General features: G+C 42.0%; 1 protein-coding gene and 1 pseudogene across 2 annotated transcripts; one reads left to right on the top strand and one right to left on the bottom strand.

The window, feature by feature from the left end:
• Positions 1 to 4,470: 4,470 nt before the first annotated feature.
• Positions 4,471 to 7,987, bottom strand: LOC308276085 (sushi domain-containing protein 1-like; annotated as a pseudogene). Its single transcript has 3 exons — positions 7,947 to 7,987; positions 7,219 to 7,332; positions 4,471 to 5,568 (listed from the first exon to the last, which is right to left on the bottom strand). The product of its transcript is annotated as a sushi domain-containing protein 1-like (transcript).
• Positions 7,988 to 13,913: 5,926 nt separating this feature from the next.
• SKA1 (spindle and kinetochore associated complex subunit 1) lies at positions 13,914 to 25,798 on the top strand (the record flags this gene model as incomplete). Its single annotated transcript, XM_080714405.1, has 6 exons — positions 13,914 to 14,001; positions 17,577 to 17,701; positions 20,069 to 20,166; positions 22,871 to 23,008; positions 24,818 to 24,987; positions 25,650 to 25,798. The coding sequence occupies 6 exons, from the start codon at positions 13,914 to 13,916 to the stop codon at positions 25,796 to 25,798; spliced, it is 768 nt and encodes a 255-aa protein (XP_080570531.1).
• Between the last annotated feature and the right edge of the window lie 38,389 nt (positions 25,799 to 64,187).

The raw sequence follows: 64,187 nt of genomic DNA, 5'->3' as shown, positions 1-64,187 counted from the left end.
ACTTAATGAGACCCTGTTTCCAAATAAAGTATAAAATAGATGTGGGAATATATCCAGGAGGTAGAAAAGCCCCTGGGTTCTACCGCCAGTACCACACACACACAGACTAAAAAATAAGTCTGGGGGTGTAGGTTGGAGGTAAAATGCCCCTGGGCTCCATCCCCGGTACCACACAAAAAAGTAATAAGTAAATAAAAAATGTTTAAATTAAAAACCCATTTATTTTCTCTTAGGACTTTCTTTTTGGCTCTAGTGTTTTTATAATCTGAGTTCTAGTTTTATTGTATTGTGGTTTGATATCATATGTTGTATAATTCCCATTTTATTATATTTGCGAGATGTGCTCAATGGCAGAATGTATTGTTGGTGAATGTTCAGCTTGTGCAGGAGGTATGTCATCCAGGCAGTAAAAGAGGAGAGGATCCTTCACAGGCGGTATTTGTTATGTTGGAGCAGAAACGTTGCCCAGCCCCTCCACCCCTTGAAAGTTCCAGTCGGCTGATGCATATAATCTCAGACGCAGGCGTCACTGCCAGTTCCAGTAGGCCAATGCATACAACAGCAAACACACATGTCACCCAGTTCCCAGAACTTTGATATGGATCACTGCTTAAGAAATAACAATCTAACAGCCCAGAAAGCCCCAAATCCCTGTTCTTCCCCACCAAAAAAAAAAAAAAAAAACAGTCCCATAAAAAGTTTCAACCAAGCTGGGCATGGTGGTGCACACTTGTTATCCCAGCATTCCGAAGGCTGAGACAGGAGGATTGCAGGTTCACGGCCAGCCTCAGCTACTTACTGAGGCCCTTTGTAACTCAGTGAGACCTGTTTTAAAATGAAGAATATAAAATAGGGCTGGGGTGTATCTTGGAGGTAGAATGCCCCTGGGTTCCATCCCTAGTACTGCAAAAAAAAAAAAAAAAAAAAAAAAGTTTCAACCTGTCGACCCTGGATGCACGTTTCACTGGCATTCACCTTTGGACCAGTGAACCTTGCCTGGGAGTGCAGAATAAAGTGCCTCTTGTTTTTACTTGGCCTGCTTGCCTCATTCCCTGTGTTGCAATTCTACAATTGGTATGAAACCCATGAGGTGTGAGGTGTGAGTGTCCCATCTTGCCATCCAGGACACCATCTGGGGTGTCCTCCTCTCCCTCCTTGCGACCCAGGACCCTCAGACCTCTTCTTTCTCTGACTCTGCAACAGCAGCAGCAAGTCCCTACTTTTGTTGATCCTCAGCGGTCATTTCTCAGTCTCTCTGTTCACAAACCAGGGCCGTGTCAATGATGGTCTTTACCGCAAGGCTCCAGACTGAAGCTGGTTGGGGAGATGTCCCCTCCACCCTCAGGTTCTCCATCCATAGGACCATCCAAAAGACTAGGACACTGATCCTTTGCTCTTGCCTACTGGCCCCGAGGATTAGACATGGGAAGTCTAAATTCTAAGTCAGATCTACAATCCCCCTTGGGATACCTTCTTTCAATTGGACAATGGGTCATGGTGGCCAAAAATGAGACTTTCGATTTTGATGTACTCACTGACTTCAGTAATTTTTGTAAGCAAGCCAACAAATGGTCTGAGGTCCCCAATGTCCAGGCCTTTTACCTTCTGCAGTCCCATCCCTCTCTCTTCCTCCTGTTCTACCATCCACCCTCTTTATTCATCTCTCAATGACTTGTCTCCGATGCCACCACCCTCTGTTCCTTTGCCTGTTGCTGCAGATCCTCCAACGCCCTCTCTGGTCAGCAAACACACCCGCTGCCAGGACTCATCCCTTCTCTGCTCCTTCTCAAGGTCACTGGTGCCGAAGGTCCAGGTTCATGTTCCTCTTTCTTAGCTAGACCTCTCTCAGATCAAAAAACAACTTGGTTCTTTCTCCTCTAACCCCAGCCATTTTATTAAGGAATTCCACTAACTTTCTTAGGCATGCAGACAGTCTTTCACAAAGCTGTTAACTTTGACAAATGGAGGGAAATCCCCCAGGGCCCAGACAAAGATCCTGTGGTCTTCCTTAATCATCTGACTGAGGCCTTCACTCTATATAGTCCTATGGACCCTGGGTCCCTGACTGGGGCCGCTGTCCTGGCCACCCACTTCCTAATGCAGTCAGCCGCAGACATCTATAAAAAACTCAAAAAGGCTGAGGATGCCCCTCAGATTCCAATCTGAGACCTAGTGAATATGACACTTAAGGTCTTTAAAGCCTGAGAGGAGCAGGCAGAATTTGAATGAGAGGCCTGTAAATCTGCAAACTCAAGCCTTGGTTGCAGCCCTGTGGCCAGCGATAGCCAAACACTCCAGGAAGCCTGAGAGTAGTGGGGTCACAATGACCAGACAAACGCGCCATCTGGAAGCTGCTTCAAGTGTGGTGAGGAAGACCCTTGGGCAAAACAGTGCCTTTGCCCCCAAGCCCCTTGTGCCTTGCCCAGCGTGCAGCCAGAGTGGTCACTTGGAGGAGTGACTGCTTCTGGAAACACAGTGAGCCTCCTGTGTCTCAACGTGAGTGGACCACCCTTCCAGATCAGGCCCCACCATTGGCTATGTTGGGGTTGGCTGAAGATGGATGGAAACCAGACTCAAGAATCCCTATCACTCTTGCTGAGCCCAGGGTAAAGCTCAAGGTAGCTGGTAAGCCAATTTCCTTCTTGGTTGACACGGAAGCTACCTACTCTATTCTGGTCTCCTTTTCAGGGCTTATTTTTCCCTTCATAGTCTTGGTTATGGGTATTGATGGCAAACCCATCTAACTACTGGGCCACCCTCCTTCTACCTATATAATAGCCCTCTCACCTACTCCTCCCTGGTTATGCCCTCCTGCCCTGTCCCCTTGCTAGGAAGGGATTTTCTCTCCAAACATGGGGCTGTTCTACAGCTTTCCTAAGGTCCCTCAGCCTCTCTACTGCTACCACTACTCTCTTCCTCCCAACCTGATCCATAACCCCTACTCCCAGCATCCCTTGTAAACCCATAGGTCTGGTATACCTCAACACTGGTGGTGGCTAGACATCAAGCCCCCTTTAAATTATTATTATTATTAATTATTATCATTATTATTATTATTATTATTATTATTATTATTTACAAAGAATAAAAAGGTTTATTTTGGCTCATGGTTCTGAAAACTGGGAAGCCCAAAGACCATGGCGTTGGCAATAGCTTGGCTTCTGATGAAGACCTTATGCTACTTCAACACACTGTAGGATGTGGAAGGACAAGTAAGCATATGTGAAAGAGAGAAAGCATGAGGGGCAGGCTCACTGTCTAACAACTCTATGACTAGTCCAATCCCACGAGAAAATCCAGTCCCACAAGAAAGGCATTAACCCTCTGAATGACCTAAGCAGCTCCTAAAGGCCCCACCCCCATCACCACCACAAACGGCAATCAAATTTCAACATGGATTTTGGTAGGGACAAACTACATCCAGACCACAGCACCAGGCCACACAGTTTCACCCTCTAACACCCAGAAAGCCTGTGCAGAACACAGAGCTCCACCACACTGGAAAGACAGCCTCTTTTCCCCAGGAGCCAAATGGTGCTACATTTCTATATGCTCTACCCTGAGATAGTGTGATGCAACTGCCTACACACACACACACACACACACACACACACACACACACACACTTCTAATTCTCTAGGCCTGGCAAGGCAGGGAGAGGGAGGAAGCCACAGGCCTCCTTTCTCCATTCATTTCTTGTAGTTCTGATAATATTGGTTCAGCCGGTTCTTATGACAGTTCCACTAAATACGAATGTTAAAGGGAGGTGCAGAACACTTTCAGGACATGTTCAGTAATGAGACATTAACTGAGGGAAAAACAATCTAAGTTACAGAATGTTTTAACTGGAATGAAGACATTACATTTGAACACACACAGGACCACTAGAATCATATCAAAGCAACACTACCTGCCAGACGTTGCAGGAGTGGCCAGGCGACTAGGTTTCCTAGTTAGTTTATCAGTGGACTGCAGGAAGAGGGCTGCTCTGAAGTGCTTGAAACATATCAGCATTTTCTATCCTTTTCAATGACCTCTTTCATAACATGAAAATTGTGGCCCAAACTGAGGCCAAGCTTGTAACATCTTATACAAGAATGGGTCCTGAATTAACAGAAATGCTATAAAGAAGAAAGCACACACTCTTGAATCAAATGTCTAATGAAGCTGACTCTTGGGCATCACCCAGACCAGACTCTCATGACCTGTGATCAGGATGATACATCAGGGGTCTCAAGTTCATAGACACAGAACTGGTCCTGATGCGGAAAAGATGCTGGCAGTTCTTTTCTCCTTTGCGGGGATTCCACAGAGATAGCCACCATGTTGACTGCAGGAATGAGGCCAAGTTGGGAATGGAGAAGTCGCAGACCACACACCACTCTGGATGGAAGCTACTCAGGGCCTCTGTGCAGACACCTGCAAAGCCATCAGCACATAGCACCAGCAGCATACACAGCCCTTCAGTAATCACACAGCTGAGAAGGAGAGGAACGCAAGGAGGATCACACAAGCTACCTAGCCCAGTCCAACGCCTGACATCTGCTGTGCAGTGAGTGATGAATCTTTCACCTGAGCCCACACTGCACAGGAGTATCTCCTCACCTTATTCCATTCACTTGTGATTTGTACTATAATGCAGTAATCATTCCCTATTTTCAAGGGTGTATTATAGTATTGCCCATAGTATAGCCTATCTCCAATGGTGATATCCATGGTCTCAGCTGCAACATCTTTGGCCAGTAGTTCTGCAGCCACATACCCATCAGCATCAGAGGTGTTATCAAAGAATGGGGCAGCCCCTTCAGCATCACAGGAAAATGTGCTTTGAAGGGCCAGGGGAGCATCAGCACTTGATATGAGCTGATAGGTCCATCTTCATTCTTGGCTCTCCTCAGTTTGAGGCGTGGGACAGGCCTTCCATGCACTGTAAAAAATTCTACTTCTGGAGGGGGAGGCTCTGTTATCTGGGTTGTCAGGGAGATGACCACAGGAAGTTCTGAAGACAAAGCCCAGAGGCTGACATTGTAGCTGGTACCTGGACGCAGGTCCAAGCACACCTCCGGAGCTTGGCTTCTGGTAGTGGTATTAAAGATCATTTCCTGAGCAAATTCCTTCTGATACCATCTCTGGCCCCAAATGTGAATTAAATACATCTCTTCTATTTTGGCCGTCTTCACACTCTTCCATCTCAAGCAGGTTTCCTTAAATACTGAAATGTTACTGATGATCTGTTTTACTGTTGGTGCAGTTATTATCATTATTTGCACTGAGTGCTGCTCAGGAGCCCCCAGAAGGCTGATATTCACTATATAATTGGTTGCTGGGTACAGATCCAAACACACTTCCAGAGCTCATTCCCTCGTTGTGAAGTTAAGTGATGTTGCATGATAAAAGTTATCCAGGTACCATCTTTGACCCAGAACTTTAAATTGGTATGTTCTTTCTGAACCTCCTTTCCTAGCATCTCTGTTCAATTTCAAACACGTTTCATTAAATATTGAAATATTGAAGATTCCATCATCTTCTGAAAGATCATCACATACACCATCTTGGAGTTGATTCTTCCTGAGTTTTTTTTGCCATCTCACACAGGTGTTATTAAACACGGACACATCTTTAATTTCTGTTATTATTTCATTTGTTAGTTATTGAATGACCCTGTGAAAATTGCTCAACCTTAATGAGTCTCAGATTACTCATCTATGAAATGAAGCTAATACTTCACAAGGCTTGTCTGAGGATGAAATAAAATCAAGTTCTAAGGCCCCTAGGAGAGCCCTGGGCGTGTCAGCTGGTGCTCAGTCAGCAAGAGCAATAACTTAGCTGGATCCCCCTTTAAATTAGACTAAAGGATCCTACCTCATTTCTTGGCCCTAGGACTTCTAGGAAGTTCCACACAGCTCCGGGACTCTGGGACCCCAGCCAGAGCAAAAGTCTGGGGACACTTAGCTCTCTGTTCCTGGCCCCACCTATCCACTAAGTGGCTTTTGGACTGTGCCTTTCAGGTCTCTGGGACTTTCAGGAAGTCTCACATCTCCTTATGACCCTGGGAACCCAGAAAAAGGTCATACTTGTCTCTATGGCACCTTGCTTACCAATATGGGTTCCAAAACCTCAAAGATATCCCGAGTTCCCATAGGCATGCCTCTTAAAACACCATCCTCCTCCTTAATGGTAGGCTCAATGAAAATCCTCTTCAGATTCCCATTCTGATTCCTGCGACCCCAAGGATGAACCCCTACCCTACCTCACTGCTCCTTGCATTTCCATGCTAGCCCACAGCACCCACAGTAGTGGCTTCACCTCCTATCCATATCTGCCTGGCCCGGGGTCCAGGCTTTGAGCCTGCCTGTTTTCCTGCCCTCACCTGGTGCTGAGCCTCAGCCTTGACCCTGTACTGCCCTCTCCTAAAGGGGCAGCAAAATGTCCTGGTGGCTGAAGCTCTGTATTCAGTCTGGCAGCCTGGGTTCTGTTTCCAGTTAGAGACTCAACACACCTAAAAGAGTCCCTGCTTTTTAGTCACTGTGGTTCCTTGGCTAACCCTATACGGAAAGGCAAAGGCTGCCTAGTTCCTCCCCTCTTCCCAACCCCGGGCTCAATGAGCTGCTTTTCTGCCCATCCTGTTAGGGATAAATGTCGCCACCTTGATTGGCTCAGCTCAGGACTTTAAGGAGAAGCTCCAGCTTGCCCTAGAGTTCGCAGCCGCATCTCTCACCTCCCTACAGCAGCAGGTGACCTCAGTGGCCCAGGTCACCTGACAAAAGAGGTGAGCTCTGAACCTCCTAACAGCAGAAAAAGGGGAAACCTGTCTGTTTTTAAAGGAAGAATGTTGCTACTACATCAATGAATCTGGTCTAGTGGGACAAAATGTACACACCCTAGCCAAGCTTGGTAAAGAGCTGAGAACAAGACACTCGTGGACTGACTCTTTCCTCAGCTGGTTTCAAAACTCCGTGGACACTTGGATCCTACCTACCATAGTGCCAGTGATCTTAATCTGTCTCTTTTTTCTTTTAGCCCCTTGCCTCTTAAGATTCATCCACTTCCACATTGTGGAGATATCTCGGGTGACTGTTCACCAACTCATACTACAGCCATACACCTGCTTGCCCATAAGCCACTGACTGCCTAGTCCCGGCCCATATCCCCCTACTATGATGTCCCCCACCCCCAGCCAGCAGGAAGTAGTTTGTGAGATTTCAGCACCCCTATCACCCAAAAGCAAGGATGTTAGGTTCTGAGGAAGGATGTTGGCATCCCTCCACATCTGAAAGTTCCAGTTGGCTGATGCATATAATAGCAGGCACAGGTGTTGCCGTCTGGTTCCAGCTGGTCAATGCATACAACAGCAAACACAGGTGTCACCCACTTCCCAGAACTTTGATATGGACCACGGCTTAAGAAACAATAACCTAACTGCCTGGAAAGCCCCCAACTCCTAGCTCTCTTCGATCCTCAAAAAACAGCCCCATAAAATATTTCATTCAACCTGCAGACCCTGGGTGCTCACTTCACCGGCCCCACCTTTGGACCAGTGAACCTCAACCAGGAGTGCGAATAAAGCACCTCTTGCTTTTACTTGGCCTGCTTGCCTCATTCTCTGCATCACAACTTTACAGTATCGACAGAGAATGCTGGGATCCCTTGTGAGTACATTTCCATTTTATCTGAAGAAGCAGGGCAGGACCTAGCGTGTGTTTCTTACAGGCAGAATAATGAGTTTTGCTTGTATTCTTTATAATTTCCTGTGTTGTTAAACTTCTCAAGTAAAAACATCTGAAACTTTCAAATTGAAAAAGAAGAGGATGAAGTTTAGATTCCTAACTTTTAGAGCACGTAGCCAGGTTTCTGTCTGCCTTTTGTAACTGGTGCTCTGGAGAAGAATAGTACTGCCCTGACACCTTGTGGCCGTGTGGCAAATGAGCCCTCCAAGCCTGCCTTACAGCACAAGAGTCTGCTGTATCAAACTGGAATAATAGACCATGTTTTAGGTAGACTTTGCTTTGGTTGAAGCCTTATTGTTACCAAATAGATAAGATGTCCCATTATCTAAAGATAAGGAACATAGCTTTTCCCCTCAATGCATAACTCTTAAGGTTTTACATAGATGACCCTCTAAAAAGAGATTCTATTTCATCTTATCTTGTGAAGATGCTTCTATCTCCAAGCCAGGAAGAAAGCTCTCACCAGGAACCAAATTGCCTGGTATCTTGATTTTGGACTTTGTAGCCTCCAGAAGTATTTTGGTGTATCCTGAACTAAGACAGAGTGTGTTTAATTTATGTACCATCGTTACTAATTATGCAGAGGGCAATGGTCCTCCAGCACCTTCTGGGTGCTGATGTTGCTGGAGACTGGACATTTTGGCCCAGAAACATTAGAAATGAGACCAAGCCAAGTATTATCAACAAACCTAGGCAAGGATTTAATTGGGGTCTCAGCTGAAGGGAGACAGCATTGATCAAGGGACCAGGCTGCACCTCAAACCACAGAGATGTAAACTGTGTGTGTGTGTGTGTGTGTGTGTGTGTGTGTGTGTGTGTGTGTTACTGAGGATGGAATCCAGGGCCATTCTACTTCTGAGATACATTCCTAGCCCCACTTTATTCTGTGTGTGTGTGTGTGTGTGTGTGTGTGTGTGTGTGTGTGTGTGGTACTGGGGATGGAACCCAGAGACATTCTACCTCCTAGCTACATCCCCAGCCCTATTTTCATTATTTTTTTTGAAACAGGGTCTCACTGAGGTGCAAAGGGCCTCACTAAGTACTTGAGCTGGCCGTGAACCTGCGATTCTCCTGTCTCAGCCTTCCGAATGCTGGGATTACAAGGGTGTGCCACCATGCCTGGCTTCATTTTATTCTTCTATTGCAGGATCTTACTAATTTGGGGAGGGCCCAAGTTCCCGAGGCTGACTGCGGAACTGTGGTCTTCCTGCCAGTTTTCCAAGTACTGGGATTATATGTGTGTACCACCGTACCTGGTTGTGATATAAACTTTTTATTGATTGCTGAAATGGGCAAAATCCAATAATTTTCCACTAGCCACTTGCATGATTCTTAAATGATGTTTACTCTTGCATGCGATTTAGACTACAGTGGCTTGTGGCTCAATCTGGGCATGCTGATAGTGCTGGAGACTTTGGGTACTTTAGCTGCTATAGCTGCTGAGAGAGTGAAAGGGTAGAGTAGAAGAAAACACCAGCTCCGATGGGCAACTGTCATGTCTACATGAAGAGCTGAGTAGGGTCTGATCCAAAGGCAGCAAAGGAGACGGGCCTAATATGCAAACAGAGATTCCAACCCTTTTCATCCTATTTTAGTCAAAGTTAAAAGTCTGTGTGGCCTTCAAGTCCCTGGGAAGTAACCATTTTCATCATAGTTCACATGTTTTACAGCAAAGCTAGTGGGAAACTAATAATGTATTTTCTAGCTATGTGACTTCCAAAATTAGTGATTCTTAAGATGACAAAGAACAGTGAAGATTTCTGTCTTGGGTGACACTTTCACTGCTGTAATTAAAAACAAGTGGCCACACAAAGGAAGAAAGGAATAAAAATTTATTTGTTCAGTGTTTGGAAATTTAGATGTTCAATCTACATCAAGCCGGGTCTGCAGAGCTCAGGGTATGACACACGGAAGCAGAAAGGGAGAGAGAAAGGGCCCTGTTCTCACATCACAGAAGCTAAAAGCAGAGAGCCAGCAAGAGGAAGAGAAAAAGTATCTAATCCTCAAGGCCACACCCCCAGGGAAGCCTCCTTAGCCATCAAGCCTCACTTCTAACATCCTTGTTGCTTCCTGGAGGGTTAGAGGGACATTCGAATTCCAAACCATTAGTTTGTTTAGGTGGTTTTTTTCTGATAATAACTTCATCTTGTACAAGCATTTTGCTTTGGTGCTTTTATCAGGGTCTCGGGAGAGGTCTGTGGAAAAGAGCAAAGAGGTGGAGAAGCAACATGTCATGTCACAAAGAGGAACGGTTTGCTGTGCCCAGGGGTTTATGTCACTCTCTCAGCCTTTTGTCTTTCCATAGTCCCTGACTGTCTCACTGGCCTGGATTAGAGTAAACCCCAGTAAATGTTAGCTAATGTTATTGTTGATTCTTTTACCTTAAGACTAATTTTCTCCTTACTTTTACTCTTGTTCTTATTTCTGCAAGGAACAGTTCAACAGTTTCTTACCATCTTGCTTTCATGGTTTACTTCTGTATATATATGGATGTGACCAAGAAGTACACGGGTTTTGGTCTTTGTTTTGTTTTTACCTGCCTCCAATACATCCCCATTCCACCCTGTCCTTTGTACCCAAGGTCTCAGACAAACACTTGGATTTATGTTTGCAAAACTGCTCTAATCCTATGTTTTGGGTATGGCTGGCTTGGACCTCAGCTCCAGATTATCTGCTCATCAGACCATTCCAACTTTCTAAATAAACTGATTGGCTCAAGGACCCAGGTTGGGCAAATGAAATGCAATCCTGGGGCTTTTGCTGGATCTTTTAGGAAAACGAGAAGAGTTAACCCATAAGAATGTAAGTTGGGGGGGGGCAGAAGTCACCATGGGAGAAAGGAATTTCCGCTATTGGAGACAATACAGAGAAATGCAGAACCGAGAGGTGGAGAGGGTGTCCTAATACTACGTTTGAGTACCTGAGGCCAGTTTTAACTGAATACATACACCACAGTTTGATGAGCCAATAAAGTAATTTTGTCTTGCTTGTGTCAATTTGGATTAAGTTTCTGTCTTTGTAATTGAAGGAGTTCTGACAGCCTAGTCCAAAGAAGAAACATGACACAGGCAGTGAGATCCCATTGCTCGTTTCTGTCTCTCTCCCGTATTTCTCTCCCTTTTGTATTTAATGCCTTTCTGTGCCCCCCTCCTCCTCCTCTTCCTCCTCCTCCTTCTTTTCCTTCTCCTCTTCTTCCTCCTCTTCCTCCTCCTTCTTCTCCTTCTCTGCCTCCTCCTCCTCCTCCTCCTCCTCCTCCTCCTTCTCCTCCTCCTCCTCCTCTAATTTATCCTGGAAAATAATCTGATAATGTCTGTCCTTGAGTTTGCAGGTAAATTTCTCTGACTGTGTTAATTTTCTTATAATGTTGCCACCCCCGTTTTTGTGGGTCTGGAGATGGAACCCAGGGGCATTCAACCTCCGAGCTACATCCCCTGCCCTGTTTTTTATTCTTTATTTTGAAACAAGGTCTCACTAAGTAGCTGAGGCCAGTCTCAGCCTTCCCAAATGCTGGGATTACAAGTGTGGGCCACCATGCCCGGCTATAATGTTGCCCTTTTAAGCCTCACATTTAGCTCTACTGTGAAAGATTTCATCCTGCTAAAGAAATTTAGTTCAAAACAAAGGAACAGATGTATATGGAGTTAAAGAGACTTTAAAAATGTATCAACCAAATACAATGTGTAAACATTTTTATTTTAATACAAACTAACCTTTTAAAAAGAAATACTGTATGATACAGGAGAAGAAAACTGAACATGGACTGGTTATTTTTCATTAAGAAATAATTTAAAATATGTTTATGTGATAATACTAACAGTAATTTTTCTTTTTTCAGTTTCCCAGACACTAGTAACCAGTGAAAAGCAGACAGAAGTCACTGGGTGCAACGTTCCTGTTTCAGTCAGCATCCTCATTACTGTGATCCAAACATCTGATGCAGACAAAACTTAGGGGAAGAAGTTTACTTGCTTATGGGTCAGGCGATTTTAGTCCTTATATATAGTTCACTTAGGCCAGCTGCCAAGCAGGACCCTGAGCTATCAGTCCTCAGGCATCATGGTGGAAAACAGAGAGGGCCAGAGGAGGGATGGAAAGATGTATATAGTTTCCCAGGTCATGCTCCTAGGGACCCACCTCCAGCTATGCCCTGCCTACAGAAGCCACATCTGCAGGGATCCACCTTCCAGTATGGCTGTCTTCAGAAAAAAAATGTAAAGGGGAACTTATACTTTCAAACCATAATATTCCAGAAAAAATTCTTTAAAGGTGCTGGCTCTGCTGGTAGATTGAACCTATCACCCTTTCTTCTTCCTCCTTCTGCTGCCTCTGACATAAAGTAGATGAGAGGGACCAGAAGGGGCCTCTTGCACAGTGGGAACTGAAGGCCAAAATGCACAGCCAACAGATGGAAGGAACCTGGGAATTTAATAACTGTGGAGCTACGACTTCAGCCTGAGGCTGCTTCGCCCCACCCCCTTTTTTGGTATAGTGGATTGAATCCAGGGATTTCTACCTTCAAGCCATACCCCAATTCTATTTTTATTTATTTAAACCAGGATCTCACTAAGTTGCTGAGTGTCTGGTAAGTTCCTGAGGCTTGCCTTGAACTTGTGATCTTTCTGTCTTAGCCTCCCAAGCACTGGGTTTACAGGTGTTCACCGCCATGCCTGCCCCTCTTTCTTTCAGTAGGAAAAATTACACATTTGTTTTCTTAATTTGTATTTTCTCCTCCAGAAACAATGATCTCCTCAAAGACAGAATTTGTCTTTTTTTTTTTTTTCGGTACTGTGGATGGAACCCAGGGTAGTCTACCTCCAAGCTACACCCCAGCCCTATCTTTTATTCTTTATTTTGAAACAGTGTCTCACTGAATTGCAAAGGGACTCACTAAGTGGTCGAGGCTATCCTCGAACCAAGATCCTCCTGTCTCAGTCTCCCAAAAGCTGGGATTATAAGCGTGCGCCACCACGCCCGGCTAGAATATCTGTCTTTTAGCTCACAATCCTGGCTGCTTTAAGAATAACTTGGGGTATGACCTAGGCAAGGTGGCGTATAATCCCAGTCCTTGTTGCAAGGAGATAGCTGAAGGTAGACTACCCCTAGATTCAGTCTCCAGTACCTAAAATCATCGTCATCATCATCTGGGGCATTTTTTAAACATACTAAGTCCTGGCCCTCATCTCCCGAGTGTCTTATTTTACTAATTCGTGGCTAAGTCTTGGGATCTGTAAACATTACCCTGGTTCCTCTCTCTTTTTGAGGCTTGGTCCCTGGCAGGGCGGTGTGCAGGTCTGGGAGACTGACTGAGATCTCGCGCGATCTTCCGTGAGCCTAAACCGACCTGGCCCCGCCCCCTGCCCCGCCCCGCCGCGGCCCGAGCAATCGGAACGCGCGCAGGCCCCGCGCCTGCGCTCTGAGAACGCGCTTGTGCGCCTGCGCGGCGCTGGGCCCGGCGGGTAGTTTGAATTTCACTGCGGAATAGTTTCCCGCGATCCTGGCTAGGCTGGAGAGTCGGCGCTCATTTCCCGGCGGCCAGTGGGCCCTTTGCTCCCGGGCGCGCTCCACCCTGGACTCCTGTATTGGGGTCCCTGGCCTCAGAAGCCGCCAGGGGCATCGCTGGGAAGTTGAGGTGCGGGGCCGGGCGGAGGACCGGGTTTGACTGTCTTGCTTAGCTGCAGTGGATGCTTTGGGAAGGCCCTTTCCCTCCCTCCAAATGAGTGGGAACTGAGCCCTGGCCTCTCTCTCCGTGCTGTGACCATCTCCAAACTCTGAAGCCCCTCCCCCAGCTCCCCTTACGGGAAGGATGCGTCCCTGAGTCTCTTGAAATTGCAGTGTAAATGCATGTATATTTTGCCTTTCTAAAGGAAGCGCCAATGTTGCCTTATATATAAATAACGCCTTTGTCCTCTTGAGCCCCTGAAGAGATGACCCAGAGTTATCTCCTGTACCCGGGCTTGGAATCTACTGACTGCAGAAGGATGGCGCTAAGATATGTCAGTACTATGCTTTGATTAGAAACTGAAATTTTTTTTAGAATAGGAAGAAATTGCTCTTAAGGTTTGAACTTTCAAGGAGATGTGATTTACTCGCTGTTTACTATTCTGGATTTTGAAAGTCAGCCAGAAAGTTGTCTGAGTTTTCTTTTTTAACAAATGTGTTTATATTTTTTACTTAGAGGCTTAAAGGATGTCCTCCTCAGATTTGGAACAGTTGTGCGCTCATGTTAATGAAAAGATTGGCAATATTAAAAAAATTCTGTCATTAAGAAACCTTGGTAAGTAACAGATTCACTGAGTATGTATATACAAAATGTATTTTGATTTTTATTGTTCCACTGTGAATGATACCTTATGCCTGGTTAAATAAATGTATCTTAGATAATTTGAGATTTGAAGAGTGTTTTTTTTCAAACCCTGTAACATCAGTCTTTTGATATAGCAGAGGATACAATGAACAATAAGCTCAGTAGTCATTAAATTTATTCACTTATGTTTTTCTGAGATATATAGACTAATAGTAAGATTTGAAGGGTATGTGACATTGATGGCCCTACAGCTAAAAGGATATACTAAGAGGCAAGGAGGAAAATAAAAAGACTGAAGATTCACAGAGGTGAAAGTAGTCCGTATCTCATCTTGCATCCTACTTTGGAGGAAGCTTATCCCTGTATATCATAGTAACAGTAAATTGAAAATAAAATTAACCTTTCTTAATATCTACAAATTGGATGTCATAGCCATCTTTGAAAATATTTTGACATGTTGAGAAGGGATGATGCAATAAAAGTTCAAAGAAACAGAGAATCCTTACCAAGTTGAAAATGTTTAAAACAGAGAGGAGGATCACAGGTTCTAGGTCAACCTTGGCAACTTAATGAGGCTTTCCACAACTTAGTGAGACCCATTCCAAATAAAATTAAAAAAAAAATAGGGCTGGGGTGTAGCTCAGGGACAGAACACCCTTGGGTTCAATCCCCAGTACCATAAAGAATAAGTGAATAAATAAACAAACAAATGAATGATGTGCTCCCTAGCCTTGTGTAGGAGAGTTAAAGATTTATTAATAGCCGGGCATGGTGGCAGATCTTGTAATCCCAGCATTTGGGAGGCTGAGACCGGAGGATCATGGTTCGGAGACAGCCTCAGCTACTTAGTGAGGCCCTTTGCAACTCAGACCCTGTTTCAAAATAAAGAATAAAAAATAGGTCTGGGGCTGGACATAGTGGCCACACTTGTAATCCCAGTACTTGGGAGGCTGAGACAGGAGGATCTGAGTTTGCAGCCAGCCTCAGCTACTTAGGCCCTGAATAGTTTAGAGAGATCCTGTTTCAAAATAAAGAATAAAATTGGACTGGGAATGTAGCTCAGAGGTAATATGCCCCTGGGTTCAATCTTTAGTACTGTTAAAAAAAAAAAAAAAAGGGCTGGGGGTGTCACTCGGAGGTAGAATGCTCCTGGGTTCAATTCCTAGTACTGCAAAACAAACAAAAAAATTAATAGATCTGCTGTGAAGACTATTGAACTATGACTCTTGAATTAAGAATTGATAGTTTAAAAGCTTTTTTCAAACACGATTTCATATTGAAAATCTTGTATGATATGCAGTTTTTATTTACACTTGCCCTCCTAAGGATTTGATATTCTCAGTCATTATTGAGAAGTTCTAATAAAGGATCCTCCTTCGTTTTACAGCTTATGGTTCACATACTCTGTAGAAAGTTCAGGCCCTGTGGGCTCAGCATAGCAAATCCCCTCACCTCATATGTGAGATGCTCAGAAGTCAGGTGACCACCCTGGTCCCAAGCTCCTGAGTAACCAGGTGGGATGAGTTTCTGGGTCTTGATTTCCAGCAGAGTTCTCTTTGTATTTCTTTTATTGGAAAAAAAAAAAAGGACATGATTGCTGTTGGATAAACATATAATTTGGATAGATTCAGATGATCCTTCCAAAGCAATAGCCTAGCTGAAGCAGCCAGACTTACTATATTACTGCACACTAAAAAATTGTCTCTTTGCGAATGGAAAGAGTAATTTGACTGCTTGTTTTCATAGCCTATTTGAGAAAGCCTAGTCGTTTGTCTTTCTCTTTGGCTGCTATAACTTACTAGATAACTTACTAGATAACTACTCTCAAAAGGAGTACATTTGATCGATTGGTCATATTGATACAAATCAGTAAAGAAGGCCCTAACATTTAGATGCCTAAAGTTATTTGAGGTCTCAGTGTACAGGAAAGAGATACTGTCCAACTAAGTGTTTATTCCGAGATTATTTACAGAGACATCAGACATCCTATTAATTTGTTGTTATAAGCTTAATGTCCAAGGCAATTAGAATTGCTCAATTGGATAGAATAATACACTGCTTCTCATTATAATGATAAATAGTGGTGTTTAGTGAGTCCTTCAACATTCCAGACAGTGCTAAATCTGTCTTATATGTACTTTCATGTATCATTCCGGTAACTTTAGGAAGTAGGTAGTGGTGTTTCTGACTTTCACCATACTGGCATCCATAATTTACAGATATGGCCAAAGTGTGCTTTTATTTATATGTATCTCATTGTTTGGTTACTGGGAACACAGATGGGGAAAGATTTAATAGTAAGGGTAGAAATCTTTGGGGTTTTGTTCTGTCCTTTTTTTTTTTTTAATTACTTTTGTTTCTAGGGAAGAAGGGACTCTGGTTTTCCTATCCTCAAATTTATAAAGCTAGAGAGAGAGAGGTGTTACAGGGTAGGACTGGGAGTATGAAAATATGCTGCTTAATATGTGGCTTGTGTTTGTTTCCTCCAGGCACCCTGGAGTTATCAGTGGCCCTTGACTTTTTATATTACTATCTATGGTTAGAAGTTTTGAGTAGAATAGATAGTATGAATATGAATCTCAAACCTATTTTACACATTTTCAAAGAGCACTCCTGTTAACCTCACTGCCACCCCCTCCACACAGACCAGAAGGCCAATTTAAAACATAAACTTAAGCTGGGTGTGGTGGTGCACGCCTGTAGTCCCAGTTCTTGGGAGACTGAGATAGGAAGATCGTAGGTTCAAGAACAGCCTCAGCAACTTAGTAAGACTCTCAGAAGCCTAGTGAGACCCTGTTTAAAAACAAAAAATAAAAAGGGCTGGGGTGTTGCTTGGAGTTAGAAAACCTCTGGGTTCAATCCCCAGTACCACACAAAAATAAATAAATTATAAACTTATCTCTAGCTAGTGATTAGAATTTTTCAGGTTGTACTTTCACTGAAGATACATCTTCTGAAAAGAGATACTGGCCTCATTTGTGACACTCATTCCAGTACCCTGTGTTTTGAGGCCATTACGCCTTGGATCTTATCCCCCATGAAGTGAAACATATCTAGTTGCTGATACTGACAGCCTCTTCTTCAGCATCCTTCCAGACTCCCTAGGTCAGAGCTGCTACTCATCAACTCACACATGCTACCTGCTCTGTGGGTTTCTCTTCATATCAGAACCCATGGTGATTTACCTTATTCTCATGAATGCTCAGACGTGTAAAAGGGCATGTATTTTATCTAGTATCTCTAGGTGTTTTATTGTAGCGGAGGAATTTGCCAGAGACAAAAACCTGAGGGGACACATCACATGCTTCTTTCTACCTTCTCTCCATGTTATTTAGAAATGAAGTCTTTGGATTATGCTGGAGACAGGCTCTAGGGCTGAAGCAGCAGCACTTTCTCACCCCAGGGTCTGAGGCATAGCTATCTGCTCTGGGAGTTTGCATGGGTACCTGTATGCTGTTGTTTTTATGTATAACATAAAATAATAACACAGTTATAAAAATTATAAAAGTATAATGTATTCTCTATTTTATCTTTGTTTCTAATAGGCCAGGAACCTACTCTGAAGACTCTATTAAATAAAATTGGAGATGAAATCATTGTAGTAAATGAGCTTCTAAATAAATTTGAATTGGAAATTCAGTATCAAGAACAAACCAACATTTCACTCAAGGTAATTTTTTTTTTTTTTTTTTTTGGTGGTACTGGGGGTGGAACCCAGGGGGCTTTCTACCTCTGGGCTATACTCCCAGACCTATTTTATATTTATTTGGAAACAGGGTCTCACTAAGTTGCTGAGAGCCTCACTAAGTAGCTGAGGCTGGCTTCGAACCTGTGCGATCCTCCTGTCTCAGCCTCCCAAGCACTGGGATTCAAGTGTGCGCCACCACGCCCGGCTTGTAATATTTTTTCTAATGAAGACACAAAGTAAAAAAGCAATAAATGCAAACTCCCCGATCACCAGGTAGTCTGGAAACATTCCTTTACATTTCTGTTGTTCTTAGCTTTGTAAATTGTTCAGGGTATGAAATGCCACTTGTGCTTTATGTTCCCAGAGTAAAGGAGTCTGGAGCTTCACAGCTGTTTTCTTTCTTCTGCTAATAGCCAGTGGAATTGAACTTTACTGAAAAGGAGGAATCATTCTTGGCAGGTTTCATGTAAACACGTGATTCCCTGGGATACTGGTGTGTAAAGAACATCTACCTTGTAAGAGGAAATGTGGATTCTCACTGAGGCTGCCTTTAGTACCCTCTGCCACACTGAGAAAGTCATTTGACCTCTTGGGGTGTTAGAGTCCTTATTTGAAAATAATACTGGGAGCTGGGTGTGGTGTTGCACACTTGTAACCCCAGTACTTGAGAGGCTGAGCAGGAGGATTGCAGGTTCACAACCAACCTCAGTAACATAAGCCCTCCCCAACTTAGTGAGACCCTGTTTCAAAACAAAATATAGGCCTGGGAGTGTAGCTTAGAGGTAAAATACCCCTGGGTTTAATCCCCAGTACCTGCCATCAAAAAAAAAAAAAAAAAAAAAAAAAAAAAAAACAGGAAAAAAAGAAAAAGAATACTGGTCTCTTTCTTAGTTCTTTTCTATGTCTGCATTTTTTATTTATTTATTTATTTTTTTTTTTTGCGGGTTTGGGGATGAAACCCAAGGGTATTTGACCTCCAAGCTACACCCCCTGTCCTATTTTTTTATTCTTTATTTTTGAAACGGTTTCACTGAGTTGTGGAGGGCCTCACTAAGTAGCTGAGGCTATCCATGAACCGTGATCCTCCGGTCTCAGTCTCCCAAATGCTGGGATTACAAGCATGCACCACCACACCTGGCTTGCATTTTTAAATTTTTACAAAATGTAATATAAGGAATCTTCAGTAAAGAAAAACTTAATCCTCGCTTACATACTTATTTATTCAAATAAGCCCTCTTGATTTCAGCTAATAAAGTGCTGTGTACATGCTAATGGGAAAATACTCAGCTGTACGGTAATGACCTCATAATTACTTTATGCTGTAACGAATTAGAGCCACTGAACTGCTCAATGGCATTGAACAATATGCTGGTCCCATGCAACCTTGTAATACTTAAGTCTATAAAGATCCTTCATTTATAGGAATGGGCATTGTTATACCTATCTTACTATTAGTCCAAATGAAATCAGTGTCTGTGAACATTTAGTTCTTCAAAAGAAAGGTGTCATAAACTCAAAATGGAAAGCAACATTGGTATTTCAATTCTAATCTGTCCAAGAATACCCAGTGTTAGGTGTGGGCCTAGAGAATGTTCAGCTGCAAATGGAAGGCCATTTGGAGTTTCTGTTTACATTCTTACTGGGAGCCAGATGACAGGAATCCAAAGGTGCAAAATATTTTTTTATTCACGTTTTCATAATATCATTGCCTCAAGTTCTAGTGGAGGTTAAATAACGATTTTTAAAAACCCAGTTATGATCAGGTGGAAATTTTGATTAAGCTGGAATGTGTTAATGTCCATGCAGAGATCATTCCAAGTGGCATCTGTGCTTCTGAGCTGTGTGGGCATGGGCACTCTAGTGCCGTCAGACAGGTAACCCTGGGGAATGCATGCCAGTCAACAAAAGCGATTTACCAGAATGAAAAACATCAGTCTTTTGTCTATTTCTTAGTTGCCTCCCAAGGTTAAAGAATTTGGAAAAGACTTCAATTTCAGCCTTCCCTACTAGTTGTAATGTGATTGTTCTCTGAAAAAATCCAATAGAGAAAAATATATCACCATCCTAAAACAATTCTAGAAGCAAAAGCTTTTTTTTTTTTTCCCTTTTGGCAGTGCTGGGAATCCAACCTAGGACCTCAACCATACGAGGCAAGGGCTGTACCACTGAGCTATACTGTCTGCGCCAAAGCTCTTTTATTTTTTTTAATGCTGTGCATTCAGTACTTTTCATTCTGCATTCTCAACCTTCACAATCGCTGTAATTAGGGTTCGTCTCTTTTCCTGTCTTAATAATGTCTTACACACAGGGAAGAAAGACGCTTATTCATGAGCATCTTTAAACTTTTAGGAACTCTGTGACTCTCTTGAAGAAGATTTTAAAGATGTGCAACATCTCAAGGAAAACATTCCTTCCCATTTGCCTCAAGTAACAGTAACCCAGAGCTTGTAAGTATATTTATAATTATTCTTGCTATGTGGATTTATTAATCCATGAAAACAAATGCCTCAAAGCTATTTCTCTATGATGTATTTGCAACTTTGTTGGTCATTATCCAGTTTTTTGTTGTGTATTAGAAACAATCTGTAACCCTTTCTTCACCAGTTTTCTTATCCTGTATCTCTGAGGGCAACATCTGCCTTTCCTGAGGACGAGCATCTCTGGGTTCTCTTTCCCTTCATTCTTTCTCTTAGAGCGGTTTTTTCACCTCTGCCCCATCTGCCACTTCATGCTGCTTTGCTGTGAGAATGGGGACTTTAGTACCTTCCCTGGTCTCTCTCCACCAGACCCTGGTTGCATCCCTTTCCCCCACACAGTTGTGACCATGGAGAAAGTTACCAGGCATCACCAGATGTGCTCTGCAGGCAAGACCTTCCAACTCCGAACCACCGCCTTAGTGTTAGAATAAGCTCAGTGAGTTTCTCTTCTGAAAAACACCAAAGGAGCGATCCACTTAGCTCTCCCTGCTCTGGCTTCCGTGCTGTTCTGTCTGTCCTTTCTCCCAGAGGCCTCAGCCCTGGCTCTGGGCTGCTGGCCCAGTTGAGGAACTGACTGCTTGCAGATCACGGAGCACCTCACGCTCCCTCTTTAGCCCAATTCTATTCTCCAGGCCTAGCTTTGTTTACCCCTGGCTGTTTCTGCACTGCTGTGGGCTTTCATAGTGGTCATTTCCGAGCTCTAATGTGGCTGCCTCTTTCCCCTCTGTCCTCCCTTAACTTCCAGGTGTCTCCTGAAGCTGTTCTACTCCTGCTTACCAAACCCCACTCTTAATGTTCTCAAATGTCCAGTCCAGCCCTGACATGGCACCTAGTTCTGGTGATTTTGTGGCCTGCTGGTGATGCGAGAGTTGTTTTCTCTTTAACCTTTGCACGTCTAGGTCTGAGCTCACTGGCTCTCTTGTTACCCATCCATCCAACCTGCATCCATTCAACCTGCCGTCCTGTCTTCATGTCAGCTAGGCAGGGATGTGGCTCCTCATCCTATTATACTCTGTCTCAGCCATCACCTGTCTCTGCCTCCTTGGGGTTTTGCCTCTCAGTTCTCTCCCTTGTTCTGATTGCCCAGCTCTGAGGGGAATCTCTGTCATCTTTTGTGTTCATGATTTGGGAGATTCTATGTTCTGTCTTTTTACTGTTTCCCTACTGCCATCTCTCCAGTCCTCTGCCACCAAAATATTATTTCTAAAAGGTACTTTGAGTAGGTAAAATTTCCATAACTAACTTAACTTTTAAAAAACTTATAATGCTTCGTATACAGAAAATCAATTAAAGTATTTTTTGTATAAAACAAGAATAATAAAACAAACATCCACTAGTCAGATTAAGAAATAGGACAATATCAGTCCCTTAAAACATCTTCTGATGCAGACCCTCCCTCCTCTAGAGGTAATCACTATCCTGGCTTTTATAATCTTGTCTTTGCCTGTGTGTTCCTGTAAACAATATATTATTTAATCTTGAAAAGCTAAAAAGCAAACATGAACCTTATAACGAAGGAAAGGAGTCCTATTACTACTGATTGTTGAAGGTCTTCAGGAACAAAGTTCAATAGTGTTCTTAGGCATGATCAGAGGATGCCTTGGGATTTCCCTACAAGTCAGTGAGTAAGGTCATCATAGGTTAGTTGTCAGGGTTGTAGTGTGGACCAGGCATTGGACATCCAGCAGGAATATGGCCTGGGAAACAAGAGCTCACTCTGGCCTGGTTTCAGCTGTCAGCACTAGGTCAAAGCAGAACTTTCCGTAGGCTGAATGGTTGCTTTCAGCGAATACACAAAGCAGGACATGCAGGAGCATCCGGACACTCTTTTTAACACATGGTCAAGACAAGCAAATACACAAAAGAATCAGCCAGTTTCTCAGTGGAGTCTCACTTTTAACATTGATGTTAGCATGATGGCGCCTTCACATTGGACATCTTTGTCTTCACCGCCCATAGCAAACATTCATATCTGGTTGCTCTCTGGTGCTCAGCTGTTGTCTTGGGGATTCCCTGTGCATGCTACTGTGTTGGATGCACTGTTTCCTGCATCTGGTGTCTATCTTGGAGTGGTCAAGCCTCTATAGCAACCTTCCCTGGCAGTTAACCTAGAAGCGCCAGCCTGTTTCTAGACTGTTTCTCATGGGGCAGCAGTTATATTAGAATGCTTGCTGAGTAAATTGGGCAGACCAAATCAAAGGGTGACCCATGCTTACTGCTGGTAATGAAACCAAGTTGGTAATAGGCAGCGACTAACCTGAGCACCCAGCAGGATAAATTAGAATAAGTCAATGTCTAAGGTGACTGGTGTTTGCAGGTTCAGAACTTAGGAAGTCCGATTGAGGGTTAAGATAGCTCAACCTTCCACATGTTGACTTTGAGCAGCCAGTAGAACAGCTAACGAGGATGTCTAGCATATATCCTATATGCGCTGTGTTTTTGCTATGTAAATAAATTCAGCTGTATTATTGACAATTCAGGGACTTAATTTTCAACATCTCTTTACTACTTAAATCTTCACAGTGAAGGGCTAGAGCTAGAAAAAATGTTGGCTATGAAATTACAACAGAATGAGTCATGCATTTAATATTGATTATTTTTAGTTGGGAAAATTTCCTAGTATGCTGCTTAATTCTGACAATTATGTGCATATATGTACTTCTCTACTCTGTAGGGTAAATGGGCCAGATCTTGACACTGAAGAACCAGTCAAAGTTGAGGAACCTGCACCCACAAAGAAGCCGCCAAAAGAACAAAGAATTATTAAAGAAATGCCGTTTATAACTACCGATGAGTTTAATGGTGTTCCTGCGTAAGTATTTAAGATAAAAAAAGTTAATGTTTAGCTCTTTAATAATCAACACGCATGATTGTTTAAATTGTAAAGCTTGATTATATTAAATATAACTAACACACTATATTCAAACAGTGATCTTAGCTCAAATAGTTTTACATTGTATTGTGAAAGGTCAGGAACTTTTTTTGTGGGAAATGCTCAAACTCATGTTTTTTGCTTCATTCTAAAACCATTTAATAGAAATCTGGAGGTGGCCCTGTCTATTGCTTTATATTCCCTCCAGGGCCATTCTGTGATTCACATTTACCCTGGCACATATTAGAAGTAGCCTTGGTTTTGTTATAATTCTAAAGGGAATTGAGTGTGTTGTGTAGATTTGAGAATTAGAACGAAGAGTGTGTGTGTGTTTGGTTCCATTTATCTCTTGGACCACACATGTGTTTGGTCTGTGCTATCTTCTAAGCTCCGTGTCATCGAGGAGGATAAAGGATTGAATATAGGACAAGACGCCTCCCTCAGAGGGAGGTTTCTTTTGCCTTTTAAGGATTACAACAAAGGGGAAACAATTATGGAAATCTGTTTTCTTAAACTCTCATAGGTCCAGGACTTTTTTTTTAACTTCTAAGTTTTATGTTACAGTTCTTATTTATTTTATTACAAATAGTAATAAATAGTGTGTATTGTTAGACAGTACTGTATAATGTTAAAAGTACTTATTGTACTTTATGTATATTGTTAGAAAGTACTCATTCTCAGAAAATAAAACTCACTTTTAGTGTATATTGTTAGAAAGTAGAATCTCAGATGGCGTTCATCATAAGAACCCACAATTTGTTGAGAGGAAAATTGAAGCAGGTGACTGAGTTTGGGTTTTGGGGGGTCCAGCCCCCTGGAAATTGAGCTTTCTATTTTTTACATTCTAAGGCTGGATTCCTGATGGCAGTGAGGACAAAAAAGAATGAGTTCTAGGTTGAGTCCCGGTTGCTGAGTGGGATTTAGAGTGGGAGAGACAGTATTTTGGAGGAATTTTGGGTCGCCGTTGCGAAGAGCATGCTATAGACTGGGTCTCTTCTAGCCTCCGCTGAAGTCCAGAGCCTTTCATCTCTGCATCTCTGGCCCCATCAGTTCTTTGTCTTAATCCTCACTACATCTTTGTTGTACGCTTTGTTTTCAACCGTCACCTTCCCTTTCTTCTTTTCTTCCTTTCTTCCCCCTCAGAATATGTAATTTTTTTTTTTTTTCAGAAAAGGGTGCTTTGAGTTGTATTTTTTCTCAACATTTAAACTCCCCCCCCCCCCCCCAGTACTGAGGATGAACCCAGGGGCATTCTACCTCTGAGCTACACCCCTGGCCCTATTTCCTATTCTTTATTTTGAAACGGTCTCACTGAGTTGCAAAGGGCCTCACTGAGTAGCTGAGGCTGTTCTCAAACCTAGATCCTCCTGTGTCAGCCTCCTGAATGCTGGGATTACAAGCATGAGCCACCCTGCCCAGCTTGCACACATTTTTAAATGTTTAAATAAACATACCTTACAGATAATCAGTTGACTTGGATTAGAATTTGAGAGCTTAGATTATTAATTCTGTGTGGATGGAGACTAGAGATTCATGTGTCGAGATAAAATGAGGAAAGCTAAGCACTGATACGTTGCTCTCTGTTTTTCAGCTGTTGAGCTGTGTCTGGGCTATTTAGAAATTAACCTAAAATTGTTTTTATAAAGGGTACTTCGCTACTGTACAAAGTCATCATACTTATGTTTTTCAAAGAAAGTAATTTGGGGGATGATTCTAAAATATATATATATATATATAATTTTTTTACAGGTACATGAAATCCCGCTTAACCTATTGTCAAATTAATGATGTCATTAAAGAAATTAATAAGGCTGTCATTAGTAAATATAAGATTTTACGTCAACCAAAGGCTTCTATGAATTCTGTAACCAGAAATCTTTATCACAGATTTATTAATGAAGAAACAAAGGATACTAAAGGTAAAATAATTATATGTACATATATATTAACTCTTTGGAGTATAACTGATCGTGAGGAACAAGCTAATTCCAGAAAGTTCTAAGCCTAGACTGTTAATTCCCAACCAGGGGCAGTTTTCCCACTGGCAATATTTGTCATGCTGGAGACAGTTTTGGTGGTTACAACTGAGGTAGGAGAGTGCTCCAGGCATCTAGTGGGTGGAGGCTGGGGGTGCTACTCAAAGGCCCTGCAATGCACAGGACTGCACCCAAAGTGTCTGTAGTTCTGAGGCTCTGAAATGCTGCTTTAGAGTCTTGTGAAACTATTTCCAGTGTTTTGGGAATTAGAATAGTAATAATAATAGTAGTGATACAGAACTTACTATATGCCAGTATGCTAAGGCTAGTCCCTGTGACATCTCTATCTGATTTTGCAGACTAGGCAAAGAGAGCTTAACTTATCCAGGGTCGTCCAGGTGAGTGGTACAGGTGCTGTGGGCTCCATTCTGTAATCAGAGTATGTAGTCATACAGTCATACCTCTGGAAAAGTGAGTTTTTCAAGAGATACGAATAGGTAGCCAGTAATCTAATAAGCAGAGCTACAGTGCTGAAAGACCATACAACTTTCAGTACTCATCTTGAAAGCTGGCTTCATAAAAATTTGCACTATCTTTATTTTCAGGTCAGTATTTTATAGTGGAAGCTGACATAAAGGAATTCACAACTTTGAAAGCTGACAAGAGGTTTCATGTGATTCTGAATATTTTGCGACATTGCCGGAGGCTGTCTGAAGTCCGAGGAGGAGGACTTACCCGTTACGTCATAACCTGAGGCCTATTGAGCTTTGGAATTGTCAGTACAGTATAGAGGCTAGTCTTATAATTTCCTCATACACACACACGCGCGCGCACACACACACGCGCGCACACACGCGCGCACACACACACATACACACAATATTCTATTCTATATATGTGTGTGTGTGTGTGTGTGTGTGTGTGTGTGTGTGTGTGTGTGTGTGTATACACATATATTCTATTTCTTTCTTATAGAAATAAAACTTTTTTGGATAAATCTTATATATTTTAAAATACACTTCCTTTCAACAAATATTTAACCACCTACTGTATAAACCTCTGCATTCGGCGCATTATGGAACTAAACTTGCTCATGTTTAGCTTTGTGTTTTTGTGGGCAATGCTGTAGACCCTAATAAAATGGGTATAGATGTGATATTGGAAGAAAAGGTCAAGAAGATAAGGTTGAGGACACCTGACCCCTTTGCAATTCAAGGTCATTAGTGTCTAAATTCAGTCCAAGGCCTTTCATTCTACGGTAGACTTCCGAGAAGTGGGTCCTGGAGGTGGCTCATCCACCCTATTATTGTGCCCTCACAAACGTCCTTGGAGACAGCTTACTTCAAGTGCTGACAAGAGGTGTCATGTGATCCTGAGTATTTTAAAAGTATAAAGCCATTTGTAAACTTCAACCTGTAGTGGAAGTATAATGTATATCAAGATAATGTGATATTGTGATACAATAAATATATATATATATATTAAGTCTTCATCCTCGTTTCTTTGTTCAGGACTCCTAAAACCCTTGTAAAGTCCTGAGTGCTGGGGCACATCTTTTATTTTGTCTAGTCTTTGACTCCAGTTCAGACACGGCTATACCTCCATACTATTTATTTATTTATTTATTTATTTATTTATTTATTTATTTATGGTACTAGGGATGGAACCCAGGGGCATTCTACCTCTGAGCTACACCCCCTGCCCTATTTTTAAAAATTTTTTTATTGGTGCATTATATTCATACATCATATTGGGGTAAAAAACTTGTGTGGACATACGTGTACACATCACCCATTTAGCCCCTACCCAATTCCCACCCCATTTCCTCCCTATTTTTTATTCCTAATTTTGAAACAGGGTCTCCCTGAGTTGTAAAGGACCTTACTAAGTAGCTGAGGATGTCCTTGAAACATGATCCTCCAGTCTCATCCTCCCAAATGCTGGGATTACAAGAGTGCTTCCCCACGCCCAGCTCTTTATTTTTTTGAAGGAGGATCTCACTAAGTTGCTGAGGCTGATCTCGAACCTGTGATTCTATTGTCTTAGTCTCCCAAGTACTGGGATAAGACATGAGCAAACATGCCCAGATCTTTAAATTCCCTAGAATTTCATGGTAATAGAAGCATCTTCTATTCAGGTGATTCTTGGAGGGCTCTTAGATGGCAAACACTAAGCCATTACTAGAGGGTTCCAATTTTCAGCTTGCCCCCATCCCCGGGAGGGGAGAGAGGCTGGAACTGGGTTAGTAATTGATCATGCCAGCATGATGAAGCTGTAGAAATACCTAAACTTGTGGAATTTGGAGAACTTCCAGGTTGGTGAGCACGGTGCTGTGCCAGGAAGGTGACGTGCCCTACCTGTACGATAGAACTCCTGTGCTTGGGGCCCTTCTGGAGCTGGCCCAGTGGACCTCTTCATCTTGCTGCTCAAATGTATCCATTATAATTCCTTTTATAATAAACTGGTAAACAAAGTGTTTCCCCGAGTTCTGTGAGTCATCCTAGCAAATGACCAAACCCATGATGAAGCTCTTGTGGGAATTTCCAATTTGCAGCCACATCAGGCAGAAGTTGGGTAAACTGGGGACCCACTAGTTGTGAGTGGTGACTGAAGTGGGAACTGTCTTGTAGGACTGAACCCGTGGCCTGTGGGGTCTGTGCCACCTCTAGGTAGTAGCAGAACTGAATTGTAGGATACCCAGTTGATATCCAGAGAGTTGGAAAATTATGGGAGAAAACCCCCACATATTGGGGTCAGAAGTATTATATGAATGCGGTTATAGAAGAAAACTAACTTTCCGAGCAAGATGAGAGTGAAGGCAAAACGTGAACAGGTTCATGGGGTCATGGAAAATGGGTAGTTGGATTTTAAGAATTGAGCCGGGTTCTTCCTCACCTGGAGAGACCATCTGGTCTATCTTTGGCTGTGCCATCTGCTTGGCAAGCTCATCCCTGTGGCAAAAAAAAAAAAAAAAAAAGTGTCCTCTGGCCTGGTAGCCTGGTTAGCCTCAACACTGATGACCACAACAGTAGACCTGGCGTACCTATTCTTCTTTAACTTACATGCAGGCAATTTGTATTTTTTATGTCTCAGTTTAAATAGAAATAGCATTATCTTTTTTTTTTTTTTTTTTTTTGGCGGTACTGGGGATGGGACCCTGGGGCATGCTATCTCTGAGCCACACTCCCAGCCCTATGTTTCATTCTTTATTTGTTTTTGAAATAACAAAACAAGGGTCTCACTGAGTGGCAAAGGGCATCACTACATAGCTGAGGCTCATGGTGAACCGTGATCCTCCTGTCCCAGCCTCCCAGATGCTGAGATTACAAGTATGAGCCACCACGTCTGACTTATATAGCATTATCTTTTTTTTAAGTCTTGATTTTTCTGTATGAATCTTTTTCTTCCTGTAAAAAACATTTTCTGTTTAAAATAGTCCTGTTGTGGAACTGCAAGCTTATTTTTTACTAAATAGACACTAAAGTAAGCAATTAGTCTTTATTTTAACTGTTAGCACATAATCTATTATATTTAGATATATAGTTGGTAAAAAAATTTCTCAATAATAAAAACATTAATTTTAAAACAACTAATCTCATACTTGAACTTTATTTTCTAGCAAACTGTCAGACTCATTTTACTTATTTCTTGAAAGAAATATTTTAAATTTATCTATTTATTTATTTACTTTTGCAGTACTGGGGGTAGAACCCAGAGGCATTCTACCTCGGAGCAACACCCTTATCCCTATTATTTATTCTTTCTTTTGAAACAGGGTCTCACTGAGTTGCAAAGGGCCTCAGGAGCTGGGGCTGTCCTCGAACTGTGATTATCCTGTCTCAGCCTTCCAAGTGCTGGGATTACAAGCGCGCACCACCACACCCGGCTTAAATTTAATTTTGAGAAATTAAACAGTTCTCTGGCCTTAAGTTCGCTCTTGGCCCTTTCTTTGCCCTCCCATCTGCTCACACAAACACATCCTGCTGGGCTGGCTCTGGCTGGACCCTGTAGAGCCAGAGGCCGATGTGCCATCTCCTCCCACCAGCCTGTGGCCCCAGGCAGGAGAAGGGTCCACAGTTAGCGTGTGGAACCTTCTTCAGGCTGCTGTGTATGCTTGTTGTGGTAATAATTATGCAAATGTGAACCCAGAGGGCAAGCAGGGATGTCACTGGACCCCCTCACTTAATTGTCTACGCGACAAGTCAACTAAGTCAAGAGACAGGAGGTGAGGGGATGTGGCTTTATTAAAAAGGCTGGCTGATTGAAAAGATGGTGAACACTGATCCAAAGTCCATCTTGCTGATTCAGGAGCAGTTTATACAGGCAGTAATGGGTACTGGCAGGCTGAAGAGGGGGGGTACTTTCTCACTGTGGATGGAGATACTGGTCTATGGCCAGGTGATGCAACCTGGTCTTAATTGCCCAATCACAAGATGTTTTTTAGTTCTGCCCATCTCAGGAACAACAGTGGTCATTTTCGTTTACTGAGCAGTTTGCCTGTATGCAGCCCCTGACATTATAAAATGGCCAGGCTAGAGAGGGCAGCCTCCCCAAGAAGAAACACAAAGGTCAGGAGAAGGTAAATATGGAATCCGTGATGCCTGGCTTCAGAGGGGTGCACCAGATATGAGAACAAGGATTTTATTGGGACCAAAATGAAGGTGGCCACCTGGGAAACATATTCTCAGTGCTCCAAAATGGCGTCCTGGCCAGGGTCTGGTTTTATAGATGGAGAACAAGAAGGGGTTCACAGCAAGTGGGTTATTTTAATTACATTGGTCGACGGGAATTGTGTTGTGTAGGTCATTGATAAGGCCATTGCTCACTTATATGTTTCAGGAAAGAATTAGGATAAGTTGGAAAAAGCTTTAGCTTTTATATATTATCTTCATGGCATCAGGGAATCTGGAAATACATTGTGTTAAGTTAGAATGACTTAAGTGTCTTGTCTACTGCCTCACGCTTTCCCCTAGGCTAAAGAATTCTCTGGCCTCATTCTGTGATGCTTTCAATCCTTTATAATGATAAAAAAAAAATCTTTTATCTGTTCCTTGGTCCTCAGTTCTGCATTTTAGGGAAAGTTGGTTATTTATACATAGAATTTATTTCCCCCCAGGAAACACAGGTTAGTTAAAAATGATCATGAGAGATGAACATCTCGGTCCCTCTTCACCCCTCCTGGGCACCTCCTGTCCCCTGGCACCTCTCCAAGGCCCCTCTGGCCCCTCGTGCCTCTCCTGGTATGCTGTGTGCTCACCTCTCTCCTGGCCACATTCTCTGCTTTGTACTTCTGCTGGGTGTGTTCTGTTCTTTGTACCTCTCACAGGTACAGTCTGTCCCCCTCACATTTCCCGGTTGTGAAGGTGTCCCCGCAGACTCTCTGGGCCTCTCCCGAGTCTCAGACCCTAGGCTGCCGGCCAGTGTGCAGCTAACATATCCGGCCACGGGCACCAGCACAGCCAGTAGTCTTCTCCCTCACTACCCAGCCTCAGGCCGGACTCCACGGCACCCACTGTAAGTAGGGCAGCCTCTGCAGTGCCAGTTCCCAGACCTGACCTGCTGGACCCATGGTTCTGACTCCTCCTAGCTCTGGACTCAGTTGAAGCACCTGGTCACAGGGAACCTGGCCCAGCAGCAACTTAAAGAGGCCAAATGACAACCCACATTTATAAGCATTTACCCGTGGAAGGTGCTTCTCCCAGAGAGAGACAAGAGATGGAGCTGGGGCAGATACATTTTTTGTTTTTTCTTCTCTTGAGAGACTGGTCCAAAGCACGGTTTTCTAACCCACCTGGGAACACTCTACATTGCTGGTTGGTTCATGGAACAGCTGAGATGTGTAATCACTTTGTTTTTTATCTTCTCTGTTTTAGTTCTCTCTTTCCTTACACTTGCTGCCCCAGGGTTGTAACTCCCAATAAAATAGTGGCCCTGTCCCTGGAAAACTTGGTGCAAAACTTACAGACATCTACCTGGGCATTTCCCACACTGTGTCTTGGGCACTACTGTCTCTCAATATAGAAGATTTAGCCAGGCGTGGTGGCGCATAACCTCAGCACTTGGGAAGCTGAGACAGAAGGATCACAGGTTTGAGGCCAGTCTCAGCAACTTAGTGAGACCCCATTTCAAATTAAAAGAAGGGCTAGGAGTGTATATAGGGGATACAATGCCCCTGAGTTCAATCCCTAATACCACAAAACAAAAAAAACCACCCCCCAAAACACACACACACACATAATACATATATACATATGTCTGTATATAATATACACATATATAAGATGATTTTATAAAGGACTATAAAGGATTCTGATTACAGGAGTTTATAATATATTCTTTTTCTTTTTTTGGCGATTGTTGGGGATGGAACCAGGGCCTCCTGTGCGCTAGGCAACCGCTCTACCACTCAATTACAACCCCAGCTCATGTTCAATGGGTTTTATTGTCACATAACTTCTTGCAGGTCCTTTGCTATACCGGTCCACATTGTGAATTTCCAACAGAGAGAGGCTGTGTGTTATTTCCACCACTTCTTTTACTGTTTTTGTGGAATCCACATTAATATCTCTTGGCAGATTGATAATGCTCTGTGAAATGCGTTTTGGGGACCTTGTTAAAAGGCAATCTGTTTTGCAGTCATTTTCATTTTTGTAAATGAAGTTCATTACCACAGTCTACTCTTAGTAAATCTGTGTGCATAATAAATCACTTCTTGAGGTGGTGCCTTGGACTCTGGGGTGGGAAGGCTGACTGATGTTCAAATCCGGGACCTGCTACCGATGGGCAGCACAAGCTCCACTTAGCTCGCCGGGGGGCCCGTGTGACTGAAACAGCAAGCTCAGGTCATCACGCTGTCCTTCCTTCTGAGCAGCCTACCTGATAATGGTGGTCTATCCTAGTCGCAAAAGTTTTCTTGGTGCAGTGGTCCTCAGCTGTCCCTCAGTAGTGTAACTAAAAACCATATCTCTCATCTTCATGAGTAAAAAAATCCCTTCGGAATTCTTACGTTCACTTTTAAAATGATTCGGCAACATAGTATGTCAAAAAGAACATTTCCACTCCCAGAACCCTAACCCTAACCCTTGACATTTCCACACTGCATATAATCCACATTTGACCCCTTCTCACAAGCTCTGTATTTAGCACCCCAGTCCCAAACAATGTCATCTTTCCTGTGGGTTAGTACAATAGTTTTCTGCCTGGTGTGTTTTTGTCCTTGCCTGATGATCACAAGAATAAAAGTTAGATTGGTCCACTCTGCTACTGAGAAGCCTTCAGCAGTTCCCTGGCTCTCCCTGACAAAGGACTGCAAGGCCCTTCCTGGGCCTTCCCCAACCCAGGGGATCATCTCCTCCTCCTCCGTTTGGCTGCTGTTCCTGGTGATATTACTAGAAGTGGCCAAGTGTGAGCCCCTCACCCTTAGCAATGGCTGCTGTCTCTGCCCGAAATCTCCTCACCTGGCCCATGTGACGCCCTCCCCTCCCCTGCTCATACCTCTGCTCAGGGTCTTCAGATCTCTGAGGCCCTTCATTGAAGATCACAGCGCCCTTCTGGAGCAAGTCCTCTTCCCTTCTCTGTTTCTCTTCATAGTCCTTACATCTATCCAATGGTTTAAGACTTTATTTGTTGTCCCTTTTGTTCAATGCTGTCTCCAGCCTCTTGAGCACAGCTTCCCAGTAGAGGGCACGGAGCAAATATCGAATGTACATTAACTGAATGTACATTAACTGAATGATTGGTGGACCCAGGCAGGTGACTTTGCCTTTCTACCCCTCTACTTCTTCCTGTATACAGGAGGATTGAGATGTTTGCACAAAAAATTCTCTAATGACCCTCTAGTTTAATATTAAGTAATTCTAATATTCCTAGTTTCCTCTGGGAAATACATTCATGTCAAAATAAAAGGATATGACTGCACTATAAAAATGTAAGCCAGGCATGGTGATGCACCCCTGTAATCCCAATACTTAGGAGGCTGAGACAGGATTGCATGTTCGAGGCCAGGCTCAGCAACTTAGCGAGACCCTGTTTCAAAATAAAAAAATAAAATAGAGCTGGGGGTATAGTTGGGAGGTAGAATGCTCCTGGGTCCAATCCCCAGTAACACACACACACACAGGCACACACACACACACACACACACACACACACACACAGCAAAAAAAAAAAAGATAATTACATGTAAGTTTCATCTTTTAAGTGAATCTATAAATTATTAAGCTTGGGAAATATTAAAATTCTAGGTACTAATTACATAAATAAAAGTAAGAAGCTTCACTGGATAAGGAATTTTCTAAAAAAATTTTTTTTGGCTGATAGTTTTAGTTTTCTAATTTATTTTCTGTGTTAGGTATGGTTTCAGGATTTTACAATGTAATAAATTATACCTAATCACAAATGAAATAATTCTGATTGCTTTTATGGAACATCCCATCTCCTAATATACAATTGCAACCATTCCCTAACTATGTCTACTAATGTAAGTGGCCAAAAAGGAAGGCTTCTTTTTTAGAATGTTTCCTGATATATTCCAAAGAATGTTACTCAGAATGAAGCTATAAATATATATGATTCGAAAGAAGTAGAAATAGGCGTGGTGGTGCACACTTGTAATCCCAGCATTTGGAGGGCTGAGACTGGAGGATCCAGGTTCACGGACAGCCTCAGCTACTTAGTGAGGCCCTCTGCAACTCAGTGAGACCCTGTTTCCAAATTAAAAAGACTGAAAAAAAATTGGGCTGGGTGTGTAGCTTGGAGGTAAAATTTCATTTTTCATTTCCCATGCTGCAAAAAAAAAAAAAAAAAAGGAAGGAAAGAGAGGAAGAGAGAGAGAAAAGAAAGAAAGAAAAGTTGAAATGTAGCCCACACCTGTAACCTTAGTACTTGGGAGGCTAAGATTGAGGAGTGCAGGTTCAAGGCCACCTTTAGTAGCTTAGTGAGACCCTGTGCCAAAATTAAAAATAAGAAGGGCTGGGATTGAAGCTCAGAGGTAGAACACCCTGGTTTCAACTCCCAGTCTAAAAAAATTAAGATAAAATAAAAAATAAAGTAGAAATGTAGTACAGTATCACTTGAGCTTTGTTAAAGTTAGGTTGATTTAAAGCACTAGGAAAAACACACTCACAATATGGTATCACCACTACATTATACCTCAAATTTTTTCCTATAAGTAGTCTTTTGCCCTGTTGCATTAAAAAGCAATAAATTAGGCAGCTAGGAGTGATATCTTTTTTTAAAAAAATTGTTTATAACTGAATTAAAACTTAGGACAAAATGTACAGATGTCAAGCAAACAGGTCAATGAGTACTGACCTGGGCATATATCTATGTGACCCACGCGTCTATAATTTTTGTGTTTTATTTCCATTTTGAGAATAATTGGAGTTTCACATAGAGTTGTAAGAAGCAATACAGAAATCCTTGCAACGTTACTCAGTTTCCCTCACAGTAATATTTTACAAAACCATGGTATGACAGCCCATCTGGGATGTCAGCATCGATTCAGTCAAGACACAGAGCATTTTCAGCAGCACAAGGCCCCTCCTTCCTGTTTCCCATTCATAGCCATGTTCACTCTCTTCCTCCTTCAACCCTCTCCTTAGCCCGTGGCAACCTCTCATCTGTTCTCCCTTTCTGCTGCTTTGTCATTTCAAGAATGCTATAGAAATGAAGCCTTTGGTGCTTTCCATTCAGCCTAATTTTCTAGAGATTTGTCCAGGTTGTTGTACACACTAGCAGCTGGTTCCTCTCCATTGCTGAGTAATATTCCACGGTACAGATGTGTCCCGGGCTGTTATATCATGCCCCCTTGGTTGTTTCTGGTTTGTGGCTATCATGAATGAAGCGGCTGTTAGTGAACATTCAAGGGCAGGCCTCTCTGTGAACACAAATCTTCTCTCCGCTGGATGTGCACATCTCAGGAGTGCTATTGCTGGGTCCTATGGTAGTTGTATGCTTAGTTTTTTTTTTTTTTTAACTGCCAGATTGCTTTCTAGAGCGGTACTATTTTGACAAGATGTATTATTATTTCCCTTCTTTCAAAATATTTAAAAATTTCTCTTGACTTTTTATTCATGTGCTATTTAGAACTGTGTTGTTTAATCTCCAAATCTTAGGGGGACGTTCCAGCTGTCTTGCATTGATTTTTAGCTTAAATCCATATTAGTCTGAGAGCATACAGACATTGTATGGCTTCTATTTTATATTTGCTAAAGTAGGATTTATAGCCTGGGATGTGGTCTCTCTTGGTGAATATTCCATTTGAGCTTGAGAGGAATTCGTATTCTGCTGTTATTGGATGAAGTATTCTAGAAATGTCAATTAAATACAGTTGATTGATGATGATATTCAGCGCAACTCTATCCATACTGATTTTTTTAACTGCTGTAGCTATCACTTATTACTGTAGCTATCACTTATATTAGAAGTATGTTGAAATCCCTAACTATAATAGTGGATTTGTCAACTTCTCCTGCAGTTTCATCAGTTTTTGCCTCGTGGATTTTGATGCTGTTAAATACATTAACTCATGTCTTTTTGGGAACTGACACCTTTACCATTAATGCCTCCTTTGTCCAGATATTTCCTTGTTCTGATGTTGGCTCTGTTTAATCTTTATCATTATTCCAGGTTTCTTTTTTTCAAATTTTAAAAAAAATTGTGCTTTATTGGGAAATGCCAGCACTACTGACAGACTTCAAAAGCCCTTCACATTTCCAGAATACAAAGTACTTAATACATATTTTTCAAACCTGTTTGTACTTACAACAAAGTTAGCATTTTTTATAAATCAAATTTGGTAACCTGACCAAAAATGTTTTCTCGTTTTATTATTTAAGGAGCTATGCAGTCAAAGTAGGGACTTTAAGCCAGGTGTGGTGGTATATGCCTATAATCCCAATACTTGGATTTCTGAGACAGGAGGGTTGCAGGTCCATGGACAACCTCAGCAAGTAGTGAGACTCATCAATCTACTGAGACTCTGTTTCAAAATAAAACAAAATAGGGCTGGGTGTGTAGCTCAGAAGTAGAATGCCCCTGTGTTCAATTCCCAATACCACAAAAAATAAAATAAAATAAAGTAGGGACCATGAGGTGGGCAGGAGCAGAGGGACAGAATGCACCTGGGACTGAACAGCAGCCTCCAACAGTGCTCAGCACAACTGCAGTGCTGGGAACAAAGATGTGCGTGAGACAGCCACCGCCCAGCTTTCTTGGTTAATGTTAGCAGGGTGTGTGTGCGTGTGTCCATCTCCTTCCCTGTAAAATAACTTATTTTTGTAATCTACGCTATCTTATAATTGGTATACTTAGACAATCCACACTTAAAGTGATCATTGAGGTATTTGGATGGATGCTTACCATGTTTATTACTGCTTTCTGCTATTTCTGTTCTTCATTTTTTAAAAAATATAAATCTTCCCCTCTTTATCCAACTTCTCTGGTTTTAACAGAGTATATCATTCCATGTTACTATCTCTCTTAGCAGGTGAGTTATAATTCTTTAACTTTTTTTTTTTTTTTTTTTTTTTTTTTTTTTTTAGTGTCTTCCTTAGAGTGCAATATACACTTGCTACTACCTAAGTCCACTTTCAGAGAACGCTATGCCGGTTCCAATACAAGTGCCCTATCCAATAATGTTCCCAGTTCCTTCCTCCTGTTCCCTGCCATTCACTTCACTTATCCACAGTTGTACGCACCCAGCAGAGAATCGCTATTATTATTTTGAACTAACAGTTTTAGCTGGGTCAATCATGAAAAAGAACTTACTTTGTCGTCATTTTCTCCTTCTCTTAATGTTCTTCCTTTCTTTATGCAGAGCCAGACTTCTGTACATGTATCATCTCCCTTCCACTTAAAGAACTTTTAATTTTAAAGAACTTTTACATTTCTTGTAAGGTAGGTCTATTGGCAACAAATTCCTTCATTTTTGTCTAAAAAGTGTCTCTATTTCTCTTTTACTCTTGAAGGGTAACTCCTGTTAGTTCTTTTCTCAACATCTTGAATATGTCACTCCACTCTCTTCTTCCTCCTCCTCCTCCTCCTCCTCCTCCTCCTCCTCCTCCTCCTCCTCCTCCTCCTTCTTCTTGTGGTACTGAGGATTGAACTCAGGGGCATCCTACCTCTGAGCTACACACTACCACCCCTATTTTATTTATTTATTTATTTATTTGTTTATTTATTTATTTATTTTGGTGGTACTGGGGTTCCTGGAAGCCCTTCTACCTCCGGGCTACACTCCCAAACCTATTTTATACTTTTTTATTCTTGGAAACAGGGTCTCTTAAGCCAGGGCGGCTGGCTTCGAACCTGCGCTATCCTCTTGTCTCCGCCTCCCAAGCGCGGGGATTACAAGTGTGCGCCACAACGCCCAGCTCTTTATTTTTATTTTTGAAACAGAGTCTCACTAGGCCGATGAGAGTCTCACTACTTGCTGAGACTGTCCTTGAACCTGCGACCCTCCTAAACACGGATTTGTGCATGCTCCCTTCTTTCAAAGGATATATCCTATCCGGTTCTGCCTGCTTTGAGTCATTTTACAGAGTCTTCGAGAAGTTGGCTCCTTAACGTTTTGCATGGAGGTTAGAATTGTGACCTCTCAGTCTACTTTTAAGCTACTCTTGCATCTGGAAATTGAGTTCGAGAAACTATCTCTTGCCTTATTTGAAAAGAGGAGCAAAGAATACCTGTAGAATATAGACATTACCCCTCATTTCCCTTGGTTGCTGGCAGTCAAAAGGTCACATGAAGCTGGGCATGGGGCACCAGCCTATAATTCCAGTACTTGGGAGGCTGAGACAGGAGGATCACAGGTTCAAGGACAGCCTAAGCAATTTAGCGAGGCCCTCAGAAACCTAGTGAGACCTGGTTTTGAAATAAAAAATAAAACAGGGCTTGGGGTATAGCTCAGAGATAGAATGCTCCTGGCTTCAATCTCAAATACAAAAAAAAAATAAAGTTGCATACCTGCCTGTATACTTTATAGGGTCCATTAATGTATTGCTACCAAGTGGAGAGGGGAGAGAGCCATCACTTTATTTTGAGCATTTGTATTTTGGATTAAGGATATTTTGAAGGAGGACCCAGATATGCATATACATCGTCTTGGCCTGTGGGCACAGTTTGGAATACAACTGTGGTCTCTTGTATCTTTTTATCCTCAGAGGTCATAATTGAGGTAAGTGCCTCTGCTGGCTCTCTCTTCTCTTTGCATTTTTAGAAGCAGCCTTAGGTATTAGTTAGCTAGAAATAAATGACTCACTTCTGGTGATCACTCCAAGTTAGAGACCATGATAAATCACAGTGATCACGTGTTTGCCTCCCCTGGAACACCCCTGCCTCTGCGTTCCACGTGGACAGGGCATGGAGGTGGGCGGTTCTCTGCTATTCTGAGGTCTCCTTGGGAGTGGGGTTGGACTCAGAGATGTGCAGTGACAAACACCTATGCCATTTATGAGTGTGAGCTGCCTTCTTTCCTGGGGGAGGAGTGAGAAGAGCATTTGCTCCTTCTGTCTCCTTGATCCCCTCTGAGTCAGACTCCTAACATTAGTCAAGATTTGGAGATCCCAGATGGGCCTATATGGGGATCAAGGAAGGCTTCCTGGGAGACGTCAGAGTCTGAGCTGATTGGGAGGAGAGGAGCTCAAGGAGAGTCCCCTGAATGGCACACAGCCAGAAGAGAATCCAACTCTGCCCTCTGCCCATCCTCTCCTCGCCTGTGTAAGAGAGCATACAGATCGCAAAGCGAGCGACAATGTCATGGTAGGAATGAATCCAAATTTTCTCTCTTTCAAAAAGATAAGTCATGACTTCCGGGAAGATGGCGACCGAGAAAAGCGGGGCTTAAGAGCCACGCTAACAACTAATCTCCATTACCACAAAATCAGCGCCTTTCATAGCCAGAAAACATCATCACCAGAGAAACAAAAAAATCACCAGGCTCCAGAGAGAAAGCGGACTGAGAACAGAGCTCAGAGCCACAGAGGAGATACACCGGCCTCATGCCTGAGGCCGCGGCAGCAGCGCCATACTGCCAGCGGCAGCGGCGACTTCACCGGACGGCTACAGCAAGCCGAGGTGCGCCACTGCGGAACAGCCAGGCGGGATTTCTCGCCGCAGGTAAAATCTAAAGCTCCCAGTGGCTGAGCTCAGCACACGCTGCAGGAATTCAGAGTGGAACTCAAAACCAAGAAGAAATACGCCAGCCTCACGACCGAGGGTGTGGCAGTGGCGCCATATTGCCACCCGCGGCAGAAGCAGAGAATTCACCGAATCCAGTACAGCTACATCTGCGTACTCAAGAACAGTGAGTCAAATTGTGGGCCACAGCGGATAAATCCCAGTACTGTACTCACTGGGACTTGACCCAGTGGGAGAGGGGCGGTGGCAGAGATATCACACCATAGGAGAACGTGCAACCTGGCACCCACCATAGTCTAAAGCAGCCTCTATCAACTCTCTGGGTCAGAGACTCTGTGATACAACCCAGTAAAGGAGTAGTGGGGTCTGAGATACTACAGACTCGAGATCCAGAACACCTTAAGTGAAGTCATAGTGACCCAAGGGAAGAACCCAGAGAAGGCACAAACATCTGAAATCATGGGAAAGAGGAATAATACTGGAGCAATGAATGCCCACAACCCCACAACATCAGAACCCGATAAAACAGAAAATCAGAGATTTCTAGAAGAGCAAATCAGGAAAATAACTGTAGAAATAATAGAGGTGCTTCGAAAAGAACTCAGAGAGAGCCGAAAAGAGATAAAGGATGCAATTAATGAAGTAAAGGCCTCAATTCAAAGCACAAACAACCGATTAGACCACATGGAGAACAGAATCTCACTCTTAGAAGATGATAATTCATAAAATGAACGCATACTTTCTAATCTAGGAAAAAATATCCGACAGCAGGAATCTGATATTGAAGAAATATGGGTCCATTTTAAGAGAGCTAACCTAAGAATAATTGGAATAGAGGAGGGAAAAGAAGGTGATACCAAAGGGATCAACAATCTCTTCAAGGAAGTAATAGCAGAAAATTTTCCAAACATAGAGCAAGAGGTCGATACACAGGTCCAGGAAAATTATAGAACTCCCTTTAGACAGGATCAGAGAAGAGGATCCCCACGCCACATAATTGTCAAAATGACCAATGTGGAAGCCAAGCAGAGAATCTTAAAGGCAACAAAAATAAAGGGCCAAGTGACATTCAGAGGCAAACCAATTAGAATCACTCCAGACTTCCCAAACCAAGTTATGAGAGCCAGAAGGGCTTGGAGTAACATATTCCAAACTCTGAAAGAAATCAACTTCCAGCCAAAAATTTCCTACCCAGCAAAACTTTCTATCAAATTAGATGGAGAAATAAGAAGCTTCCATGACAAACAGAAACGGAAGGAATTTATGTCTTCAAAACCAGCACTAGAGAAAATACTCAAAGAGATTAACTACAAAGTAGAAATAGGTAACACACACCAGAACCAGAGATTTTCCATCCAACAGACAACTAAGATTGGTTATCTGTGGAGATTCATTATTTATGTTAGTCTTTTACCTATCTCTAAATGGTATTGTTTGCCTTTATTGTTGTTAATTTTTAGGATTTCTAGTTGGAATATTAATATACCTTCAGATATAGCATTTGGAAATATTTTATCCCATTCTATCAGTAACTTTTAACTCTGTTTACATTGTCTTTGGATATACAATTTTTTTTTATTTTTTAGGGAGTTTGTATACTCTTCTGTTGCCTGTGCCATTGAAATCATATCCAAGAAATCACTGCCAGTTTCAATGTTGTGAGGTTTTATGACCCAGATTTTCTCCTAAAAGTTTATAGTCTTAAGATTTATATTTAGGTCTTTTATCTATTTTGAGTTAATATTTGTATATGGGATTAGGTAAGGGTCCAACTTTATTCTTTTCCATGTAATTATTATGTTTCAACAATATTTAGTTAAAAGATTATTATTTCCACCACCAAATGTTCATGGAAACCTTGTCAAAAATAACTTGACAATATAGGGAAGAATTTAGCTCTAGGCTTTTATTTAACTCCAATGGTTTATATATCTGCCTTTAGAATAGTACTACACTGTTTCAATTATTGTAGCTTTATATGGTTTGAAATCAGAAAATATATATCTTCTAGCTTTGTTCTTTTTCAAGATTGTTTTGGGTATCTAGAGTCCATTTTCCATATTAGGATAGATTTTTTTTCTGAAAAATAAATAAATAAATGTATGATAGTTTCACCTAAAAAAAAGAAAAAAGAAAAAAATGTTCTCTGGTAAGAAAGAGAGTAAAAAGAAATATTGAAATGTTATCTTTAAGTCATCAAAAGCTTGGTATCAGACAAATGAAACTGTTATGTGAGATTATCATTTTTAATTTTGGATAAATTGCTATAATTCTAGATGTCAACCACTAAGCCAAGCATGGGAGGGAGGGATGGGGAGAGAATGGGGTGGGATCGGGTGGGGGCTGACTGGGCGATGTGTGCATGTATGTCTACAAAAGTTTGTATCCCACTATGATGTATGAATACAGTGCACCAATAAAAAATAAAATTAAAAAAAATTAATTAATTAAAAAAAGATAAGTCATAAATTATTTACAAATTGTCTGTTAACTCAAGAGTCCAGTTATGACCCACAGAAATGCATTTCCAAATGGATTAAACATCAGATGCAATGTCGTCTGCATAGCAATCAATAAAGAAAACAAGAAAATCCATTTTAAAAGGCATCAACAGCCGGGCGTGGTGGCGCACGCTTGTAATCCCTGTTCTTGGGAAGCGGAGACAGGAGGATCGCGCGGGTTTGAAGCCAGCCGTGCTGGCTTAAGAGACCCTGTTTCCGAATAATACATATATTAGGTCTGGGAGTGTAGCCTGGAGGTAGAGGGTTTCCAAAAAAAAAAAAAAAAAAAAGTATCACCTCCCTAAAGTAACCATCATTAAAAGTGTGGATACATTCTTCTAGTCTTTTATTTTCTTTCCAAGTATGTGTGTATTGTTAAATTTGCACAAAAGAGCCATGTGCAATGTAAGTGGCTCTTCTTATTTAAAAGACCATAAGCATCTTTCTAGGCCATTACATACTACTCTCTTTATTTGAACAGCACATAGTCTCCCACATGATATATTTATTTAATTAGTTCTTTATTGCTAAGCATTTTGAGTACTTTTAAATTTTTATCAACTACAGTACATCTCAGACATGCTGTGCAGCTACGTCTTTCAGGCTTTGGAACTTCTGTAAAATGTTTCCCCCTTCGAAGCTGAGTTGAGAGCCACTCATCCATCATACATGCGTCTTTTAGATGATACAATAAAAGAGAAATTTTTCTTTTAGTTACTTGAAAACAATTGGTTGTGAAAGCAGGAAGAGGTCTGAATTATTTATAAATGTAGGTAAGATTTTCAGCTTACATTGCCATGACAATTTAATCATTTGTTGAAATTTATTTACCAAAGTTCTATCGAACTTTAAGAAGTAATGTAGAAAATCACGAATATCAGATTTAACCACATAATTAAAATCATGTCTTCTTAAAATTTTACTATTATAAAACATACTAGGATAATTTAAAAATTGGTTTCATAATTTAATTTGTAATCAAATCTGGTAGAAAATTAACACATCATAAAAATTTAGGGGGGAATGGATTCCTTCCATGTTTAAGTTATTTAAACAATTCTCCACAGTATACCTGACAAACCGTTAGTGATAATTAGAATAAATATGGATGGGATTATCTTCGGTCTCATGATACCAATTTTAGTTTAGAGCACCATAAACAGTCAATACAAATTGACTGTGTCTGAATAGGCTTGTTGAATTAGAATGCTTAAGCTCCTTAAATCATAATATGTTGCCTCCGGGATCTTAATATTTTGATGGGTGTTTTAAAATTCAAATACCTTTTTAAGAGTTTATTTAATGTTGGAGTATTTTTTCAGCTACTTTCTGTTAACACGAGCCCTGGAGAATTCTGAGCTGATTTATGAAAGTGGGTGAGTTCTTTTTAAAAAATTATTATTATTTTATGGTACTGGGGATTGAACCCAGGGGCCCATTACCTCTGGACTATATTTCAGTCCTTTAAAATTTTTTATTTTGAGACAGGCTCTTGCTAAGTTGCTCGGGTTGGTTTTGAATTTATGATTCTCCTGCTTCAGTCTCCCAAGTAGCTAGGATTACTGGCATGTTTCTTTAAATTTTTTATTACAAATATTGTCATCTTATTGATACTTATCCAATTTTGAATTTCTTAATATCTCTTATTTCTAGAACTCGTACAGTTTATGGTACCTTGAGATAATTCACAGTTGGTTCAGAGATGATTCCTTGCACCAAAAATTTTATTTTATTTTATTTTGGGGGGAGGGATACTAGAGATTCAACCCAGGGGTGTTCTACCTCCAGGCTACACCTCCAGCCCTATTTTATTTATTTATTTATTTATTACAATGAAACAGGGTCTTGCTAAATTGCTGAGGCTGGTCTTGAACCTGTAATCCTCCTGTCTCAAACCCCCAAGTACTGGGATTACAGACGTGTGCCACTCTGCCTGAGTCTTGCAACCATAAATTCTTGATCATCTGAAGCATTCATTAAGAAGCCATGCGGTATGAACAGCCCTAATCATGAGGAAGGTGCAATGCCTTTCTTAAGTCTGTCCGGGCCCACAGTTATTCTCGCCAGAGTTAATAGCACTATTTGGGCATCATAACCAACTTAGCGCCAATCGTCTCTCTGTGGGTCCCCTGCTCGCCTCTCCGGCCTCTTTTCCCTGGATTCCTCCCTCTGCCTCTTGGCTCTTGTCATGTTGATCCTCGCCTGTGTGTCCAGAACGCAGTTTGGAGGCTAACCCCCGTCTCCTGAAAGCTGGGCTGGTCATCAGCTCCTTGTGGTCCCAGAGGACACCTTCCTAACACCTCACTGTGGCTGTTGCCCCAGCATGCAGGGGCCGGCGAGTAGTTGCAGCAGATTCATCACAGGGACAAAGTGGGAGGCAGGACTGTGTGTGAACTGAGTCTCCAAGTCCCCAAACACAAGCTCTGTTGTCTCATCAGACCTCACAAAACACTAAGTTAAAATGAAAACTTTCAAGATGGTGACCATAGAGCACTAAACCCCAGGAGAGAGACCCTCTCAGGGAGTTGACACAGGAGAGAAAAGGGGGTCTGCAAGACTGGCCTGATCACATGCCCATGAAGCTGATCCTGTGTAGCTCTTGGGTCTCTGCTGAGGACCAATGGCACCTTCTATTCTTTACTTTTGATGCTATTAATAAAAATGGCCTACCACATAGCATTATCTCCATCATAATAGAATGCTTTTCTCTGTATATGTGTACATACATATTTAATAGGCATTTACCTATTTAAGAACATATGTAGCTAGATGTGGTGGCACACACTTGTAATCCCAGCATTCAGGAGGTGGAAACCGGAGGATTGCAGTTCAGGGACAGCCTCAGCTACTTAGCAAAGCCCTTCACAATTAGGTGAGACCCTGTTTCAAAATTTAAAAGACTAAGACAAAGAAATAGGGCTGGGGGTGTAGCTCGGAGGTAGAATCCCCCTGAATTCCATCCCCAATAAAACACACACACACACACACACACACACACACACACAGAATATATGTAGCCATGTAGCCAGGCATGGTGGCACACGTTTATAATCCCAGCATTTGGGAAGCTGAGACAGGAGGATCACAGTTTGCAGGCAGCTGCAGCTACTTAGTGAGGTCCTTTGCAACTCAGTGAGACCTTGTTTCAAAATAATGAATAAAAAAAAAATAGGGCTGGGGTGTAGCTCAGAGGTAGAGTGCCCCTGGGTTCAAATTCCAGTTCTACGTACACACACAAATAATATATAATATATGTAACTTAAAAAAAAATACATCAGCCTTGCTGTTTTTTAAAAAAATTGGATCCATATTGCCCCCCAGTGGTCATGAAAAAACGAAAAAGAGCAGCTCTTAGTAGCAGTGTTTAAGTGCCAACCCTAAACATATCAACCGCGCTACTACCGCCTGCTGCCTGGATGTAGACACATGGCCACAGGGGCCAGGTAGGTGATGTCACTGGGAAGGGACTGGGGCGTCTTGGAAATTGTCCAGCCCTCCCCATCTAAAGTAAGAGGCTTCTACTGCATCCCAGCTCATGCCTGTCCCAGTTGTTAAAGAAAAACCCCAGACTCAGATAAGTAGGTCAAAGTACCCAATATTTAAATGAAAATGATTATCTAACTTTTCCCCCTATTTTTTGCCTAGGCCATCCACATTTCCTGGGCTGGATTCTGGCTGCTTATCAAGCTACGTGTGACCTTTGGCTTAAATGCTGCTTACTGTCCACTGAGGCTTCACTTAAATCTTTCCACTTTTGCCCCCATACAACCCTATTGGCAGGTTGTCCTCCTTTTATGGGTGAGGAGAGGAAGCAGAGAAAAGTCACATAAGTTACCTGAGGCCACATGGCTGGTGAAATCCGGAGCTGGGATGTGAGCTCAGGCCATGATAACTCCAAAACCCATCACTGCCCGCCGTGTGGTGTGTAAGAATCATTCCATTGAGGGATGTATACTGAGTTCATGATGTATGCCAAAGTTCATTCTAGGTAACAAAGATGCTCTTTCTTTCTGCTTCTTTCCTTCTTTCTTTCTCTCTCTCTTTCCTTCCTTTCTTTTTGTATTGGGTATTAAACCCAGGGTCTTCTACTTCCAAGCTACACCCTGAGTTCTATTTTATTTTTTATTTTGAAACAGGGTCTCTCTGGGTTGAGAGTCTCACTACTTGCTGAGGCTGTCCTCAAACCCACAATCCTCTGGTCTCAGCCTCCCAAGTACTGGGATTACAGGTGTGCCCCACCACACCTGGTGCTGCTGTTCTCTTTCTAGTGTGATTGGAGGGAATGCTGCTGTGGGGACAGCTAGAGATGGTGAACAAACACATGCCAGTGTGGGATGATGATCAGCGCTGTGAAAAACATGAAGATTGCCAGGCTTGTTGGTGCATACTTGTAATCCTAGTACGTGGGAGGCTGAGACAGGAGGATGCCGGGTTCACAGCCAGCCTCAGCAACTTAGTGAGGTCCTCTGCAACTTAGTGAGACCTGTTTTAAAAGTTAAAAAATAATAAAATCAGGCTAAGGGTACAGCTTGTAGGTAGAATGCCCCTAAGTTTCATTCCCAGTACCCCTCTCCAACACACACACACACACACACACACACACACACACACACACACACACACACACACAGGTCCAGAACGATGGTGGCTTGAGACAGGGTGGTTAGGGAAGACCCTTCAGGTGAGATGTCACTTGACCAGAATAAAGTAGGAGGCAAACTCACAAGATACCCTGGGATGACATGGGAGAGAGCAAGGAGACCAAAGGAACTGCCCAGATCTGCAAGGGACTGCAGATCCCAAGAAACTCATTGGGGTTCAGGAGCAGCCAGTGGGCCAGTTGTACCAGTATTGGGAATGGGCTAGGAAGATTTGAGAAACCTCTGATTAATATATTTCAAAAATTGATGAAAGGACTTGGTTTCTGAAAAAAAAAAAAAAAAAAAAGCAGGCAACTATTCCAATGTGAATTAACCTAGGTAAAGGTAATTAGCAAGTCTATAGGAGAGGGGAACTAGGACTTCTTCATTCTCATTCTAAAGACAGGTTTACATAATAATTGGATAATCTAGCTAGGATGGGAGGAGGGGTTCAATCTTCAACCTTCTTCAAAGGCAACACCTTGGTGGGGGAGGAAACTTACAGGGTCATTTACTACATCAGAACTACATGAACAAGATGGAGGACATGTGTATAAAAAGGTCTGGTCCACATGTTGTATCTTTGGTGAATTCACTTGAACCAACCCCTCCTCTTACCCTGTAACATGAGGCTATAACTATCTTCTGTATTTCTATCTTTTTAATAAACTCGTTTAAATCTTCAGTAAGAGTCCGGGCTATTGTATAGTTATCCTAGCTCAGGACAAGAACCCGTGGTTTTTCTGTTTTTCTGTATTTGTGGTTTGTTTTGGGGGAATTGATCTTCTCCCCAAACCATACCACAGTGACTAGAGAGAACCAATGCCTGATGGCAGAGGGCATCAGGGTCTGCAAAGCTGGTGTTTGGAAAGCCATGGCAACGGCGGTGAATTTCATCTAAGTGTGATGGAAAACCTTTGAGAGGTTTTGGCCAAGGAGTTGACACAATAATAAGAATCAAGATAAATCTTCCCAACCTGATACACACTTACCTTAAGGCTTGCCTTACAAAACGTTCTTTGGACATGTGTGCTTTTTCTCCCAGCTATGATAAACACCTTGCAATCTGCTAAAAGGAAGATGCTCTCTTGTCCCTCTGCTTCTGCATACATACCTGGTTTCCTCACCTGTTATGCCCAGCCATGCCTAGCCTGTTCACCTACAGAACTACATCTTTATTCTACTACACTCAACTCACATGCAAAGCATCAATTTGAGCTGTTCTTAGTTTCCTCAAATTGTCTGTATAATAATGTACTGTTACAGTTTGGGGGGAACTGCTCCTGGGTACCTCTGTGCGACTCCTGGAAACTTCCCATAACTGAGGGTTCTTGTTCTGAACCAGGATCGATATACACTAGTCTGAACTCTTGCCAAAAACTTAAATGAGTTTATTATCACAAAGATAGAAATATAGGAAAAAGTGTACAGCCCTATACTATTCCCAGGATAGTATAGGGGGGTGAGCTGAAACGAAGTCATTGGAGTTCAAAATACAAAACAGCTTTTATAGATACAAAGTCCCCCATCTTGCTCTACCACGTAATCCTATGACCTAGGTGTAAGTCCACCCCTTAACTCCAAGCAGGCCTATTTTTGTTATACTTATGAGAATTTCTGGCCTGACAAGAAACCTTCCTGCCTAACTGCAGGTATAAGCCTAGGTTTCTTTGTTAAGACCAGAATGATTCACAAGGTCAAGGGCCAGGTGGTGGTATCTGCTCCCCTTTCACAAAGGTCAGTACCCTCCTCCCATACTCCTGGGGAATTCTTAGCTTCTAGGTAGATATCATTTATGATGCAAACCTGTTTTTAGAATATGAAAGTCCTAGGTCCCAACTCCTCTATCCACTTGCTAATTACTTTTAGTGAGGGTACTTTGCATTATAACAGCTACTTGAGTGCCTGGCAATAACCAGGCCTAACTGCTTTTTTTCTTTTTTACAGATCTGAACTCCACTTTCTATAAAACAATATCTTTTTAGGCCATTTTCTAATACTGGTACATGTACTAGCTTTTTTTCTTGAATTATAAAAATATTTCATAGTACTAAAATTGAGGAATGCAGCAATATATGAAAAACCAAAACAAATTGCCCATAATTCTATGATAATAATATTACTCAGAGGCAATCATGAATTGCTCTATTGCCTTCTTCTGTGTGTATGTGGTACTAGGGATTGAATTCAGGAGCATTCTACCTCTGAGTTACACACTAGCCATTTTTTATTTTCTTATTTTGAAACAGGGCCTTGCTGTGCTGTGAGGGTCTTGCTAAGTTTCTGGGGCTGGTCACGACCATGCAATCCTCCTGTCTCAGCCTCTCTTCTATTGCCTTCTAATCTTCTAACTATCTGTACATCATATACATTGTTCTACTTATTTTTTTTCTTCCTTTAAAATTATGACCTACACATTTTCCTGTTGTTGAAAAAATTCTAATGGAAAATTTCAAATGCATAAAAAGTATAGAGAACAGTGCAATGAATTCCCATGTACTCATTACCAAGTCCCAACAATCAACAACTCATGGCCAACCTCATTTTCTTTACACCCCCAGCCCTTCCCTCATTCAGGACTATTTTAAGGCAAATTTCTGATACATCATTTCAATTGCAAAATTTCCAATACTATGTCTGAGACAGTGGTTCTAAACTAGGGGCCATATGCCTCCCAGGGGAACATAAGGCAATGTCTAGAGACATTTTTGGTTGTTATGACTGAGAGGTTGCTACTGGCTTCCAATGAATGGAGATCAGGGGCACTGCTGCAGGGCATAGAATGGTCACCTACAGCAATGTATTATCAGGCCCACATATCAATAGTGTCAAGATTGGGAAATACTTCTCTAAAAGATAGGCTTCTATTATAATTTTTTATTGTGGTATTATATGAAAGTAGAAATTGCCTAAACAACTCAGTGATCCTAAACTAGCAGATAAAAATCCAGACCACTCTCAGCCTCTCATAAGGCTCTCTGCTAATGTAGTCCAGGCCCTTTCCTCCAGAGGTTAACCATTCTAATTTACATCAGCACACTGTTTAGTAGAGGATTAACTTAGAAGGTCAGCATGGCCCAAACCTTGTACTTTGAGAAGAAAGGTTTGGCCCTTGCCTATCTCCCAGGGGAAAGAAAAATCAGGAAGTTACTGGAATATCCTATCTGATACTTATGTCTTTATGCCTGGGGCTTTGGGCTGCTCTAGATGGTTTGTGCAAACAATGGGATTTATGGTGGGGGTGGGGGGCTTTGGAGGTCATGCTATCAGCTTGATCACTGGAGCAGCTGGAGACAAGGCCACAAGGAGGTCGGCTGTGCCTATGTGTTCAACTCCCACATCCTGGCCACCAAGGCTTGGGTGTTCCCTCCAAAGAAAAGACTTTGTGTGATGTCACATGTCAAGCACTCTTCCTACAACTTCATTGGTAAAGGACAATGGAAGCTTATGCCTGTTCACTCCTGGTCTCTGCCCTGTGCACCTTTTTCCTTTGCTGATTTTAAGGTATATCTTATCTGTTACTATGAGTATAATGACTTTGCTGAGGTGTGAGTCTTGGTAAATCACTGAATCTGAGGTAGCTTTGAGGACCCCCAAACATACACATGTTTATTTTGAGGACCTCTATTTTGAAATTTAACCATATTATTATCAAATAATTTTTAAAAATTTAAAAATAATTTCTTAGTATTCTCATTTCCAGCCGACATTCAGATTTCCCTAACTTGTGATTTTCTTTTTTAAGAAATGAGTCAGAATTCAAACAAGAATCCTACATTATATTTATTTTATTTTATTGGAAAACTAGGGATTGAACCCAGGGGCATTCTACCTCTAAAGCTCTAACTCTATTTTTTATTCTTTATTTTGAAACAGGGTCTTACTTGCTGAGGCTGTCCTCGAGCCTGTGATACTCCTGTCCCAAGTACTGGCGTTATAGGTGTGCACCACCCCACCTGGTGATGCTGCTGTCTTTTTAGTGTGATTGGAGAGAATGCTGCCAATGGGGACTGCTAGAGAGGGTGCAATTGAAATGATGGATCAGAAATTTGCCTTAAAATAATCCTGAATAAGGGAAGGGCTGGGGGTGTAAAGAAAGTGAGGTTGGTCATGAGTTGTTGATTGTTGGAACTTGGTGATGAGTACCCGGGAATTCACTGCACTGTTCTCTATACTTTTTATGCATTTGAAGGCCTAAGTAGCTGAGGCTGGCCTGAACCTGCAATCCTCTTGTCTCAGCCTCCCAAGTACTGGGATTACAAGTGTATACCACCACGCCCAGCTGGTTGATATATTTTAAAGACAGCTTTAATCTCTAGCTTCTCTCTGCCTCTATTTTTTTGATTTTTAAGTTTTTTTTTTTTTACATTTTGATTGTTTAAAATGTTGTAGAGTTTCTTACAATCTAGATTATGTTGATTGTATTCTCATGATGATGTTGTTAAAATCTTTCTGTTTTCTGTGTTTCCTGTTAGAGAGGCTAAATAGATTCAGGTTCTACTTTTTTCTTTATTTCTGTATTTCTTTTTTGGTATTCAGGATGAAACCCAGTGACCTTCTACCTCTGGGCTGCACCCCCAGACTATTTTATTTTTTATTTTTTATTTTTTTTTATTTTTTTATTTTTTCCATATATTGTCAAGTTATTTTTTTAATTTTTTTTAATTTATTTTTTATTGGTGCAATGTATTCATACATCATAGTGGTATAAAGAAAATACTTTTGTAGACATACATGCACATCTCGCCCAGTTAGCCCCTACCACGATCCCCACCCCATTCCCTCCCCATCCCTCCTTCCCACGCTTGGCTTACTGGTTGACATCTAGTATTATAGCAATTTATACAATATTAACATTGATAATCTCACATAACAGTTTCATTTGTCTGGTACCAAACTTTTGATGACTTAAAGATAACATTTCAATATTTCTTTTTGCTTTCTTTCTTACCAGAGAATATTTTTTTCTTTTTTTTTCTTAGGTGAAACTATCATACATTTATTTATTTATTTTTCAGAAAAAATCTATCCTGATATGGAATATGGACTCTAGATACCCAAACCATATAAAGCTACAATAATTGAAACAGTGTAGTACTGTTCTAAAGGCAGATATATAAACCTTTGGAGCTATATAAACCATTGGAGCTAAATAAAAGCCTAGAGATAAATTCTTGCATACATTGCCAAGTTATTTTTGACAAGGTTTCCATGAACTTTTGGTGGAGGAAATACTAGTCTTTTAACTAAATATTGTTGAAAAATAATAATAAATGAAAAAGAATAAAATTGGACCCTTACCTAACACCTATACAAATATTAACTCAAAATAGATAAAAGACCTAAATATAAATCTTAATACTATAAGCATTTAGAAGAAAATCTGGGTCATAAAACCTCACAACATTGAAATTGGAAGTGATTTCTTGGATATGATTTCAATGGCACAGGCAACAAAAGAGTAAATAAACTCCCTAAAAAATAAAAAAAAAATTGTATATCCAAAGACAATGTAAACAGAGTTAAAAGTTACTGATCCTCTTCCAAGAGTTCCTCCTATGACCCATTTCTCCCTAACTCTCACATATTAGGGAAAGCATCTGATTTCTTATTTTTTGTGCCTGACTAATCTCACTTAGCATAATGTCCTCCAGTTCCATCCATTTCCCTGAAAATGATGTAATTGAGTTTTTTTTGATGGCTGAGTAAAATTCCATTGTGTACATATCCCACACTTTTGTAATCCATTCATCTGTTGATGGACATCTTGGCTGGTTCCATAGTTTGGCTATGGTGAATTGTGCAGCTATGAACATAGATACACATGCATTAGTTTGGTAGTTTGGTTTCTTTTCTTTTGGGTAGATACCCAACAGTGGTATTGCTGGATCAAATGGAAGATTTGTTCCCATTCTTCTGAGGATTCTCCATACTGTTTTCCAAAGTGGTTGCACTAATTTGCAATCCCACCAACAATGTCTTAGAGTTCCCACTTCTCCACATCCTGGCCAGCATCTGTTGTTGTTTGTGTTTTGAATGATGGCCATTCTAGTTGGAGTTAGGTGAAATCTCAGGGTAGTTTTGATTTGCATCTCTCTGATTGCCAGTGATGTTGAGCATTTTTTCATGCATTTATTGGCCATTTGAATTTCTTCTTTTGTGAAGTGTCTATTTAGTTCATTTGCCCATTTTGTTATTGGATGCTTTGTTTTCTTAGTGTTGAGTTTCTTGAGTTCTCTGTATATTCTAGATATTAGTCCTCTATCAGTGGTGTAGGTGGCAAAAATCTTCTCCCATTCTGTTGGCTCTCGATTGAGGTTCTTGATAGTTTCCTTTGCTGAACAGAAGCTCTTCAGTTTCATGCAATCCCATGTATTGATTCTCCTTTTAATTTGTTGTGCCTTTGGGGTCTTGTTGAGGAAATGTTTGTCTGTGCCTATGTGTTGTAGTGTTGGACCTATGCCCTCTTCAAGGAGCTTCAAGGTCTCTGGTTTAATTTCCAAGACTTTGATCCATCGTGAGTTGACATTTGTACAGGGTGAAAAAGTGGGATTAACATCCAATTTTCTGCATATGGTTAACCAGTTTTGCCAACACCATTTGTTGAAGAGGCTATCTTTTTTCCAGTGTATGTTTTTGGCCCCTTTGTCAAAAATCAATTGGCTGAAAGTGTGTGGACTTGTTTCTGGGTCTTCTATTCTGCTCCATTGGTCTATATATCTGTTCTTTTGCCAGTACCATGCTGTTTTTATTACAATGGCTTTGTAGTATAGTTTAAAGTCAGGTATTGTGATTCCTCCTGCGTGGTTTTTGTTGCTGAGAACTACCTTGGCTATTCTGGGCTTTTTGTTATTCCAGATAAATTTAAGGACTGATTTTTCTATGTCTGTGAGGAATGATCTTGGTAGTTTAATGGGCATTGCATTAAATCTGTAGATCACTTTTGGGAGGATGGCCATTTTAATGATATTAATTCTGCCAATCCATGAACATGGAAGGTCTTTCCATCTTCTAAGATCTTCTTCGATTTCTTTTTTCAGTGTTTTATAATTTTCTTTGTAGAGATCTTTTACTTCCTTGGTCAAGTTTATTCCTAGGTATTTTATTTTTTTGTGGGAGATCCTGAGTGGAAGTGTTTTCTGAATTTCTTTTTCAGTGGATTTATGGTTGGTGTACAGGAAAGCTTCTGATTTTTTAAGATTGATTTTGTATCCAGATACCTTGCTGAATTTGTTGATCAGTTCTATAAGCCTTTTGGTTGAGTTTGTTGGGTTTTCTAAATATAGTATCATGTCATCTGCAAATAGTGAAAGCTTAAGTTCTTCTTTTCCTATTTGTACTCCTTTGATTTCCTTTTCTTGCCTTATTGCTCTGGCTAGAGTCTCTAGTACTATATTGAAGAGAAGTGGTGATAGTGGACATCCTTGTCTCGTTCCAGTTTTTAAGGGAAATTCTTGAAGTTTTTCATCATTTAATATGATGTTGGCAGTGGGCTTATTGTAGATTGCCTTAATAATGTTGAGATATGTTCCTTCTATTCCAATTCTCTGCAGTGTTTTTATCATAAATGGATGTTGAATTTTATCAAATGCTTTTTCAGCATCTATTGAGATGATCATGTGGTTTTTGTCTTTGATTCTGTTTATATGATGAATTACATGGATTGTTTTTCGTATATTGAACCAGCCTTGCATCCCTGGGATGAACCCTACCTGGTCATGGTGAATGATTTTCTTGATGTGGTTTTGAATGCGTGTTGCTAGTATTTTGTTTAATAGTTTTGCATCCAAGTTCATCAGAGATATAGGCCTGTAGTTTTCCTTCCTTGAACTGTCTTTATTCGGTTGGGTATTAGTGTGATGTTGGCTTCATAGAATGTATTTGGGAGAGTCCCGGTTTTTTCTATTTCCCGAAATAGTTTGAGTAGTATTGGGATTAGTTCTCCTATAAAGGTTTTATAGAATTCACTTGGGAAACCATCTGGTCCTGGGCTTTTCTTTGATGGTAAGCTCTTTATTGCTATTTCAATCTCTTTGATTGTTATTGGTTGGTTTAAGTGTTCTATATCTTCTTGACTCAGTTTAGGAAGGTTGTATTTATCTAGGAAGTTGTCGATTTCCTCCAGATTTTCTATTTGGTTGGAGTATAGTTTTTCAAAGTAGTTTCTGATAATCCTCTGGATTTCTACGCTGTCAGTAGTAATGTCTCCTTTTTCATCCCTTATCTTCATAATTTGGGTTGATTCTCTCTTTTTTTTAGTTAGGTTGGCTAGTGGTTTATCAATCTTGTTAATTTTTTCAAGAAACCAGCTTTTGGTTTTGTTGATTTTCTGTATTGTTTTTTTAATTCTCTATTTTGTTAATTTCTGCTCTAATTTTAATAATTTCCCATCTTCTGCTGGCTTTGGGGTTCAATTGTTCCTGCTTTTCAAGGGCTTTGAGGTGTGTCATAAGGCTATTTATTTGAAGATTTTCTGTTTTTCTTATGTGAGCACTCAGTGCTATAAATTTTCCTCTTAATACTGCCTTCAAAGTGTCCCAGAGGTTTTGATATGTTGTTTCTTTATTTTCATTTGTTTCTAGAAATTTCTTGATTTCACCTCTTACATCTTCTATGACCCATTCTTCATTCAGAAGTGTGGTGTTCAGTCTCCACATGTTTATGTTGTTTCTCTGGGTCTTCTTATAGTTGATTTCTAGTTTCATTCCATTATGGTCTGAAATGACACAGGGAAGTATGTAACATTTTTTAAATTTGCTAGTGCTCATTTTGTGTCCCAGGATGTGATCTATTTTGGAGAAGGTTCCATGAGCAGCTGAGAAAAATGTAAACTCTGCTGTAGTTGGGTGAAATATTCTATATGTGTCCAAAAGGTCCATTTGGTTAATGGTGTTCTTTAGTTCTGAGACATCTTTACTGACCCTTTGTCTGGAAGATCGGTCTAGTATTGTGAGAGGTGTGTTGAAGTCTCCCAGTATTATTGTGTTGGGATTTATGTGTGGCTTCATGTCACAAAGAGTTTGATTTATGAAAGTAGCTGCCCCTATGTTTGGGGCATAGATGTTGATTATTGTTATTTCCTCTTGCTGGACTATTCCTTTTACCAGTAAAATGTGACCTTCTTTGTCTCTTCTAATAAGTTTGGGTTTGAAGTCTAACTTGTCTGATATCATAGTTGCTACTCCTGCTTGTCTTCGAGTACCATTAGCTTGGATTACCTTGCTCCAGCCATTTACCTTGAGTTTGTTCCTATCTTTACTTGTGAGGTGTGTTTCTTGTAAGCAGCAGATGGATGGATTCTGGCTTTTAATCCATTTTGCCACTTTTTGTCTTTTTATTGGGGAGTTGAGGACGTTTACATTCAGTGTGATTATAGAGAGATAATTTTTAATTCCCAACATGTTAAGATCTTATTTCTGTTTGAGATACTGTTTATTCTTCTTTGCTTAGTTGTCTGCTGGATGGGAATTCTTGTTTCTTTGGTTCTGGCGTGAATTACCCATTTCCTCTTTGCAGTTAATCTCCTTGAGTATTTTCTCTAGCGCTGGTTTTGAAGACATAAATTCCTTCAGTTGCTGTTTGTCATGGAAGCTTCTTATTTCCCCATCTAATTTGATGGATAGTTTTGCTGGGTAGGAAATTTTTGGCTGGAAGTTGTTTTCTTTCAGAGTTTGGAATATGTTACTCCAAGCCCTTCTGGCTTTCATAACTTGGTTTGGGAAGTCTGGAGTGATTCTAATTGGTTTGCCTCTGTATGTCACATGGCCTTTTGTTTTTGTTGCCTTTAAGATTCTCTCCTTGGCTTCCACATTAGTCATTTTGACAATTATGTGGCGTGGGGATCCTCTTCTCTGATCCTGTCTAAAGGGAATTCTATAAGTTTCCTGGACCTGTGTATCGACCTCTTGCTCTATGTTTGGAAAATTTTCTGCTATTACTTCCTTGAAGAGATTGTTGATTCCTTTGGTTTCACCTTCTTTTCCCTCCTCTATTCCGATTATTCTTAGGTTAGCTCTCTTGAAATGGGCCCATATTTCTTCAATGTCAGATTCCTGCTGTCGGGTTTTTTTTTTTCTAAATTAGAAACTATGCGTTCATTTTTAGAATGATCATCTTTAAGAAGCGAGATTCTATTCTCCATATGGTCTAATCTGTTGTTTATACTTTGAATTGAGGCCTTTACTTCATTAATTGCATCCTTTATCTCTTTTTGACTCTCTCTAAATTCTTTTCGAAAGTCCTCTATTATTTCTAAAGTTATTTTCCTAATTTGATCTTCTAGAGATCTTTGGGTTTCTGTGTTATCAGATTCTGATGTTGTGGTGTTGTTGGCATTCACTGCTCCATTGTTATTTCTCTTTCCTATGATTTTGGAAGTTTGAGCCTTCTCTGGGTTCTTCCCTGAGTCACTACGAGTTCACTTAAGATGCTCTGGATCTCTAGTCTATGGTATCTCAGTCACCACTACTCCTTTACTGTGTTGTATCACAAAGTCTCAGACCCAGGGAGTCAATCAAGGCTGCTTAGACCTTGGGGGGTGCCAAGTTGGGCGTTCTCCAGTGGGGAGTTGTGACTATGGTATGATATCTCTGCCACTGCCACTCCCCCACTGGGCTGCACTGCTAAAATCTCCGACCCAGGGAGACTATCTGCGCAAGTCACTGGGAGTGCAGTACTGGGATTTCTCCCCTAGGGGCCGCAATTTGACTCACGGTTGTTGAGTGCGCTGATGGAGCTGTCGTGAACTCGGTGGATTCGCTGCTGCCGCCACTGGCAATATGGCACCACTGCCACGCCCTCGGCCGTGATGCGGCGTATTTCTTCTCTGGTTTTGAACTCTGCTCTGAGTCCTTGCCAGTTGTGCTGCGCCCAGCCCTTGGGAGCTTTAGATGTTCCCTGCACCAACAAAACTGCTGACTGCCGCCCGGCTGTTCAGCACCTGCTCACCTCGGCTCGCTGTCCACCCCTCCTCTCAGGCGCCTGGTGGCTGGTTGAGTGGGTTGGTCTAGGGTCGTCCGGTGAACTCGCCGCTGCCGCCAGCAGTAAGACGCTGCTTCTGCATCCTAGGCCGCGAGGCCAGAGTACCTCCTCTCTGGATTTGAGCTCTGTTTTGAGTCTCCCTCCTCTCTGGAGCCTGGTGTTGCTAGGGGAGATGTAGGCCACGCTGCTCTGGCCGCTCTGCGCCACGGCTCTGGCTGCTCCGCACCACGGTTCTGGCCGCTCCGGCTGCTCCGGCTGCTCTGCACCGCGGCTCTGGCTGCTCTGCACCGTGGGTCTGGCCATTCCGGCCGCTCCGTCCGTTCCGCGACGCGGCTCTGGCTGCTCCGGCTGTTCTGGCCGCTCCGCTCCGGCTGCTCTGGCCGCTCCGCTCAGCTGTTCTGGCCACTCTGCTCCGGCTGCTCCGGCCGCTCCACTCCGCGGCTCCGGCCACTCTGCGCCGCCGCTCCAGCCAATCCGCGCTGCAGCTCTGACTGCTCCGGCTGTTCTGGCCGCTCCGCTCGGCTGCTCTTGCTGCTCTGCTCAGCTGCTCGGAACCGCGACTCCAGCTGCTCTGTACCGCGGGTCTGGCCACTCTGGCCGTTCCGGCCGTTCCGCGCCGCGGCTCTGGCTGCTCCAGCTGCTCAGGCCGCTCTGCTCCGCGGCTCCCCCCAATCCGCGCTGTGGCTCTGGCCGCTCCGGCTGCTCCGGCCGCTCCGCCCCGCGCGGGCGCGGCACTTCGGGCTGGTTTTTTTTCGGTGTCTTGTTTTTCCAGCCCTTTTTCTCTGTCCCTTGTATTTACCGTTTTTATTTCTTTGCTGTGGTGTTTTCTGGCTCTCAAAGGCACTGGTTTTGAGGTAGTAGAGTTGGATTGTTAGCGGGACTTGTAAGTGCCGCTTTCCTCTGTCGCCATCTTCCCGGAAGTCTCCTTATTTTTTATTTTGAAACAGTGTCACACTAAGTTGCTAAGGGCCTTGCTAGGTTGCTGAGGCTGGCCTCAAAACTGTGACCCACCTGTCTTAGCCTCTAAAGTACTAGGATTACAGATATGTGCCACCACACCAGGCTTCTACTTTAATGCACTACTTCTGCTTTGTTTTGTCCAATAATCTGCCTCTACCTTATGGTCAGAACTCAGAGATTTCCATGTTTTTCTTGAGTGGCAACCTGTTAATTTTTCATGAAATAGGATCTTACTGCTGTAATTCCAAATGCTGACAGTCTGACTTAGAACATAGAAAATAGAAAACATTGGGAAGGAAAAGAAGATATTGAAAAGTGTGCATGTGTGTATATCCATAAGCATGATAAACTATATATTTTAGGACATAAAATATATAGTTTTATACTCTAAAATATATAGACGACTGGATCAAAGACAATTGGATCTGCATAGAAAATTAGTGTCTTGGGAGAATCCTGTGACATAGGTTGATTGAATTCACTTCATCTGTCTGAGTGAGTCAGTAGGCATTAGTTTGGTGGAGGAGACAGAAATCAGTCCAGGCAGGGTGAACAGTATGTGTAGAGGCTTTGGGCATTGTGCTGCACCAGGTTAAGATTAATTTAGAGCTGACATTCATCTGTTTGCACTGGCTGGACCATCAAGATGTGTAATCTTCATTCCTGATTGATACGAACAAGTGCTTTACCAGTTGTTAACTATTTAATGTCCCCTCTGAATGTGCCCCGTGGACAGCTAGCCTCTGGCAGTTAGGATGTTTTGTACTCGGTTCCTGCTATAAGCAGAGGCAGGGGGAAAGCACTTGAACCCAGAGGTTCCTATCCGAAAAGGATATACTGGGCCGAACCAGTCCATGCTAAGACTTCCTGGATGGCCTGAGCTTGCAGAGGTTAACAGTAATAACTGGGCAAAATCTGGGCTTTAGAGCTCTGCCACAAGAAAACAAGCTGGACCAAAATCACCTGTGAAAGTACCCGTGAAAGGCGCAGTGTCACGTGCCTGGAATCTTAGCTGCTCGGCAACCTGTGGTCAAAGAATCAGCTGAGGGCAGGGGTTCAAAGCCAGACTGGCAACACAGCAAGCCCCCATCTCAAAAAAGAAGATGAAGGAGGAAGGAAATAAAGAAGAAAAGCAAGGCCAGACATTTACAGGCCTGCCGGCTGGCAGAAAACATATTATGTTCTTTTTTTATGAAGTCATGCCTCAGATTGATTCCTACCTAGCAGTCTAAGTTTGGCTCAACCGAATTCCATTGTGACTTCAAGTATTTAGAGCTTGTCCAAATCCAACTATATTTTACAAATGAGAAAGAAAGTAATTTGGAGCTAGCCCATGATACAACTGACTAGGACTCAAGTTCACCAGCCAGAGTTCAAGTATGCTCCTGTTCTAACAAGGACAAAGCCTCCACAAGCCCCTCCTTCCAAGAGAAAACAAAACAAAACAAAACAGTGAGTGTGATGGTGCATGCTTGTAATCCCAGTACTTGGGAGGCCGAGACAGGAGGATTCGGGTTTGCGGACAGCCTCAGCTACTTAGCGAGGCCCTCTGCAATTTAGTGAGACATTTTTTCAAAATAAAGAATAAAAGATAAAATAGGGCTGTGGTGTAGTTTGGAGGTTGAATGCCCCTGGGTTCAACCTCCAACACCACACACACACACACACACACACACACACACACACAAAGCAACCAGAAAAAATAGTGTGTTTGTGTTCCTTGAAGCAGGGCTGACTAAATTGCCAGTTTTAGGTCTCAGTTCAGTAAGGTTCTGGTTTGGCCAAAGGCAGCAAATAAATACCGCAGATGAAGCAGATATAAAAAGGAAAGGCCCAGACACCTCATAAAACTCCAGTGCACCATCTCAGAGACCCCAGTGCCAACAGTTTTGCAATGCTATCATGGGGGCAGCCCTCCTATTTCCAGGAACTATTCTGGAAGGGAGGGTTCTGATTTTGGGGATAAAAACACTGAAGTGGGGTTAGTGTCAGAGAATCTTATCTCAGTGCTGCTAGAACAGTCTTTACTGCATAAACGACTTCCTTTTATTATATTCTCCTCCCACATTGGTAGGAAGAATAATTTTCAGAACGTTATGTGTCTGGGTTTGTGACAGAAAAATGGGTGAGTGCTCTCATTTCCGTGGGTGAGGTTGCTGAGCCTTCCTTTGGGAGCTGCTCAGTATGGCCGGCCGGCCGGATTCCTTGCTGAGCAATTTTGCAGTCTAATTAGGATGAGTTACAAAAAATATATATATACAATTGGGACCCGGCTGCCTTTTGCAAGCAACATAGACTTTCTGCTTCTTAGCCTTCAAAATGGGGAACTAGAAATGAGCAAACTTGAAAGGAAAAAAAAAAAGCTCTCACCATGTATGAAATAACAAGAAATTAAATGAATGAATATCAGCCATTAAAATCCTCTGAATGGAAATTGCCGCTTTTCGTGTAATTTTTTGGAGGGATAACTGGGGATTGAACCCAGAGGCATTCTACCTCTGAGCTACACTCCCCCAAATTTTTATTTATTTATTTATTTATTTATTTATTTATTTATTTTTGCTTGAAACAGGATCTCGCTAAGCTGTTGCAGATCTTGCTAAGTAGCTGAGGCTGGCCTCAGACCTGTGATCCTACTGTCTCTGTCTCTCCAGTACTGAGATCACAGCTGAGTGCCACCATTCCTGGCTTTCTCAGATGTCTTTGATGAATGAATACTCTCAGCTGATACCTTTGTGTTTAGTTGGACCAAATGTGAACAATGCAGTTGTTAAGGTCCTTGTGTGGTCCCTGGCATTTAGACAGAACTTTCAAGAGCTGGGGTCTCTCGGGGAGCACTGGCATTCAGGCAGTGTCTTGCTCCTTGCTGAGTAAATGTCATGCAAACATCTTGGATGTAGTCTGCCTGGGCAGATGGGACTGTGCCAAAGTCCAAGTTCAGGCCATGTGTGCTTGGCGAAATCCTCCTGTACTCCTGTGTATTTAGTCATACATCGGCTGCCTCAGAGCGGCTTCTAATTGGTCCTAAGAACAAGGAGTGAAAACAACTACATTTATCAGCAAGGGGGCAGAAAAGCATCTGCACACAAGCTACAAAATGGAAGCTAAGAGCAGAAAGGGACTGAGCTTGGAGCACTCCTCAGACATGCAGTTTATGTGCATGTATCAGGAACCGTAATAGTTCTCAGGTTGGAGCCTCACCTGAGGGAGTCCACCTATAATTCCAGCAGCTGGGGAGGCTGAGGCAGGAGGATCGCAGATTCAAGCCCTACCCAGGTAACTTAGTGAGACCCTGCCTCAAAAATATAAAAAAACAGTGGGCGTGGTGGCGCATGCTTGTAATCCCCGCACTTGGGAGGCGGAGACAGGAGGATTGCACAGGTTCGAAGCCAGCTTTGCTGGCTGAAGAGACCCTGTTTCCAAATAAAAAAGTATAAAAATAGGTCTGGGAGTGTAGCCCAGAGGTAGAAGTGCTTCCAGGAACCCCAGTACCATCAATGAAGGTAGAGTGCTTAGAGATCCTGGGTTTAATTCCCAATACCACAAATAAGGACAAAGGGACAGGGGAGGAGAGAGCAAGAGAAAGTGAGAGAGTGAGAAAGAGAGAGAGAGAGAGAGAGAGAGAGAGAGAGAGAGAGAGAGAGAGAGAGAGATTTGAATTCTTTGTGCAGGTAGAACAAAACAGTAGTCTTTAGTGGTTCAGTTTTGATTACAGAAGATTCAAAATAACTAAAAACTTTCCCAATTTAATGGCTTCAGTATATACCATCAATTGTCTTCTGAGGATATATAATCTCCTTAATATATATATATATATATATATATATTATCATATTCTAAGGATATATATATATATATATATATCCTTAGAATATGAATATATATGCCTTTACCTGTTTAGCTGAAGACCAAGCCAGGGTCAGAGATGGGTTGGGGAATGAGAGAAGAAAAGCTCAGAAGCATGGGATAAACATTTACTAGTTTGCTTCTTTGTGCCAGAAATTCTGAGGTCTGCTTTATACATATGCCCCTTTTATTCTTCATAGCAACATCTCAAATAGTTGGAGACATGACTCAATCCCTTCTTTTCATATATCCACTAACAAAATGCCTGTTGTATGCTTATTCTCCAGGCACAGGACCCTTGCTCTCTCCCCATCACACCCCAAGGACCTATAGCCCCAACTCTTGCTTGGCAGCTGGCATGAACAGACAATATATATATATATAATCTGAAATCCCCAGACCCATAAGCAGATAAATCCTTCTTCCTCTTAAGTGTTGGGTGTCAGTTGTTTAAACCACAGTGATAAGAATGCTGTCTGAAACAATCATGAAGAAATCTTCATTTTGCCGGGCGTGGCGGCGCACCCTTGTAATCCCTGTGCTTGGGAGGCGGAGACAGGAGGATCGCGCTGGTTCGAAGCCAGCTGCACTGGCTTAAGAGATCCTGTTTCCAAATAAAAATATAAAATATAGGTCTGGGAGTGTAGCCCAGAGGTAGAAGGGCTTCCAGGAACCCCAGTGCCACCAAAAAAAAAAAAAAAAAATCTTCATTTCACGGTTTGATTCCAAATAACTTGACCTAAGATAGGACCTACAACCACTGCGGTGACTCAGGCCTCTGTTCCTCACACTTGGATTTTGTTTGTTTATCTCTTGTATTAATCAGGAAGGAACTAAGTGGACTGGCTGTCAGTTTCTGTTCTGAAGCCCTCATGATGAACAACTATTGCCAAATTCCCTGTAAGCCAGTCTATTACTCAGGCCTCATGTTTTATTTAGTATCCAGCCCCACCTTGCCTGTGGGAGTTAAATGATGAATCTAGGCTTTATCTACCCTGGAATCCCAACACTGTCACTGATGACAGGAAACTCTTTTCTATTTCGGCTTCTCCCTCCATTAGTTTTGAAGATGATGGCTGCACTTCCACCAGTGTGATCCTCTGCGGGATAAAGGGAGTATCTCTGGAGTTCTGGGGTACGTAGAAGATGGATGGGTGAGATGTTCACAACAAATCCACTTCAATATTCCTACATCCCAAGGCATTGGATTTTTTATCTTTGCTGTTCTAAGTGTATGAACACCAAGAATACTGGCATCACCTGGGAGCTTGTTAGAAATTCAGAATCTTGGACTCTACCCCAGATCTTACTAAGTCAGAATTTTTGATGAGACTCCCCTGCTTTTCATGTGCACATTAAAGCTTAAGATGCACTAACTTAAAGTCAGTATGCCAGCAAATGTCTGGCCTCTTAATACCTTACAGTTAGGCCACCCCTGAGCCCAGGTGTCAGTCTAATTGAAAACACATTGAAAATCACTTCCAGCTGCTTAACCTAGCATATTGAATTCAGAGAGAGAGTGAGTTCCTGGTCGACACAAATGCCAATAAATCCAGCCTGATCTAAAATTGTGTTTCTTCCTCCTTGGTCTAGACCCATATTCTGCAAGCTTCTGAAAATAAAAATGAGCAGTATCTTGCATATCCTTTGCCGTGTACATCTCCTGGGTTTGTCTTCTCATCACATGCCAGTCATAAACCTGGAGACAGGGAGAGGCAGCAGGACGAAGTCATAGGAGCATTGGTTCACTTAGCAAGACACCTGCTTCAACCTTGACCGTGAGAGGTCCTCGAGCAAGACCAGGATACTTGCATCAGAAAGGAAAAGAAAGGTTTTCTTCTGGGGCTCTAATATTGGGAGGTGCTATGACTTGAATGTGTTTCCCAAAGTTCATGTGTTGGAAACTGAATCCCCAGTGCAATTTTCCACAGCAGAAAGAGGTGGGACCTTTATCGTCGTGAGATTCAAAGTGATGTATTCATGCATACATACATCACTTGGTCTATTTCCCTCCATGTTCCAAGGCAGATGGGACCTTTAAGAGATGATTAGGTCTTGAGGACTTTGCCCTCATGAA

The sequence above is a fragment of the Muscardinus avellanarius genome (genome assembly GCF_963383645.1).
Source record: "Muscardinus avellanarius genome assembly, chromosome: 17".
Taxonomy (NCBI): Eukaryota; Metazoa; Chordata; class Mammalia; order Rodentia; family Gliridae; genus Muscardinus; species Muscardinus avellanarius.
Note: the sequence above shows the minus strand (reverse complement) of the source record. Positions and strands in the feature narration are given on the sequence as shown.